Source organism: Molothrus ater, chromosome 25 (assembly GCF_012460135.2).
Source record: "Molothrus ater isolate BHLD 08-10-18 breed brown headed cowbird chromosome 25, BPBGC_Mater_1.1, whole genome shotgun sequence".
In the NCBI taxonomy this organism is placed as follows: domain Eukaryota; kingdom Metazoa; phylum Chordata; class Aves; order Passeriformes; family Icteridae; genus Molothrus; species Molothrus ater.
In genome coordinates this window covers 1,208,165-1,278,354 of record NC_050502.2, presented here as the reverse complement: position 1 = coordinate 1,278,354, position 70,190 = coordinate 1,208,165, and the positions used below count along the sequence as shown (strand labels likewise).

The window sequence follows — 70,190 nt, the reverse complement described above, 5'->3', positions numbered from 1 at the left end:
ACCCTGGTCTCCGCCTTTCTGCTGTCACGTCCCTGTTCCTTGGCTTTCTGCAGACCCTCCTTTGCATGGCCAGCTTCCTGTGATATAAAATGTGTTGAGTTGTCTAAAGATACTCTTAGATCTTGAGATACTACACTGTTTTCTCAACCTTCCAGCCAACTTTCAGGAGCAGGTTTCCCATTTTTTCTGTAGCATTATTTTGTTTTCCCTGATCTGTGTCAGGAGCTTTGGGTACTTGGGCACAAAAACTTAAATTCTTCTTTTCAAATGTTTGCTAGAAAACAACAGCTGTAAATACTAAGCTTGAAGATCCAGAAAACATTCTGGAAACATTCAGGAATTACTTTTTGCTAATGCTGAACAGTTATTAAAAATTCAGAGAGACTGGAGAAGTCTTAAGTGAGTTAGTCTTTATGAGAAAAAAAGGAGGTGGATCTGAGTCCCTTTAAAATGAAGCTTTGCAGCCCACTGGATGTGCTCATCTTGGCTTTAAGAACTATTCCAGGCTTCTGTGTGACACGAGTAAATGTGTGAGTGGTCTCTCAATTTTGGCTCAATATGTGCAGCTGTGATTTTGATACGTCAGCTGCAAAGCTGAGGGAGGAACAAGGGTTTAAAAAAAGCGGCAAGCACGTCCTGATCACAGGCAGGAATATTGAAATTCATTTTATAGGACTGGGACTGGAGATCAGATGTTGAGAGAAGTTGAAAAGAATGTTCCAGATGACTTAGGTTTGTGTCCATGTGGGTCTGATCAGGGCTCCAGAAGGGCTGCCCCAGACATGTTGCCTGAGGCATTTCTGCCCCTGCAGCTCTGCTCCCCTCGGGAGGTGATGGGTGATGTTGAGCTGCCATCACCCCGTGCTGAGGGCCTGTTTGTGGCTTCCTCCTAAGCTGCAGCTCTTTCATCTCTAAATAGTTCTGGATTGAAGTGGTGAGAGGCTATGCTGAGCTCTATCTGCAGACCTGTCTCTGCTCCTTACACACCAGGCAGCAAGTGCCTGCTGTTGTCAAATCCAGAACTTGTGTTTGACTTCAGGAGGCTTAAACTGGGACAAATTCTTCTGTCTGAAATGGCTCAAACTCTCTGAGACCTCGCTCAGAAGGAGCTGGGAAAGGGGCTCAGCCTGGAGAAAAGGAGGCTCGGGGGGCACCTTCTGGCTCTGCACAACTCCTGACAGGAGGGGACAGCCAAGATGGGGTCAGGCTCTGCTCTCAGGGGACGAGGCACAGGACAGGAGGAAACAGCCTCGAGTGTCACTGGGGAGATTGAGATTAAATGTTAGGGAAAATGTCTTCCCAAAAGGGAGGCCAAGCACTGGCACAGGCTGCCCAGGGCAGTGGTGGAGTCGCCATCCCTGGAAGTGCTGATGACTCCACCACATCATTTGGAAAAGTTTTTTTCAAAAAACTTGTGAATGTGGCACTTGGGATATGGTTTAGTGGTGAACATGGCAGCGCTGGGGGAATAGTTGGACTCTGTTTTTGTCCAGTCTCAATGTTTCTGTGATTTTTACCCTGCAGTTTTCATCTGTTCTTTCTCCTAGACAAGAACCCCTGAGGTTACTGGCTGTCAGTGTTCCAGTTCCTGTTTCAGAGGTGGCTGCTGTGAGGGACTTGTTGCAGAACTTCAAATTAGGGAGGAATTCCAAGCAATGTTCTTCAAGAAGGCTGCAAAGACCTTCAGCATCTTTGTGTTGCTTTTCCTTTTGATAGAGCTCTGTGGATGCAACTGTCAAATGCATTTCGTGCTCTTACCTCACCACCACTTGCAAAAGCTGCACTTCACTTGTTCTGCTGAGAGTGGGGATCTTTGTGGCTTTTCAGTTATTTCCAAACCCTGTTGTGGAACCTGCCTTGGGTGCTGCTGCTGGTGTGCAGTGTTCTCAAGAGATTGTGATGTCCCACATTGAGCCTGGTGCTGTCTTCCAGCAGTTCAGGACTTTATTCTGTGCAATTCTGCACAAGTTGCCACAGCAATGCCCTATGCTGAGTTACTTTTTTTATATATGTAAATATTATATATATATATGTGTGTATGTACATATATATATATGTACATATATATGTGTGTATACATATATATGTACATTTTATATCTTACCTGCTGGCTATCACTGTCCCTGTTGTCTCACACATACAATCATGTTTTCACTCTTACACTGGCCTTGGCACTGAGCTTTGTGTTAAATTGGAAAGAAAAAAAAATCCCTTCTGCAAGAAGGGCCCAGTTTTCCTTTGCTCCCCCAAACTCAGTGTAGGAGCAGCTGGGTGCTGGAGCAGGGAACTGGGGTACCAGGGCTTAGCTACAGCAGCTGTGGAACCACAGACTCCTCTGCTCCCTGCTGAGTGGGACAGAATGGTTTCTGCCTTTTTTCTTCACAATTCCTGTGATGTGTTTATGTGGAAGGCAGGGCCCATGTGTGCATGGAAGTGTCCCAGTCACGTCTCAGTATGCTATAGAACAGTTTCTGCCATTGTCCACAAATGCCTTTGAATCTGGTGTTAATGCCTTGCTGTGATCATATGAACATATGGCACCCAGAGATGGGGGTTCCTCTTCCTCACTTCCCTCATCATTCCAGCAAGTTACTGGCACTTCCATGCAGAGTACTCCTGTTTCTTGTTTTACTTGTTGCTGTGTTTAGTGTTTATCTTCCTCTCTGTGTTTTCAAATTCTGTGCCTGTTTCTTTGCTTGTTCACTGCTGTTGCAGATCCTGGCAGAGTGTTTTGGCTCCAGCTCTGTCTATTAGAGCATATGTGCACTGGCTTCATTACTGTCACTGCCTGCAAGTACTTCATGTCTGCTGAGTGTCTGCATGTGTTGGATCTGCCTGATGAGGCTGAGGGAGGCAGCTTGACCCCATACTGGTTTAGACTGTGTTTACTTTGGGCTAGTTGCGTTAAACACTCATACATGATCAGTGCAGGCACTTCTCTGAAGCACCTGTGTGCTGATACACCTCTTTTTTTTCTTGCTAATTGTAGGTGCTGGCAGATGAAGAGTAACCCTTACTGTTGTACTTGTGGTCACTAAAGGCTTTTCTTGTTTAGTCTTCTACTTCCTTGTGGAGGGTGCTCAAAGGTCTGTTGGAGACCTTGAATTTTTCCTATCATCTTCCTCAGATGTGTGTGGTTCCAGGTATGAAGACAGTAAGCTAAGATTCCTTTGTGAAGCTCCCTCAGAACTCTGAACATTTGGAGGCCTAATTTTTGACTGTAAACTCCTAAATTCTTTCCATTGCAGGTTGTTTAATGCCATTCTTTCCCCTTTGAATGCCTGCTGGCTCCCCAGCTGCTTTGAACCTGCGTTCCATCTCCCATACACATTATCAGTCTTCCTTGGTGTGATTCATGTGGGTTTTTGCCACCTTTGCTTTGCTGACACTGTCATCTTTGCCATCAGCATTGACTGAAATGTCTTCTCTGCCTTAATTCATGTAGCTCTTGCATATTTTCCATTGTACTCAAGTGATCTGCAACTATTTCTGCACCTTTAAATCCCTTTTAGGAGCAGTTTTTCCATGGCTCTTTGTCAGTGAATGAGTGGTTTAAAACCCAGGTTTTTACTTGGATTTTAACAGACTTGATTAAGTTTTAACAAACTTGTCTGTTCAGCCTTGGACTGTACATTTTTAGTGTATTTTAAGGGATCCCCAGGTGCTTAGATGGCTTTGTGTGTACTTGCTGGTTGAAACTTGGCTAGTAGCTTGGTGGGAGAGTTTGAGAGTGTAAATCCCTCTGGAAGGCAGTGCAGGTACCTGGGTACAAGGATCCCTGAATCCTGTGCCATTGCCCAAGTTAATGAAGTGTCCTCAGTGCCTTGGTAATGCCACCCCTGGTGTGTCTGAGAGCGAGTCCTGGAGCGTGTCTGGGTAACCGAGGGGGATTTTGGCTGTAGCAGAGGCAGGAAGCCTGACTAGGAACAAGATTTGCTAATTAAACATTTTCTGCAGAACCAGCTTCTCTCCTTGCCTGGGCCTGGGGGTGTCAGGGCACCGTGGGAGGGGCAGGGTTCACTTGAGGTGGCACACACAGTGACAGAGGCTGTGCAGGGCTGGCACAGGGCACACTCTGCTGAGCTGGGGGGGGGTTCTGCTGCTTCTGCTTGCCCTGGCAGAAACCACAGCTGAGCCCAGATCCTCCTGGGGGACCGGTGGTGATGGCACTTTGTTTCACTGCAGTCAAGGGGCTGGGGCAGAGGAGTTGGATTTTCATGCCTCAGTGGGTTTTTTTTCTGAGAAAAAACATAGGCTTTTGTGGTTTTATACATTGTGGCAAAGTGTGTTTCCCAAGTTGCTCTGTTGTTGCCAGGGCTTCACTTTCTCAAGCGTTGAGGCCTGGGGCTGAGCAGTCACCCCAGGCTCCCTGAACAGTCGGCGCAGAGCAGCAGGGGGGGTTGGGTGAGGTTACTCTGACCTATTTTAGGCACCTGCCTTAAGATAATGAACTTCAAAGCCTCACCCTCACTGCCTGTCAGTGCTACACTGGTGCCAGGTCCCTTGCCAGCCTCCACACTGTGAGAATCCCACCTGCTGCACGTCCTGCCTGCAAGCAGGCTGTGTCCCACACTGCTGTCACTTGCATGCTGAAGCACAGGAAGGTACAGCCCAAATTTCTTCAGTGTGAGTCAGGATTGCCTGAGAGCAAGGTGAGGCATGTGAAACAGCACCTCAGCTCTGCCTTTCCAGCACTTCCAACAGCTGTGGTTTGCTTATCCTTGTTCTTAGGGTAGTCTGGGCAAGGATTTGGAGTAAGGCTTTACTCAGCTTTAATAGCAGTTAATGATAGGGTAAGGGACTTAGAGAATTTTATTAATAAAAGTAATGCTGAAGGCAGTTGCACAACTGCAGGGGAACTTCCATATTGGCTCCACATGCTCACCAGCTGTTCTTACCTGGCTGTTGCAGTCCCCATTGGACCTGTGTGCAGCTGGGGCACTTCTGTCCTCGGCCACTCTCAGCCCACAGCCCAGGCTCAGGTTTCCTGCCTGCCCCCTCTGCAGGCCCCTCAGCAGGGTTTCCTGTGCTCACAGCTCCAGCCTGAGGAGTTCAGAGCTGCTGGGGCTCTTTGGCTCCCCTGGAGTGCAGAAGGGATCACAGGGAGCAGTGCAGAGAGGGACAGGGACAGCTTCTGGAGGAAAGGCAGAGGCATACCAGGGCATCTCTAGATTAAAACCAATGGTTCTGTTGTAGTAAAAGTTGCCAGCAAAGTCCTTAATTCCCCATCTGAGTGCTGCTGCTGAGCCTCACCCAGGGCACAGTGTGAGACAGGAGATCTGGCCTGGCATCCGAGCAAGATCCAGTGCAGTATCTGAGCTGAGAGCTGTGCTGTAAATGCCAGAGCCCAGTGTATTCAGAATACTCCATAATTTGGACCAGGATCCCAAGATCACAGTGCTTTGTCACTAAGAGCCCTGTTTCTCAAGGACTGATGTGCATCACCATCTCTGGGAGCAGCTGGAAAATGTAAACCCCTTCTCTAGCCTTGATGATGACACTTGGACTGCGTTGCAGGTTTGTGCAGGCTGTTGGCTTGCCCAGGAAAACTGGTTTGGTTTGATCTGTCAGAGGTTCTGCTTACTAAATCTGTTTGTTCCCAGGAACCTATTTTCTTAAAGAGCAGAGAAGCTCAGCACATCTCTCCCTGCCCTGTACTCCTCTAAACATGTAGAGCTTTAATTAGGCCAGACTGTGCTGATGAAATGAGGGCTTTGGCTTCAGTGGGGTTTCAGCTCCCAGGTGGTGCTGATGGTCCCTGGACATGGCAGTGCACCTCCTGGGCAGGATGTCCAGATCAGTTCTGGGTTATTCTGGAGTGGAGCTTCTGGAATGTTACCAGATTTCCCTGAGTATTGTTCATTGCAGAGCCTCTGGCAGCTGTTTGCTTGGCTTTTCCAGTGTCCCAGGAGCAGATATCTTCTGTCTGCTCAGAAGTCCAGGGTATGGTGTTTCCTAAAGCTGCTCCTCTCAGTGTTCCTGTTGTGCCAGGCTGATGGCACCAGGGCTGGAGCAGGTGGCTGCAGTGGCAGCTCTTGCTGTGACACAGAATTAAACCAAACCGACCCAGACTGGGATGGAAGGTGTGTTGGATCAAGGTAGCCAACCTTTGTCTGAAGAGGAGAGCTGGTCCAGAATGGTAGGTACACAGAAGGGGGAAAGATTAACCTGATTATCCTTACTCTGCTGTCATGAGACGCCAGCTGCAGAGTTGCATCTAGCTCTGGGGTCCCCTGCACAGGAAGGAGGTGATGCTGCTGGAGTGAGTCCAGAGGAGCCCATGAAGCTGATCAGAGGGATGGAGCACTTCTCCTGAGAGGAAAGGCTGAGAAAATTGGGATTGTTCAGCCTGGGGAAGAGCAGCTTTGGGGTGACCTAATTGAAGCCTCCGGTACCTGAAGAGAGCCTACAGGAAGGATGAAGAGAGACCATTTACAAGGGAATGGCTTCACACTGCCACAGGGCAGGGTTAGATGGAATATTGGGAAGGAATTCCTCCCTGTGAGGGTGCTGAGGCCCTGGCCCAGAGCAGCTGTGGCTGCCCCATCCCTGAAGTGTCCAAGGCCAGGCTGGATGGGGCTTGGAGCAACCTGGGATAGTGGAAGGTGTCCTGCCCATGGCAGAGGGTGGAATAAGATAAGCTTTGAAGTCCTTCCCAACCCAAACCAGTCTGGGATTCTGTGATCTTCCTTGCAGTGTCTGAATCAGATACATAAATGCAAACAAGTCAGCCTAGGCTGTGTGAACAGGGTGCTCCAGGCAGGTGATGGCTGGTGCAGGAGAATGAAGGGGAGTTTGCACTAGTAGGGAAGTTCGGGGTATGGTGCCCATCCAAGAAAACACAAAAGATTTGCTAAAGATTCCTCCAGGCTGATGGGACTCCTGTAGTCAGATGGTGTGTGAGGAGAGCTGTGCTGCAGCAGCCTGGAAAGGGACGCTCAGCTGTGAATGTTCTGGACAGATACTCTGGAGCTCACAGCTGGGCGAGGATGGAGGAGCTGCCAAGAACAAATCCCTGATGTGGTGAAGAATGCTTGGCTTCAGTTGGAAGCCTTGGCACTCCTCACCTTGGGCTAACAACCCCTTTGGATGGCCCTTGCACTGTGTGTTGGAGTCCTGCTCCCTTATTTCTCACTGTCCCTGCTTGGTCCCTGCCAGCCCTGCAGCTGCTCCTGGGTTAACACTGAGCTGCAGCAAATGGGGGAATTCTGCTCACAGGGCACAAATGGAACAGGCTTGGAGAAAGCCCATCTAATAAAAGGTTAATTAATGGCAGTCAACTGAACCATGAAGAAGGAATGTCTGCACTCTCATTCCAGCCGAGGGAAATCAGCTTTTCTTCCTGCAGCTTGTGCCTCTAACACTTGGGGAATTGGGTTTCTAAGCCAGACAGTGCTGTGCCACACTAATCCCCTGAACAGAACAAATACTGCAGATGTCACAGCAGAGGGAAGATACAGAGAAGGCAACGTGCAAAAGTACACATTTGTGGTGATGAAGTGTTTTCATTAGCAGTAACAAGGTTAGCAGGAAAGACAAGTAAGATGCTTGATGGGATGCACAGACCCTCCAGGGCTTCCTGCTTACCTTAAATCTCCATCTCATCCACCCCTGAGCCACTTCGCCCTCCCTTCAAGGCACCCGTTTTTTATCCCTGGGTCATCCCTTGATCTCCCTGCTTTGCCCATCTTCAGATCTTTGTAGCAAGTGCTTTTTCTCCTCCATCAGAATTACTCAAGTAAAACTCCTGTGTCTGTGTTTTTTCATGACAGCCCCATGGGAGGCCTTTAGATGTGACAGAAGTGGCAGAAACAGTCCTGCTGAATGTGGTCCTTCAGCTCTGATGAAAGGAGTCCTCAGGGAATCATTGCAGAAATGGATTTATTTGTGGAACACCATAATCCACTGTTGTTCAAACATCCCTGCCCCTCAGGGACACTCAGACCCAAAGTTTCAAAGATAGTGTGTTCTGCTCCTTGCCAGAGCCCCTCAAGTTTGGGATGTGCTGCAGACCAGCTGTTGGAAGGTGATCAACCAGCTTCATTTTCTCTCCAGATGGTGATATTTGGTGATTTGTACCGTGGGGTCTCTTGGTGTAAATGGAAGTACAAACAGATATGGTGCATTTCACATCTATGGTTAAAGCTCCCTGACTAAACCTGATCTTGCTTTTGTACAAGAAGAGGGATATAGTGATTTCTATCAGATGTAGGTCAAACTCGGGGAAGGAAAGGACAGGAGCCTCCTGGAAACTGGAGATGCCCCTGCTGGCTGAGGACTCTCCAGGGCTCCCAGAAGCTGAGCCTGCCTGGGCTCCTGGAGCTGCACCTGGGTGTGACTCCGGGCCCACCCTGTCTTTGCAGGGGTGGGACTGTCACTGTGTCCCTGCCAGGGTGGGACTGTCAGAGCTCAGCTCAGCGCCGCTGCCTGGGGCCGGGTGCTGACTCAGAGCTCGGCTTGGCCCCGGCGCTGGCCCAGCACGGCCCCTGCGCCCGGGGTGGGATGGAGAGCAGCCTGTGCTGCCAGGCTCGGAGGTGCTGCCTTGTCCTGTGCCCTTGGCAGGGGCCGTCCCCGGGGTGTGGGTCCTGCTCCTCTGCATCCCCCCAGGGCGGCTCCAGCAGGGACAGCTCAGAGGCGAGGATCTCTCCCTGTGACACTGCCTGCACAAATGCTTTACAAAAGCTGTGTCTGCTTGCTTTTTTTCCTTCATTTTTAAGTGAGGAATAAACTGGCCCTGAGCACTTTGTGCAAATTTTTGATTCACTGTAACCATGAGCAGCAGCGTGGAGAGCTGACAGCTTCCTCTCATCCCATCTGGGCAGGTGTTCCCGTGCGGTGGGAGCACTGTGTGACACGGAGCTGATTCCATGAGCATCCATCCCTGCTGTGGCAGCGTGCAGGGGGTGAACTCAGGGCCTTGCTGCCCGATCCCCTGCTCTGCAACTCGGTGCTACTTCTCCAGCCACGGCAGTTAACAGGGGACGCTTTTCTGAGTTTTAGTGAAATTTGAAGCCGGTAAGTGAAGTTTTATAAGAAATGACACCCTGAGCATTGTGTGCACGTCTCAAAAGTTGCAATTGTTTGTTTCATTGTCGGATGTGACAGCACAGCGTTGGCTCCTCTCTGGACCGGTGACTTGAAGTACCGAGGGTGACTTTGTGTCTTCAGGGGCCGCGGAAGCCCCGGCTTCCGTGCGGGGGGCGCTACCGGGGGTCCCTCGGGCCCGGGGGCGGTGCCGGGCCGGGGGTCCCTGGGGCCCGGGGGCGGGGCTGAGCCGGGGGGGCCGGGCCGGGGGCGGGGCCGCCCCCCCGCGCACGTGCGCTACGTGCGGCGCCTGCTGCGGCGGAGCCGCCCCTCCCCCGCCCGGCACCGCCCCCCAGCCCCGTTGCTGGGGCCGGGACCGCCCAGTGTGGGACCCCCAGCGGGGGGAGCCCCGGTAACCGCCGGGGCGCGGGGGAGGCACCTCGCGGAGCTCCCTCGGGAACGGGTGCGCTCCCTACCCCGCGCTGCCCGGGGCCGGCGGGCAGGACAATGGCCCGGCTCCCCCCGAACAAAGGGGCCGGGCCGGGGCCGCGGGGGCTCCGCGGCCGGGGCAGACAATGCGGCCGCGCGGAGGCGGACGGCCCCGCCCCGCGCGTGACGCGACCCGTGCTCAGCCAATGGCGGCGCGCGGAGAGGCTCTTTAAAAAAAGAAGCACCGGCTGCGGTCCGCTGTCAGCTGTGCGGATCCCTCCGCGCATGTAAACACAGCGCCGGCGGCCCCGCGCGGGGGGGCGGGACGGACCGGCCGGGCCGCGGGGGGCACGGCGGGCGGGGAGCGCGGCCCGGGGGCCTCCCCGAACCAGCGGTGCTGGGGGGAGCGGCCGCAGCGCGCCCGGGGCGAGGGGCCGCGCACAAAGGCGGCGGGAGGGGGGGGGCGCGAGGCTGCGGCCCGGCGGGGCGGGGGGCACCGGGAGGGACCCCCAGCGGCCGCGGTGAGCGGCGCTCTCTGGGCCTCGCTCTCCGCCGGGGCCCGGTAGCGAACGAGGGATCGGCGCGCGCGGGCCAGGTCGCGCTCTAGAGGAGCCGCCGCTGCCTGCTCCCCCCGCCCCCAACGGGCCTTCCCCGGTCCGGCCCCAGGCCCCCGCACAAAGGCGCGGGCGGGGCGGGGCAGCCGCGCCCCCTCCCCTGCCCGGGCCGGGCGGACTCTTTTCCCAGCCCCGGCCCCCCCGCGGACGCGCACGGAGCGCGGCGGCTCCGGAGATTGTTCGGAGCGCGGAGCGGAGCGGCCGCCCCGGCCGGGCCATGGCCGAGTTCCTGCCCCCGCCTGAGTGCCCCGTCTTCGAGCCCAGCTGGGAGGAGTTCGCCGACCCCTTCGCCTTCATCCACAAGATCCGGCCCATCGCCGAGCAGACCGGCATCTGCAAGGTGCGGCCGCCGCCGGTGAGTGCCCGCATGGCGCCGCCGGGAGCGGCCTTTGTGTGGGGCCCGGCCCGGCTCCCCCCGGCCCGCGGCCGCGCAGGTGACCCCGGGCAGGCGGAGCCGCCCCTCAGAAGTTTCACTGGGCTGGGGCTGAGGGGACCGAAGGAAGCGGCCGCTGCCCCCGCGAAGTGGCTCCTAAGTGTCGGAGCTCCCGGTGGGGGAGTCGCCAGAGCGGCCGTGAAGGGAGCGGGGGGGCAGCTGCCCCGGCCGGGCCCGGCCTCTCCCCGGCTTTCGGGGTTGGCCGGGGCCTCGCGCCCGAAGCGGCCCCGCCGAACCCCGGAGGAGGTCCCGGGGTGCTGCCCTCCATGTTGGCATTGTGGCCGTGTGGGGCCGGGGGGGACCCGCTCCCCGCAGCCCCCGGCCCCGCCGCGGCCTCCCCGGCCTCGGCGCACTTTTAGCGCAGGGAACTGTTCCTCAAGTTGGACAACACCAAACTCCGCAGCCGTGAGTTTGGCTGGTGGCTGTGCGAGCTGAAGCCTAGACAGACATGGCCACCATTTTAGAATGCAATCCACAGTGGGAAGAAGTAGTAAGCCTTCATCTTCATCATCATCATCTCAACCGATGGTGTAGTAAGCTCAAAATTAGGGTATGAATTCTGATTTCCTCTTGTTCGTCGACTCAATTTACTAAGAAATGCTGTGTCGATCTTAGAACCACAGTTTTGTGGAGTCAGAATTGTTAGTTTGTTTAAAGGTATGAACACCCGCACTGGTGAGGAGAGGGGCTTCTGGAAGTAAAAAATCTAATTAAACAATGTGTGAATCATCTTTATTTTGAGTGAATTGCTCTTCCCCTAAGTGGAGCGTGGTGTGAGTCTTGGGGTGGTGCAGCCAGGTGAGGCAGTTAACATGACGGCAACAACTAGAATGTTAAACAGGCACTGAGCTTACATCTCCTCCAGCGAGGGGAGAAGCTGACTGAACAGTTTGTAGGCTGAAGTTTTGCGAGTGAGACTTTGGCTTCAAAGAAATAGTGTTCAGAAACACACACTCCTCACTTTTGTGTTTTGGTTGTTGCTGCGACTCCTCTTGTGTCCATTCTTTTCCTTCTGAATTAAAATAGTAGTAGTAACTTGCTGAGTTAGTGTCAGAGGTGGCAGAAATGTTTGTGGCAGAGTGAATAATGTGAATCCTGCTGGAGAGGAAGGAAGGTGTTCCAGCTCTCTGGAGGAATAATCCCCGATTGCTGTGTGAAGATCGCTCTTGAATTTGTGTCCTGGTAGAATGTGCCAGGGCTTCTTTTCATGCAGGGCAGCCAGATGCTCAGAGTTAAGGGGGTAAGATGGTTTTTGTTACAGAGTCACCACTGAAGTTCTGTAGTACTTTTTAGTAGATGTTTTGGGGTTTTAAGTTGCCAACAATGTTTCAGCAACTGCGACCAGAACTGCTTTTTTTGTTTGTTTGGGTTTCTTGAGGGGGTTATTTTTTCGTTTGTTTGGATGTTTTTGAGGGGGAGTGTCTCTTTGTTTTAGAAGCATCTCATCTAAAAAATCCCATGTTTCTTGGCTGCCTGTGTAAAAAGCCAAAACCTTATCAGAAAGCTGCTTGTAGGAGGTTATCTGTTGGAGATCATAAATCAACAGCCCTCCAAAGGACTGAATTACTCACTGCAACTGCGTTTTCAGCCGCTCTCCTCTTCCCGAAGGGGCAGGTATTGCAGCAGATATTACACCAGGTGTTGTGCCTGCCTGGCGTGTGATCAGCTCTTTGGGCGCATTTAGAAGCAGGATGGAAATAGTTGGAGCTGCTGAGGGCTGAGCACGGGTGGTTCTGTGGAGCCTGGCTTTGGGAGAGCTGAGCTCCCATGGCTTTATCTTCCCTGGATAATGCCTGGGATGACTTGTGAAGTGCGTGGTTGGTTCAGCGGCCTGGAGCATAGAGGGAGCTCTTCCAAAGCGACCAGAAAACCCTTTAAGTTGACGTAGTTCCTGGCCTTCCCCCTGCGATCAGGAGCCGCAGTGAATATTCAGTTATTGTTCTTTTTGGTGTAATCGAGGGGTCTGTAATACCAAGAGCTGGAGGCTGCACTGCCCTCTGCACAGCAGTGTGTGTGCTCCAGCTGGATGCCTTGTTTGGTGATGGCTGGGCTTTGGAATCCTCCTGCATCCCAGGGAATCTCTTGCCGGCGTGCGCAGTCTGGTTACGTGCCGGGAAGCAGGTAGGCAGCACCATGAACTGTCAGGATCTGTGCCGAGAGAGGAATTGAAAATTTGATCTTGGGCTGGCATTATTTTAGCTTAAACTCTGCTGTATAGTTATCAGCAGATGAATTTGTGTTTCTGTATATGAGTAGCAGTGTGGAGTAATGTTGTGTGAGGCTGGTGGTGCCCAGCTGTAGCTTCCCCACTTATTTATGAACAAGTCCTTGCTCCAGAGCTGGCTTGGATGCTCCAGCACCTGAGCATGCACAGGAGAGCTGCCTGGGCTTGAAGGACCAGCAGCAGGGCTTTCTCTGGTCCCTTTCTGCTGGCATTAGCTGAGAACCAGGTGGGCCCAGAGAAAACCGCAACTGCAGTGGCTTCTTGTAGCAGCTTTGGAGGACAGTGACTTGTTTAGTGAGGTGATATCGAGGTAGCTGATGTGCAGAAGACATTTGGGTGGAAGACAGAGGATTCTGGGGGATCACTGCATGTTCACAAGATGAAAGAACATCCAGGAATATAACAAGAGGTGCAATTTCTGCATGGCAGTTTCCAGTTGAGTGCTCAAAAGGAGTTTTCCTCCCCTTCATTCCAGTTCAGTTTGTTCCAGCCATCACCAGTGACTGAGTTTTGCTCTCATTTGGGGGTTCTAAGATGCTGCAGTGGAGGGTGCAGCAACAACCAGCTCACTGGCACTGCTCTCTGTGGCTTTTTGTCAGCAGTGTGGGGTATGAGTAGGGAGTCCCACTGGCAGCAGAGTGCTTGGATGAGGGTTGTTCCTGGTAGTCCGTGAGCTGTATAAAGTAGAGATTTAAATTTGAGTCTGTTGCGGATCTGCGGGGGAAGGGGCAGCTGGATGCAGGAAAGTGGGTGGGGTACAACTTGCTTGCAGTCCATCATGTGCCATTTTGTAGTTAGAATTTCCTTCTATGAACCAAAAACATCTTTCATTAGCATTTCTTCATTTAAACAGTATCTGATAGTTTGGAATAAACTAAGTTTACTCCAAAACTTGGCGTGTCAAGTGATGGACTTATATTCTAGAAGCTTGTGATAGCTCTGCAAATCAGTGAGGGCAGGCATATAGGGGGCAAATGAAGAATTGCTTGAGAATGGAGTTGTTCTTCAAGGTCAGTAGTTAATAGCAATTAATGGAAGCAAACAGTCTCATAAATGTGAAGCTTAGCTTCAAGAGTTAATGGTAACGTGTGGAGCAGGAGTGGTATCAAATGCTCCAAGCCTTTCTTGAAGATGGACTCTTCCTTCACTTCATTGCATCGTTGCTTTGCTGCTGTGAAGAAATAATAAATAATGATTGCTTAGGCCTTACTTAACATATGAATGCTTTTCAAAATACAGAATATTGTACAATGTACTAGAAACATCACTTTCCCAAGGCCAAGCATGAAAATTGACAACATCCAGGCTAAATTTTATTGCTTTAAATAATGTGAATATGGAGAAGTACTGTTAAGGCTTCCAAGTAACTTAAACCAAGCACTAAAGATTAGAAAGTCTGTATTAGCAGAGCTGGAAATTTGAAGGAGTTATCAAAATTATTGACTGTCAGTTTTCAGTAAATCCTGGAATACTGGTGAACTTGAGAATGGGGAAAATTAATTTCCTTAAGTTCTTTGTGGGTGCAATAGTTGACCCCCTCTAGCTCCAGAATGGAAGAATGTCTGGAATAGTCCTGGATAGGAACTTGGAAGGTGATAGTGTGGAATACATTTGTATGGACACTGATGTGGTCAAATTAGTTTTATTTTTTTCCATGATTCCATGTATTTGTGTGTTATTGTTGTCTGAGATCTAGAAATTGTGATCAGTATTCTAATTACAGAAATGACTGTTGTGCAAAATTAATACACCAAATCACAAATTGTTTCAACTACTAATGATTGTTTGTAATGAAGGATCCCTTTCTAATGGTGTCTCATAACCTCAAGCCAAGGGTAATTTTCTTTACAAGTCTAGACGAGCAAAAACTGTGATTCTGAATGGAGTTATGGTGGTGGCTCGTTGCTCTAGAGGGATCCCAGTTGCCCAATAAACAGTGGATGTTATGAAACAGTAATCACTTAAGTAGGACTCAATGAGAAGGTTTACCTTTGGAACAAAGGAGCATAGAGCATCTTAGAGGAGGAAAGAGTAAATAGAAAAATAACTGTGGATCCCTGTGGAGAGCAGTGTAATGGTGGAATGGGAGCTCTGGATGAGGCAGTGCATGCAGCTCTGGAGTTTCTCAGTGAGAAATGGGGGGATTTTACCTCTGTGGCAGCACGAGAGTAGAAAATTCTGCATTCAGGATCTCGCACTCGTTGGAGGATTTAAAAAAAAATTGACAACTGGAGAGGACACAGAGAAGCATCAGAAAAGTTCAGCACATGAAATAATGAATTTTGAAATATTCAACCTTAGCAGAGCCTGAGTGGTGAAACCTAAAGGCTCAGGGCTTGGGAGAAATGGACCTCCTCCTCCTCCTGGGACGTGTTTTGAGGAGCAACATTGATTTAAATGTTGTTTAGACCTCTTAAGGTCTGTTTAGGCTTCTCATTCAGCTGGTTGCTTGATTTATTTACATTTTTATGGAGAAAAAGAAAACACAAAACAAAAAACCGGTTCAGTTTTGGAGCAGCTTGACTGAGGGTTCTGGCAATCTAGTCCTGGAGCCGTAAAACAAACCACCATTAAAACAGGAATTAATGCAGAGAATTGTGATACTTTGTCTGAAGCAGGAAGTTGATGGTGATGATCCTTCAGATTTGATAATACACAGAGGCTCAGTCAGTTGATTTTCTCAAAAAGAAAACACAGAGGTAACTCAATTACAACACCTAAGTGAGCTCAGTGGGAGAAACCAGAGGTGCTGCCACGTCTGTCAGTCCTGGCAAGCCAAGCCCAAACCCCTGGTCCTGCCTAGCAGGGGCCAGGCTCAGGTGAGTCAGGAAACGGGGCATTTCTGACTGAGAGAGGATCAGCTGGAAGGGGAAAGTGGAGGGTGCAAAGTGGTAGATCTGCTGCTTTTGGGGTCAAGAATGAATGAGGTTTTGGGAGGGGAAGAGATATTTGAGTGCTGAGGTTCCTGTTCCCCTGCTGTCAATTCATGTGAAGAAAAATAGATCTGCTGCCCAAGGTCGTTAGGAAATGTTGGCTTTAAATGAGGAACTTGTCATATTCATCACAGGGGTTGTGTTGTGGAATCAGGTAAATTCAGAGTAGGTTATTTACTGATCTCTAATTAGCAAGAAAATATGCAAAAGAATAATTCTTTTTAGTTTATTATTTATTTTACTAATGGCAGTGGCCACGCACAGGGCTGCTGTGGTCACCATGAGTGGTTTCTGCTCTTCAGAAACACTGAAACATTGGGGGAGGCTTAAAAAACCATTGAGAGTTTCCTTTCCTTGCCTCAGTTTCTTTCAGTGAGGGATTTTCAAGATACATTCTTCAGCTCATTGAAAATTTAAGATGAAACAATTTAGTCTAGAGCTTTCCATATGGGGCAAGAATAACATAAACAAAAAATTACAGAAATTCTATCTAACTTAAGATAGCTCATAGCTCAAAATGGAGTTTAAAACTAAACATGGCTCCCTTGCCCAGCAATGAAACAAAAGCTGCCAGTGGATGGAAGCAAACCAGGATGTGCTTCCTCTCAATCCCAGATGATTGGGTTGTGTCTGAGATGTGCTGGGGGAGAATGCTGTGTCCATGTCCAGAGACCAGGCTGAGCGTTTTTAGAAGCCAAGAAGAACTTGTGGGATCTTCCAGCCTGCTGCCCTTAGGAGTGCCTGAGTGAAATGTCTTCCTGGAGCAGGTGCTTTACCTGGATGGTGAATCTGAGCAGCTGGAAAGGGAGGATGTTGTGGAGAGCCAGGGCAGTGGATGGTGGGAGCTGCAGGGAATCCCTGGACAGCTGGGGCTCTGCAGCTGCTCATGGCTGAGGCTGGTGGAGTTGTCCATAGCTGTTCTGGGTGGCTGTGAAATTCAGGTCTTTTCCTAGTCTGAGTTGCACTGGGAGTGAACTCGAGGTTTGAAAGCTGCCAGTTTTGGCTCTGAAGAGGGTTTGGACTCATTGCAAGGGCTGTGATGGGACAGCCCAAGGAACAGAGTGCACTGTCCCTGCCAGTCACACACTCTGGGAATGTACTGGGGATCAGAGCAAAGTGTGTCCATGTGAGGGGGGGTGGCAGCAGCTCTTGGGGTCTGGTGCCCTCACACAGCCACAGCTGGGTCTGGCCCCAGCCTGAAGGATGCTCTGTTTCAGGGTCTTGGTCAGTGCTCTGCAGTGAATCAGGGGTCTGGGATTTGCTGATCCCAACACCCCGTCCATCCCCAGCTGTACCTGCAGTGCTGCTGGTACACTGGTGCTGTATCTGTCCCTTGCATGCAGGTGCCTCCATGGAGAGGAGCCTGGCATCTCCTGTGCGTGAGCCTGCCTGCCTGTTCTGTAGAGGGGTTCAAACCCTGTGTGTATTTTCTGTCCCCTCTGCCTTTGGGTCCCAAGGAGCAGCCTGCCCTGGTGCTTGAGAATCATCTCCAGCTTACCTGAGCCTTTATTTCTCTCCAGCTGTGGAGCTAGCACAGAAACACTGGGATCTAGAGACGTGATTCCCACTGTACACTCATTTTCATTAGCTGTGGTTCTCAGATGGGAAGGATCTGTGGTCGAGCCTGTTCTCCCTTGCTAGTCTGCAATACATAGCAGAGCCCAATTTTGTCTCAAATAAGAAATACCCTACCAGGCTCCTTTTTGGAGAGTTCTGCACTTGAGGTGGGTTAGTGCACCCAGGGTCCCTTACTGGCAAGGAGGAATTCAGGGGGTTTGATGAGAAAATCGGCACCATTTAAAATGACCAAGGAAGGACTGTTCATCACAAACTGGGTTAGCTGATGATTGGAGTTTCCAACTGATGTCAGCCTTTAACAGGGTCACAGAGGGATTAGTTCCCGTTAGACAGGAGCTTTGTGGCTGACCCACTGCCGGGTGATAATGGGTTTGTGTGGATTCTGCCATCTGAGCTCCAAGTGTGTTTTTAATGTAGGCATAAAACCAGGAGGCTGAAAGGGACCTCCTGAGTCACCGAGTGTGCTCCTTTCCTCTCAGAGGCAGCAATCATGGAACACCTTTGCCAAGGCAAGATCATAGATGTGGGAACAAAGAATGTAGGTCAGGCTCACAGGGTGGGCATCCCAGGAAGGGGGGAATTGCTGCAGTTTACTGAATGAATGTGTTTCTCTGGCAAGAATTGCTAAGATATTCCTTTGGATCTTACTATGAGCTGCTGTCTAGCAAAATAATGAAAGAGCTGTCTTTTTTTTTGTGTCTGACATGGGAGAGACTGCAAGTAAAATGCTACTTGCAGTTTTCAAAAGATGTTGAAAAAATATAAGAGACTTCAGAAAAAAAGCCAAAGGAAAAAACCCCTTTTATTTGCAGGACTGGAAAGCTGGTTCTGTAAGGAGAAGGAAAAAGGTATTTGTTTATTGAAAAATGTCTTGAAACATTTCTTCTGGGAAGGATTCAGGAATAGCTGCTTTGGCAGCCAGCAGACGAGGGATTTGGTTATAAAGGACATGAGGATAAGGGAAGAAGAAAAGCTGAAGCCAACCAACTTGTAGAACGGCTTAGCAGGGAGGTTGGTAATTTCTTGTTCACTTGAATTCATAGGGGTGGGGGTGGTTAAATTTTAATTAGTCAGTTTGGGTGAGGTGCAGGTTTGCCAGCTGAAATGCAGTGCTCTGAAGCCTGACATCCCTGGAACAGCTCATCTGGGAGCTGGAATATGGAAATCACAGAAATAATTCTGCTGACCATTTGTAGTTCACATTACTGCTTGAAATATTAATGTGATCCTTAGAGCGTGCCTTCTGCATGGCTGCATTTGTCCCTCAAGTTTATAGAAGAGTTTGGAATTTTGAAGTCAATCTCATTTTTGCCTGGATTTGATGACAGGTTTATAGGTTTATAACAATTGCAGGCAAAGGTGGGCACAGGATTTTGTTTGTCCCTTGTAGGCTTACAACAGTCAGGATAGACAAGAGAACACAGTAGAGTAATTTCAAATGTAGAGTCCTGGTGGAGTAAGAACACCTGATTTTTTTTTTTTAGGAAATTGCTATCTTCTTGCTCTCTGTATATACTTAATGCCCAGCATGGCTGTTGGAAGACACTTCAAACTGAACTTCTTACACTTTAAAAATTAATTTTTTCAAACAGGAAAATCCAAACCAGTTCCTTTGAGGAGCTGGATGGAGAGGGCAAGTCTTACTGATTGCCAGGCAGGAGCTTTAGGGAAGAGAGCCTGGAGAGCTGGGGGTGGGGGCTGGTCTCTTCCCCAGCAAAGCTGCTCGTGTGGCTCAGCAGCTTGGCAAGTGAATCCTGCACAATGAAGCTCCCTCTCGTGGTGCTGCTGCCTTTCCAAGTGCATAAAGGCATTTCTGTCTCACAGAAATGTCTTTTCATGGGCCTGCAAGCGAGCATCGCATTTGGCTTGGTAACTTGTGCTTCAAAATGTGCCCAAGATATTTGTTGAGTAAATAATACACTTATTAAAGAAGAGTTGAAAGCATCTTGTTTAGGACTTTGCCATACTGTGGAATAGAGAAAGATAAATATTAGCCTTATTTGTTATATCAACTTTGAGTAGTTTGGATGCCCCAAATTAAACTTGTTGTGACTTTAAATGACTCAGTGACAGTCAGGATGGACTGTCTGCTATACCTGCTGTCATTTCTCCAGATGGTGAATGGCTGTGGGTCTGCAGCAGTGTCATCTGACACAGTTTGTGTGCAGTGGGATGTGCTGTAGTGTGTTTGTAAGGCCAGGAGTGGTTTTATAATAATCGAATGTGATATATTATGTATGGTATTGTTTCCATCAGCTCTACCTGCACCACTGCGGCCTCGCCTCAAGTCCTTGGTGTAGTTTTGAGCACCACAATATAAAAAAGACATGAAGCCACTGGAGAGCATCCTAAAGAAGGCCATGAGAATGGTGAAGGGTCTGGAGGGGAAGCCTCATGAGGGGCAGCTGAGGTCACTTGGTTTGTTCAGCCTAGAGGGGAGACCTCACTGGGGTCTTCAACATCCTCCTGAGGGGCAGCAGAGGGACAGGGACTGATCTCTTCTCTCTCATGACAAGTGACAGGACTGGCAGGAATGGCTGGAGCTGAGCTGGGAGATGTTTAGGTTGGATGTCAGGAAAAGGTTCTTCCCTCAGAGGGTGCTGGGGCGCTGAACAGGCTCCCCAGGAAATGGGCACAGCTCTGAGCCTGTCTGAGTCCAAGAAGTGTTTGGACAACGCTCCCAGGCACTGGGTGGGATTGTTGGGGTGTCTGTGCAGGATCAGGAATTGGATGTGATGATCCTGATGGACTTGGTGATCCCTTGCAACTCAACATATTCTATGGTACCTGCTTAAAAACCTCAGGAGTCAATCCTGTGTTGCCTCTCATTAACCCAATTTACCATCACCCAGCAGAAGCTCTTGCAATGACTTTCTCCTTGCTGAAAATTAAACACTTTTAAGGCTGTTAAATGTTTGATTCTGGCTGATGACCCCATCTGCCTGATAGGCTGAAAAGTCGCCTTCTGAAAATACTGTTGAATAAATGGAGTTCACAAAGCTTGTCTTTGAGAAACAGCTGATGTGCCATCAGGGCGTCTTGGTGTGTGCCTTGGTCATTCAGTCATTGGTAAACTTCAGAGCTGCAGGAGTAGGAAATGCCTGTTGTGGCAGCTTGTGTTGTCTGGAGTCATGTTACTCTTCCAACACAGTAGGTGACTGGTGCTTTGCCAGAGCCAGTGTCTTTGGCCAAACAGGAAAGACTGTCCCCAAACATGCATCAGTCAGTAATAAATAGACACGTGGAGATCATGGAGATAATCAGCTAATTCTGGAGCAGGATGTTTCGGGTGCCAAGCTGTGAACGAGGTGTTTCTGTAAGATCATGCACATAAACTTCCTCATTTGCTTCTGTAAGCAGAGGGGGCTCGCCTGCTCTGTGCTGTCTGACTTGGATTGGGTCTGTGTCTGCCCTAGGCGTCCTTGGAGCTGGATTTCTTTAGTCTGAGCAAGAACCAGAGCCTGTAGGAGCAGGTAGATCCTGTTCCTCCTGTTGTGCCCAGTGGCATGCAGGCTTTCCTCTGGGCTCTGCCCAGAGCAGCAGCCTGTGCCAGCAGACACGTGGCCCAACCAGAAGTCTCCTGTGCTGTGCCCTCCCTTCCTTGGCTTCCCTGACGTGTTGCCAGCCCAGTAACTGCAGGTGGTGGCCTTGAAGTGCAGCCTAGACTGGTGACAGTTTCAGACGTGGTATCACTGCCCACATGAGCTGAATTTCTTGCCCGTGTTCACCTCATTCCTGGTTCTTGTCCCTTGCAGAGCCTTGTTAGAGGGTCTGGTTTGGGGTAATGCACAGTCCACCTGGGAACAGCCTTGACTTAGTGCTTAGCAAAGCCAGAGGCAGCACAGCCTAAGCTGGTTTGGCTTCATTGGTTGGTTTCATTTACTCTCAGCCTAAGCAAATCTCCCTACAGTTCTCCCCTGGGCAGTTTAATTCAGTCCCCAGTGTCTCAAGGGTCCTGTGTGTCACTGCCACTGTGTCCCCTCTTGGTCTTGGTGCCTGTCTCCTGTCTCCCTGTCTTTGGTACAGAGCAGACTCTGGAGTTGTGACTCATGATGTAACCAGTTGGTTCAGCTTGAGTGTCAGATTTGTCCTGTTGAAGTACAATACTTCAAATCCTGCCCTGGTTGTTCCCAGTTATGCTTCTCATCTTACAGCTTGAGGGCTCGAAATGACTCATCAGACAACAGGATATTAGAGAAGAATGTCAGTTCTCTTCCTCAGCCTTGGTGGTTTCATTGCATTTGGTTTTCTGGCATAGAGAATAGGCAGTCAAAGAAGGGTTAGTGTTATCGAGTTTCTCAAGAACACATCTTTGGGCACCAGGCTGTCTTGTGGTTAAAAGCAGGAAAATAATCGAGACATGTGTCCCACTGGTCAAGGATTGAGTATTCTCTGGGTAACTTATCTTCCTGACCCCCTACCATTGTCTAATTTCCAATTCAAATGTTAATTCCAATTGGAGTTGTCAAGTTGTGATGTGCTGCAAGTGCCTTGCAGGATCAGAAAACTTCTACTACCGATTTTGAGGTCTGGATTAATCAATGCAAGCTTGGTAAAATGTATGGATTGGTGGCTCTCTTTGCTCTTCAGCTTCTCCACACTCTTGGTGAATCTTGCTTCTTGTTTGTTTGTAAGATAATTGCTTTGGAAATCATGGATGATTGGTTTTAACTCCAATTTTCATGTTGTCTGTGAATCTAAAATAAAAAATACTGTGTTTATGATGCTGGTCTTACTTCAGTTGCCTCCGTCACCCAATGCTGAAGAAAGGTTTTTGTTTTCCTGAAGCAAAGCTTTGTCTTACTCCATTGTCAGTAGCTCATTTGTGCATTATCTTCATTCTGTAATTAGTGATAATAAGATAACATAATATGTAATAAATTCCTGTCAAGTTTAAATCAAATCTAATTTAGTTTTGTGAAGTTGTGTATTAGCAAACCAAGAGTGTGCAGTAGTTGTCAGAGATCTAAAAGATAAAACAGCTTTATAGTTGTGTTTATAAATAACACTTCAGTTGCAGGTACTTTATCATAGTAATAATAATATTTTTTTTAATTGGTCATATTCCAGCTCTTCCTGAATGTTTGCAGCCAAAGAAATTGTTAAGCATTGGCACAGGTTGCCCAGAGCAGTGGTGGAGTCACCATCCCTGGAAGTGTTGGAAAGATTTCTGGATGTGGCACTTGGGGACATGGGTTAGTGGTGATCGTGGTGGTGGTGCTGGGCTTCAAAGCTGGACCCAATGATCATAAAGGGCTTTTCCAGCCTTAATGATTCCATGGCTCTGTGGAGGCTTACAGTGCAGGACAGGTTTCAATTCCAAAATGTAACTGATTTTGTGGTTCCATTATCTGCTTTTGAGGCACAGTGGAGTGTTCCAAGGGGTGGGCAATGACACTCACTCCAGGTATCTCACCATTGCTGCTGACTTGTTCCTGCTGAGGGGTTTGGGTGTCAGCACAGCCCTGGCTCCCTGCTGGGTCGGGCTGGGACTGCTGAGCCCCCTCTGCACCAAGTTCTGGTGGGGCTGAGGAGGCTCTGGAGGCCACGGGGGCATCTTCATGCCTTGGGCTCCCCTGGCTTTGACTGTCACAGGAACTCCTTTCCTTTTCCTGCTCTTTTGATGGAACCCTTCTGTTTTCCAGGACTGGCAGCCTCCATTCGCGTGCGATGTGGACAAGCTTCACTTCACACCGAGGATCCAGAGGCTCAATGAACTGGAGGTAAACTGGAAAGCTGAGCAGTACTTCTGCTCCCAAATGTGTCTGTGTGTTTTTGGGAGGTGATGTTTGCCAGAGTTGGCCATGAGCTGACAGCACTTTGGACCAAAACCAGCAATTTTTAATTAGCACGGAAATTCATCTGTTTGAGAACCTGGTTAGAAACATTCCAGGCATAAAAGTAATGTTAATGCTCATTAAAGGAACATAATTTAGGCCTTTTCCACACAGGTGGTGCTTCAAAGTAGTTAAACTGTCCAGGGCTATAGATCTGGGTCTGTATTTTGTACTCATACAGCATCTTTCAAAAGGAAAAGAGATGAAACACTTGGAGTGCTTTAAAAATAGCCAGCCTTTTGGAAGAAACAATTGCAAAATCTGGATTCAGTTTGTGGAAATTTGCTGTTCACAAGCACTTTCATTCACTGCTTCAATGAATTGACACTAAAGGGGAGTGTGAGGGATCCTGGTTGGCTCAGTGCTGGTACCATTGGGGATGATGGTGACTCTATGCCTGATTATTCTCCTGATTCTTGGTTTTTAAAGCCCTGACGTGGTCGTGTGAAGTGCTGGGGAAGGGCTCAGCTGCTGGCTTGGAATGCTAAGGGGGTGATTTGTGTGACCACAAGCTGTTCAGAGCTCCCTGGAGTTTGCAGACAAGCTAATCTGTACAGATGTGGCCAGTTTTTACCTTAAGATTAGAAAATGTGCTGAAAAAAAAAGCCAAAATTTAAGTTACTGTTCTTACATAGCAGCAGTGCAGTGATCTAACTGTGGTAACTGCTGTGCAGCCAGCCAGACTTTCCCTGCCCTGACCCATTTGTATCCTTGAAAGTGAAACAAAAGCAGTTGTGAGAAAGGATAACAGAAAAAAAATTCAAAAATTAAAAAAAAAGGGATTTATTTTTTTGTTATTGCAAATAAACCAAATAGTAATAAACGATTGCAATGATTAATGTAGTAAATGCAATAAATCCTGACTCTGCAGCTGGTTTAGGGAGGTTTTAGCAGTAATCACTGTTTGGCTGTTCTCCCAAAGTACTTTTCTCAATGCAGTAAAAGGTAACAAAGAGTGACTCAAGGAAAGGTACAAATACCATCAATGATATCTACATGGAATTTATTTTTCTTCAAATGATGAGAGGGAAAAATGGAAAATGACTCTTGCAGAGGGCAAAGCTGGGCAAGCAGCTCCAGCTGCAGTGCTGTAAACCTTATACAAAACCTACATCTGCTTTTAGCATGCAGTTCACTTGTTTGGTTGGTTGGTTTCAGGCTCAAACTCGTGTAAAGCTGAATTTTCTGGACCAGATTGCAAAGTTTTGGGAGCTTCAAGGATGCACACTGAAAATTCCACATGTGGAGAGGAAGATCTTGGATTTATTTCAGCTTAACAGAGTAAGACCATTATGAAAAACTATCCTGAAGAGCTACTGTGTTATCTCAGTTCCTGGGGTGGTATCACAGTGGGTCAGGGGAGGTTTTGGGGTATATCTAAGCTGGAAAAAGTATTCCTTTGTTTAAGCTAACATAGCTAATGGGACAGTAAGAGTAAGAATAAATTATCAGAGAAAGACTGTAAGTAATACATTCTCATAGAAGTTTTCCTGTGGGCTAGGAGATCACCTTAAATTTACAGCTCTTCTTTAAAACTGAGCTTGGGTATACTGGTTAAGAATAAACTTAGGCTTAATTGGAGAAAGTTCCTGAACAATGACAAAAGTGAGAGAAAAAAAATTTCCATTAGAAATGTGGAAGAAAATAAATCAAATTACTTTTAGGATGAAACTTGTTAAACTTGTGGAGAAGTTCATGTATACTGATAGCAAGAGATGGGATTCTCCAATAGGATACATTCTTTCTCTTTTTTTATGTTTAGGGCAGTTTCTATTGGGAGTTTTAAAGCTTATTTTATAGCACTTGTTCCAGTGCAAAGGACTGTGTGTCCTGTGCTAGAAAGTTGTGTTGGGATACAAAGTGACAAATTGCAGCCAAATAATTTCTCAGAGTAGGCTGAGTGCGCATGGAACACAGGTGCTGACTTCTTTGTAAATTCAACAAGTTTGTAATTCCTGAATTACAGGAATATATTACAGGAATTACAGGCTATATGTTACATATTCCAGCTATTGCCTTAAAACAACTTCGATGTCGAGTGTGGATTTTAAATCTATATTTTTGTTGTTTAAAATGTCAGTTGGAATGCTGTCCTCTTGCCTTTTTCCTTGAACACTGGTAGTTTTACCATTAAATATGTGACTATTTTATTTTCACTTTTTAGCTAGTTGCAGAACAAGGAGGATTTGATGTGGTTTGCAAGGAGAGAAAATGGACCAAAATAGCCACGAGGATGGGCTTTGCTCCTGGCAAAGCCGTGGGCTCGCACATCCGCGCGCATTACGAGCGAATTCTCTACCCCTACAACTTGTTCCAGTCAGGGGCGAGTCTCTTGGTAAGCTGTGCTGAAACCAACTGCTCAGTTCATGTAGCAGCCACTCTGGGAGGGTTCTCTTGGTTTCTGGAATGTTTGTGAAGCTGCATTTTGTGCCTGGTGTCATGCAGGTGACCAAATGCTGTGCTCAGCAGTTCAGGAAGCCACAGGCAAACTTTTCATTAGAAGTGAAGTTTTTAGCATTAGTCCTCCCAGGTAGCCTCTGCCTCCTGTTTCCAGCAGTATCTGTTGGTATTCTCTCTCTGCAGTTTACCAAAGCCTCATGATAAGGGATGTTCCTGTAATGATTTCTGTAAGGCCAAGTCCTGCTGCATTCATGGAACATTCCAGGTCCATCTCTCTGCCACAATAAGTGCTGTGGGCCTGAGTGGGCACGTGCCTAGAGTGACTCAGGGACTGTGCCAAGCCATGGCAGGCTTGTGGCACGTTCACTAAGGGGGACAAGTTGCAGAAAGCTTCCTGGCTGCTGTAGTGATGTTAATAGCATGACTTGGGATATTTTTCAAGCTTAAATCTTCATCCTTCTTAGTCATCAATCTTTGATTTGGCCATTAAACCATAATTCAGGGTTGATTGAGAGTGGAGGCCGTGTAATCTCTAATGAGGAATAGGTCTGATCTTTTAGAGCAGCAGTCATTTATTTGGAAAACCAAAATTGGTTGCAGTTGCCAACATCCGTTTTTATTTCTTTGAAATGCTCTTTCCGTGATGATCTTTCAAAGATAGGAGTGCTGACCTTTTTTAAGCAATAAATGCCCTAATCCTGTTACAAGCAATATCTCTGTGTACAGAAATCAACACAGGCCTTTACACAAAGCTACCAAAATGAGGAAGGGATTTGATGTAAGTCCAGAGAGGTTAGAATTAGACTTTTTCTGTAGGTAGTGACAATCACTTCTCAGTGAAGAACAGCTAAATTCTGCTGGCTCTTCAGAAAAAGGGGTCTTTTGCAAACAGGATAAGAACAAAATAGAGTTGAAGATAAAAATCTTCATGCTAAGGAATCTGCTGGATCAAGAATAATTTGGCTTCCCTCAAACATTCATGTTAAGTAATGGAAAGCAGCACCATTTTCTAAAGGCATTTAATTGAAAACTTGGCATTTATATTAGGTCTGAAAACTGTGATTTCTTTTTGAGTTTTTATTGAGCTTGTGTGTTTGTTACACCTGTCTTTACTGCCATATTTTTGAGGTGCCATTGCACAGGGAAAGATCTAATTTAAATTGTAAAATAGTGAATATGGTACCATAGTATCCTGGGAATAGAAATTTCCTGAGAGTGTCTGTCACACAGTTAACACTCACTTCATGGTTTGCTCAGTATTTAACTCTTTTAGAAGAGGAAAAACCTCCTTAAATGAAGACATGCTTCATTTTAAATGACTTTTCAAGCTCTGTCTTGCAATGAGCACTTGACATCTGTCCAAACCCATGTGGAGGCAGTTCTAGACAAGTGATGCATGTAGGGTTAACTTATTTTTTTTAGCTCCTCCCCTCCCCAGGCAGTTAAAATATTCCCCTCCTATATGTAGCAGACACAGATTTTTTAATGACCTGAGAGAATTCACAGAAATAAGCTGGGTTTAGCTCACTTTTCACTCTAATTTGATTTTTTTTTTCCTGACAGTGTTGTCTTTCAAGTGAGTTTGTTTTACAATACATTTTTTGAGTATCATGTCAAATGAGATTCTTTTTGGCTTCCTTTCACATGTTTTTATTAAGTGGTGCTTACCCAGATGCTTCTTGTGTAGGTGTTTGTTACTGTGTGTCTGTTCAGTGGTAATGTAAGCACCTGAGCTGTGTTTTTGGAGAAGCTGTGGCTGTTCAATGTGACAGCTGTCAGTTGGAGATATGCTTCCTCCTTCAACAGCCTGTTGAGAGAAGCTCTTCATGCAGCTCTGGTGCTCATCCAGACAAGATTACTGCTTGTATTCACTGAGTCTTTTGATTTTTTTTTTCTTTATTTGGTAATACTTGAAATAGTCATTGCTTTCTTTCCTGCAAAAGCCAAGAATATGAAATTATGTAGTTTCCACTAATGACTGTGCCATAACTTTAATCTCATCTAGATCTGTGTATAGCATTATCTGTTTGTGTGGCTTCAATACATGTTAAACTGGCTTCAGGAGTTATTTGACAGATATTCCAGCTGGAGATATTTCTATCTACATGCTGAAATAATGAAACTCTCTGAAGCTGTTCAGAGGGGAATAGACTGGAATAGCATGTTTTCATTAAAGCTCATGTTCAGTCCAACAGCAAAGATTCCTTAAACCAGCCAGTTTCTAATACCCAAAGCAGTTCCCCACAGGGGGTATTTGTTTTCCTCTTATTTTGAAATTGGACTAGACAGGCCTTGGGTGTCTCCAGAGTAGTTGCAGTGAACCTGTTGGTACTGGCTCCTGCACCTGTACCTCTCATTCCCAGCTGTGGTAGCTGTGTGTCATCCCAGGGAGCCACACTGAATGCCTACAGGGACAGGTGTCCCTTACATGAACTGGGGTGTCCAGGATCTTCTGTCAGTGCATCTTCTGTGGTGCATTGCCCAGATGTTTCATGATTTAAAGTGCAGCTACATTTGGGGGCCTTCGAGGTGGTCTCACTTCTGTTTTTCAGTGAATCCAGCTGACTCAGTAATTGTGCATCTCGTCTCTTTTCCAAAGTAAGGCTTTAGTGAGATTCATATTTCCAAAGATTTCTATGTGTGTGCCTCTGATAAAGATATTTCAGTGTAAGACATTTTGTTGCTATAGGACATGAAATAAAACAACACAGACGCAATTCTCTAAGGTAAAAAGAGGGAAGTTTAATTTCTGACTCTAACATTTATAGATTTCTAAACGTGACAGTAGATTAGAGGATGACAATGAACAAACTAACAGTTTATTAAATTTCTTCTTCTCCATAAAAAAATACAAAACAATAAACTATTTACATTAAGTGTGTGAGAAAGTTTGTTACAAGAATATAAACATTAAAAAGTTTAGAAAAACTTTGAAAAAAACCAAAACAACAGACATTTCTCTGGCATCTTCATTGTTCCTGGAGAACAACAAGCACCTCTGGAGCTTGGTGGGGCTTACCCTCCATGGATGTGTAACAGGGATAAACCAGTTGTATTCTGCAAGTACAGGGAGCCTGACTGACTGGCTTTTGTGTAAATTACTACCAGTTTAATTACTACTGATAAATGTCTAAACCTGGAGGAGATGAATTGTATCCCTTTCCCCCCCCAATTTTTTGACTTCCTGAAGGCCTTGTGACCATTCCTGCATTGTCCTTTGTCTGCTAAAGGAGCTGCTCCTTTGTGGCTTCAGCTGAGGGGTTTTAACTCGCTCCCTGTCACTGTGAGGGTTCAAGGATCATGTGTGCAACCATCTTGTTGGAATATGAGGAGATCATGGTCAGAGTGTGTGGGATGAGTTGCTGGGGAATGGGTGATGGAAGCACAACCTCACCAAAGCCTGGCTGGGACCAGGGAAGGGCTGCAGAGATGGCAGCTGTGTCCTTGGTTGGAGCCAGTTGATGGTCAGTGTGGGAGTAAAGGAGGGACAGAGGAGTTCCCATCCTTAGAACTTAATTCCAGGTGTTCTCTTGGTCCAGCTGATACTGTGATTAACAGCCATTCCATACCACTGCCTTTGCTTCAGGTTAGAGAGGCACTGGGAAGTGTTTGTGCTTAAATAGGTGGTGAAAGATCATTATTTAGGAAATGTCCTCTGGTGTTTTTTAAAGAACAGTGAATGCTCTTTTTTTTTGTGGGTTTGGGGGGGGGTTTGGTTTGTTTGATTGATTTTTTTCAGGGTTTTGTGGGTGTGTTTTTCGTTGGTTTTTGGGGGTTTGGGTTTTGTTGTTTTTTGTTTTGTTTTTTTTTTTTTTTGTTCCTGAGGTTTGGGGGTTTTTTAGTTTGGATTTTTGAGGGTCGTTTTGTTTTTTTGGGCTTTTTTTGCTTTGTGTGTGGTTTTGTTTGGTTGGTTTTGTTTTGGGTTTGTTTGGGCACTGCTCTGAAGTGAGGCACAATCTGTTGGTTTTCAAGGTTTTCTTACACTTTTGTTTAGGAAAAGCTGTTTGCCTTCTAGTTCTTTGTTTTCAAGGACCATATGTCCTCTATTATCAGAAGCAGTAGAAGCTCTTTTTTCTGATAATTTTGGTTTTCACCAAATGAGGAAATGAATGATTCAAGGACCCAGATTTTATCGAAGTTCTTTTCTGTTCTCTCATTTTCAACCTTTTCCCACTCATTTGCTCTTTCTGCTTGTCCATTTTCTGTTCTGAGAAATTGTTATTTTTTGCTGTCTTCCACTGATATTGATGTCACATCATCTTTCATCTTTGGTAGATGCCTCATCCATGGAAACATTTAAGGCCAGGTTGGATGGGTCTCAGCCTCATCTAGTGGAAGGTGTCCCTGCCCATGGGACAGGGTGATCTTTAGGGTCCCTTCCAACCCAAACCCTTCTGCAATCCTGTGGTTCTGGTTCCAGTGGGAGCTTTAAGGCTCTTGTGAAGAGGCAGCTGCAGTGCTCTGAGGCTCCAGCCCCAACCTTTGAGCATCAGCCAGGACTCACTGGTTGTGTGCATGAGCTGCAAGGTTGAGTGGTACTGTGCATTTAATGCTGAAGTTAAGTCAGCCATTTGCTTTCAGCATATAAACCTAGAGTTTCCAAAGTGTAAGACTGGAGGCAGCCTGAAACAAACAGCAGTTCTGGATGTTTCTTTGGTCAGTATCACAGGCTGTCTGTGGGTGGTGGTTAATGACATCCTGCCGCCCTTGACTGATGCTCCTTTTTTGTTAAATACATAGTTTTTTAGCATAGACTTCACTTCTAAAATAACACTTTTTCCTCCTTTTCCCTGCCCCCTCCTGGCTGTCATTTGTTTCTGAAAGTCTGTTTTCTGTGCTGTCTATAGAGCATCATCATCCTCACACCACTGCAGTGGTTCTCTCTGTCCTTTACTGCTCTCTCTTGCTGAGAAAATGTTTATGATGGGAATAGACTAACAGAACTGGGGAAATGTGGATCCAGCAATTTCATGAATTACTTCCTGGCAACATGAGATTTTTCTGTCTGTAGGATTTGTTGTTTACTCATTAAAAACTGTTACATTTTGTCTGCACTTACTGAGTGTTGTGTGGCTTGACAAACGGGGAATTGTCACTAATTATTCTGTTTCTTGCCAGAGGTATGCACAGTTTTCAGCAATTAAGTGTGTTCATTCAGCAGCTTGAAAGAACTAAAACTGTTCTTGAATATTTTCCCTTCTGCCCTTAATTCAAGCAGCAGTTGTCCTCTCCAAAACATGGAAGGAAGGGAGCTCCTGCAATGTGTGTAGTACAGAGCTGTATTTCAGTTAGGACAGGGATGTTTGATAGGTTGTAATTTACTTTTATATTGCTCTGTATGTTGGCATGACAGCCACTCAACCTTAGGACACTTCAGCAGTTCCAGAGTGCTGGTGACCCACTCTGCAAATCCCCATCTGCCAGAAGAGTTGGGCTTGGTATTACACACAGAGAAATGTTTGGTGCTTATTAACACTTAAAGGATGACTTCAGCTTTATTTAAGATCCATTATTATGGTTATTGCAGCCGTTAAACTGATGAGAAAAAGTGATGTTGTGCCTTGTTCAGATAAGTAATGTTACCATTGTCATACATGCTGTTTGTTAACCCAGCACAGGAATTATTAGGGCCCTGTCTGTGTTCTTTCCAAGAGCCAAGAAATTGTTCTACACTGTTTGTATTGCAAGGAGAGGCAGAAACAAAGTAATCCAATTGTCTCTTTAGTGCTTGCAGAAGCCAGATCTGAGCAGTGACACGAAGGACAAGGAGTACAAGCCCCACGACATCCCGCAGCGGCAGTCGGTGCCACCCTCGGAGAGCTGCCCGCCCGCCCGGCGCGCCAAGCGCCTGATGCCCGAGGTGAGCTGAGCAGGGCACTCTGTGTGTGTGTGTGTGTGTGTGTGCCTAGAACAGGTGAGCTGGGGGCAGAGGGCACCCTGAGCAGGGCACTGTGTGTGTGTGTGTGTGTGCCTGAGCTGAGGGCAGAGGGCACCCTGAGCAGGGCACTGTGTGTGTGTGTGTGTGTGTGTGTGTGTGTGTGTGTGTGTGTGTGTGTGCCTAGAACAGGTGAGCTGCATTCTGTGTGTGTGTGTGTGTGTGCCTAGAACAGGTGAGCTGCATTCTGTGTGTGTGTGTGTGTGTGCCTAGAACAGGTGAGCTGAGGGCAGAGGGCACCCTGAGCAGGGCACTGTGTGTGTGTGTGTGTGTGTGTGTGTGTGTGCCTGAGCTGGGGGCAGAGGGCACCTTGAGCAGGGCACTGTGTGTGTGTGTGTGTGTGTGTGTGTGTGTGTGTGTGTGTGTGTGTGTGTGTGTGTGTGCCTGAGCTGGGGGCAGAGGGCACCCTGAGCAGGGCACTCTGTGTGTGTGTGTGTGTGTGTGTGTGTGTGCCTAGAACAGGTGAGCTGAGGGCAGAGGGCACCCTGAGCAGGGCACTGTGTGTGTGTGTGTGTGTGTGTGTGTGCCTGAGCTGGGGGCAGAGGGCACCTTGAGCAGGGCACTGTGTGTGTGTGTGTGTCTGTGTGTGTGTGTGTGCCTGAGCTGGGGGCAGAGGGCACCCTGAGCAGGGCCCTCTGTGTGTGTGTGTGTGTGTGTGTGTGTGTGTGTGTGTGTGTGCCTAGAACAGGTGAGCTGGGGGCAGAGGGCACCCTGAGCAGGGCACTCTGTGTGTGTGTGTGTGCCTGAGCTGGGGGCAGAGGGCACCCTGAGCAGGGCACTCTGTGTGTGTGTGTGTGTGTTTGTGTCTAGGAACAGCTGCTTCACTGTGTCAGGGCTACCTAAACTTTTACAGATTGTGAGAAACAACTGCTCACTTTGAAAATTTAAAAAGGGTTATTAACCTTAACAAAAACACAACAAAGGACTACATAAGAAAAAAGCTGCAGTGCTGGAAACTGCCCCTTGTGCATACCATGTGGCCTGGTTCATCTTCAAGATGGATGCTCAGTCTTTTATAGCCCTGGGGGTTGCATCAGCCAGCCCTGGCCCCTCTCAAAGTCTGTCAGTCAGCTCTTCTTTGCCATTTATCTGGTGGAAACTGCTTTCTTGTAACTGGATTGGGGGTCAGGTGTTGCCATGCCTCACCCCCTAAGCACCAAACTTTTCCATTCCCAACTGCCTCATGCAAGGGACACATGTGCAGCTTCTTTGTACCTGTCCTAGACAACCCTGGCTGTCTGATGGTAACAATACAGGGGGGAAAGGGAACTATGGAGAGAACAGAGGACATCAAAACTACAATAACATCACTAAAGCTTTTCTTAATATTCAGCAAAAGTTATCTTTTAATTGTGAGAGCCAATAATCTCATTATCCATCTATAACAGAAATTGTAAATAATGGGTAAGAATTGTCTGATACTTTACCCAGTGTGTTACTGAGGTTTGGCATTCTGGGAGGCTCTGCTGTGGGGACTGTTGGTGAGGCTGTACAGTAGGGTTATGCTTTCAGCATGATATGGATACTGTGGGGCTCTTAGATTAAAATACAGGTGACAAATCCTGGAAATGAAGCAGCTTTGATCTGTTGTTCCTCCTCCTTGTGCTCTAAATGTGCCAGGAGGTTTCTGTACATCTCTCATGAGTTGAAGCCAGCTATTAGAGTGGGGAAGATTTTGGTTATAACATCAGCATTGTTGTAATTCATTTTTCACTCTTGAGTTCTATCAATTTGTGTTAATTTACCCTTGCAATATAAGGAAAAATGTATACCATCAAGTCAGCGTGGTTTTATGCAATCTTACACATCTCTAAGAAGCAATGTTTATTTGGATAAGCATGAAATGTATTGGTTATATCTCAGTATCTTCTGTGAAGACATATTGTAGGAGATCTCATGTGTCTCCTTTGTTGCTGGAAAACAGCAATGCTTTGGCTCCAGCCTTTCCAGCCTGATGATCCTATCTCCAGAGAGTTCCTATTTCTTTTGTTTGAGCAGATGAAGAGTAGGGGAGGATATTCCCAGGAGAGGGTCTGATTAGTGGTGACATCATGAGTTAGGAAGGTCACAGTTTGTTTCAGACTCTTATTAACTCCCATTGTTCTGGTCTTGGTCTTTATTAGTACTAATAGTACAGCCTTAGCTGTTGCAAATTCTGTCTGTAATTATGCTAGGTTAATGAGATACAATTAAGGGTTTCTAAAGCTTTTCCACTCAAATACCTGGTTACAAGTGGATTTATAATTCTGAGCAGACTTGAGTAGTTTGGGCTGAAACTTTCCATTTGAAGCATCTGCCTGTGGTTGAAGGATTCTTGTTCTCATGGATCCCTTAAGAATTGACAGCAGGACAAATATACACTAAAATTCCAGCTGTTTCTCTGGCAGTGGTCTCCGGTGGCACTGACAGAGAGAGCACATTTTTGTCATTTTGTGGGAAACCAAGTGCACATCCTAAGCCAAAAGGCAAGGCTGCCCTCTCAGCTCTTGCCCCAAGCACCACTGATGTTGTGTACCTCATTTTTGTGGAAAGAAAATCCATAATTAAGAACATAACTGGAACACACAGCGCTAAGGCTGGATTGAGCAACAGGGACTGGCTGGCTTAGCCAGGAGCTGTAGTGTTTTAAGACAGTAATTTCCTAAATTTAAGATTTGTTAATGTGAATTTTGCTCTTCCATATCAGTGCAGACAGAGAAGGTGATTAAATCCATTTTGTTCAACATTGAAGCTCCAAGCAGTTTGCATTTGCACTGATCTGGTTGGAAAAGAGAAATGTTTGGTTCACATTTCAGTTTTTTGCTCTAATGAGATACACAACGATTTGTCAATGTCTTAAACTGTGAGTCTTAAATTCATTCTCATGTTTGCCAGTTTGATGTTTCCTGCTTTTCAAAGGCTGACCATAAGCATTTAGAAGAAGTGAGCCCCACAGGGAAGTACTGTAAGTTACTGTGGCCTGTAGGGTAAGCATTAGTTTGCAGTTGTGAGACACACACAGTTTTTCCTTGCCCTTTTCTACCTGGTGAGTAAACAGTCAGGAGAAAATGTTCATAATGAGAAAGGAAAAGGGCAATGACTGTCTGGGCTGGTTTTGAAATGCAAAGGCTTTAAGTGTTTGATGTAGAGCAGTTCAGTGTGAAAGACCACAACAATGCAGGGGAGGTGAAAGTGAGATGACCTGATGTGATAAAAGGCTCAGGCCAGAATAGGAGCTGCTCTTGTGAAGATCAGTATCAGCTGAAGCACAAAAGGCACAGCTCAGAGGAGCTGAAGATGCAGAAACTCCGTGTCTGTCCCTGCACTTGAGGTTCAGGGCATGCTGGCCCTGAGGCAGAACTGCTGCACACAATGAACAACTTCTCTTGGTGCATTTCTTAAGCATTGGGACCTCTGAGTGGTCTGATGGAGACATTGGGGCAAAGAGAACATGAAAAGTGATTAGGAAATAACGTCAAAACCAGCTCTGTAAAAATCAAAAAACCAAAAACCCCTAGACTGAACAACAGTTCTCAACCCGTGGAGTACATGAGGCTGTGTCCAGTCTTGCCTTAGACCTGATCCACACATCCCATCTTCTGGGCTTCAGAGAGTGGCTGAGAGTGACTGACTTGTTGCATAACCTCATTGTGTTTGAGAAACCTCTTGTAACACTGAGGGATTTGAGAATTGTTCTCCCACCATCTCAAAATTTCAGGGAAGAAATGTAAGAATTAAATGAAGAGCATTATTCTGTGTGAAAGTTCCAAGATGTACCAACAAAGATCCCCGCTTTGAAGACTGGAGCATGTTCTGCTCCTCAGGAGTACAAGAAAATCTGTGAAAGCACCGAGTTCCTTGTTCTTTGCTTCTTAATGGGTCCCACTGAAAGCAAACCCAAATCCTGGTATCGTTACTGGCATGGACATTATGGAGGGTTTGCTTTCCAATCTTCCTTGTTGTTCCCTGCATAATTTCTATCTGAACTACTTGTAAATAATTGAAGACAAGTATTTCAGAACTCCAGATGTCTGTTTAGATTTAGTGGTTTATAAGTATCAAATGGTTCTGAGTTTAATTGAAGTCCTCAGAGTGTCTCTCTGACTCTCACCTGTCTCCCTTTTTCCTGGAATGAGGCAGGTTACAAGTCTTGAACCCTTGTGGTACCTCAGAGAGGTGTTTGTGTCCCACACCAATGCAATCCACATGGTTTGCATTGGAAGGGACTTTAGGAAATGTTTAGTTGGGACTCACAGAGCCAGCCTTTCCCACAGGCAGCTGGAGATTCCAAACTCATCTCCCTGTGCTTGGGCAAGCAGCCAGATCAGCTGGCAGTGAGCATCTTCCCAAACACAAGTGGCAAACCAGAGTCTTCCAGCTAAGGATGTTACTGAGGGGGTTTTTCCTTGTCTTGTTTTTCTCTTTTTAAAGGCAACCAATGTTAAAAGTGAGACTGACCCTCCAGAAGCCAGAACTCACAATCTGAGACGCAGAATGGGCTGTGCCCCTCCAAAGAGTGAAGGTGGTGAGTGAAACACAGCATAAATGCAGTTTCTGTTACTTTGCACAAATGCATTTTAAGACCAGAACTAAAATCAGCATTTGGAACTATTCAAAGTATTTTATAAAAAAACCCAACTTTCAGTTAGTTTTAAAATTGGATTTTTTGCTAAAAAGTTCTTTTATGGGTTTTAAGTATTTTTGTTGGGGTGTTTTCTTGTAAGTGGTTGAGTTTTCTTGAAGATGATGTTTTCGTTTGAAAAAGGTTTACACTTCTTTGAACTTGGGTGTCTCTTCTGGAACAATCAGAAATAAGATTGGAGCAATGTTTTTGTTTTGTATTTTAAATAACATCAGTCCATGAGCTTTATATAGAAGAAACTCTTTTAAGAATGTATCAGATACCAGACACTTTTAGGAAGGAATTCTGGACTTAAAATCTGGAAATTTAACTAATGAAAGCAAAAGGTAGTCTGTCTTGAGCTTAATGATAAAGTTCCCATAATATGATTAAATTGCTGCTATCAGCAGTCCTGAGTCTCTTCTCTCCTTAAGAAATAGTTATTTGAGACTGAGAAACAATATTTAATGCCATCAAACAGAAGAATAAGCTTGTTGATAAATAATTTAGCCAAATAAATACAGGAACCATTTACAACTACTCAATAATTGAAATTACCTGAGCAATCTGTCAATCTCATTTGTTCCTTCAGAATCTTTTTTTCAATAATTTGTTTAGATTATGGTGTTTTGTAATTTGACTTTTTTTTCTTTAAGGAGTCTCTAAGCACTAGCCTCCCTCCCCCAAGAGTAGAAGAAAAAAGCTCTTGACAACATTCTTTAACACCATGTGGAAAGAAAACCTTAGCTGATAAACCTGCTCATAACTCAATTAAAATGAATTGAAGTGGCATATACTGAAAAACTGTGGGCTGTGATAGCCAGTGCTGGCTTGTGGTGGTGTGCTGGGATTTTTGGATAACACTGGCTTCTGGAGGCATTGCAGGAGTTCAAGTCTTGCCCTATGCTGACTGAAACAAGTGTAGGGGGGATAACAATTCAGCAAACACCTTGGTGTGATGCAGTCTAACAAGCAATAAATAAAACAAATATTAACAAAGAATGCTAAGCATTATAACATTTTGCAATGCTCTCATTTTTTTTCCTTTGCCCAGACAAGGAAATGCGCAGTGTGGTGAAACTCCCTGAGAAGAAAGAACTTTCTGGGGAGCCAGAGAAGGACAAATCCAAAGCCAGATCTAAAAAGCCCACCAATGCTGTGAGTACCCTCTGCCTTCCTGCAGCTGCATGTTTTGCAGGCATTTCTGGATTTCTCTAGGGTGTGTAGTAAAATCTGCTGTCACTTTGTCACTTGGAGGACTCCTGTCTTCTTCCTGGAGCCCCAGGCTGAAGCACAGCAGTGTTTGTGCCTGCTGGAATATCATCACTGCCAAAGCTTCCTGCTTCACAGAGCTGGAAATGGCAGGATGGTTAAGTTTCATTATCTATAACTAAAGTAACTTGTTTTCTGCCTCCAAAGTACAGTCTCAAAATAAGCATTTTGAAACCATAGTCCGGTGGAAGTGGCTCTTGTGTGAGCTGATCCCTCCCCACTGCTCTCAGGGGAGCTCTGTGCAGGCTGTGGCACATGGCACTTCACAGACTGCCCCTAATTCCCCAATTTCAGCACTAAATTGGAAGCTTTGTTGTTCAAATGTATCTTAAAAAACCAGCCCTGTTCCTGCTCCAGCTCTCCACATGCCACCAACTACCCCCAAAGCCCCCACCTGAAGGCAGTGGTAGTTGTCTCACTTTTGAGAAGATAATGCTGAGATTCTTTCTGCCTATGCCACGAGTTGGGTTCCTCCTAAAACCAAATATGTTCTCATTCAATCCACACCTGTAGCTGGTACCTGAGAAATGAAGGGTGCAAATACCAGAAGCCTGACACCCTCACCCCCTGAAATGAAAAAAGCCTGTGGGGAGGAACAGGAGATGCTGCTGCCTTTTTTTTTTTTTTTTTTTTAAACAACATAAGGCAAGAGGTTCTGTCCGTCCTCATGACTCTGTTCTGTGTTTGGGAAGAGACTTCCAGGCTACTGCTGGTGAGAGTTGGGTGTAGGACAGGCAGCAGAGAGCCCATCCCAGGTTGGAGTGCCTGTGCCTGTTCCTTGGGGCTTGGGAGCTGCTCTGTCAGAATGAAGAACTGTCCCCCTACCCAAAGCTCCTCTGGGAGGTTGGAGCCTTCTCTGGGGAAAATAAGGAACATCCTCAGCAACAGGACCTCCTTTCTCCAGATTTCTGTTTTCCAAGGCAATTGGTCCCGGAGGGGAATGAAACACCTGAGGCTGTACATGGGAAAAGCCCATGCTGGGTTTGTGAGCCCCAGCAGGTGTGGGGTTATTCCTGCCCAGCCCCAGGTGTTGGGCTGTACCTGCCAAGGCCACAGTGCTGCTGATCTGAGCTGTCCTGGCACTTGGTCAATCTTCTGGCATTTGGGAAAAAAAAAATGCATGGAAGGGCTTGCAGCTCTTGTGGTCTTTTCTTAAATTAAAGAGGGAGGTAATTAAACTTCTAAAAGAAAATTCAGGGTGTGTTTGTCTCATTTCCATTGCAGAGATAAAGTAAGGATAAGCTTTGGGGAGTGTCACAGATGGGAGTTACCAAACTGCTTTCACCCTGAGTTACCTTCAGCTCTCCCATTGCTCCTGTGGAATTCTGTGTTGCAGGTGGATCTGTATGTATGTCTCCTGTGTGGCAGTGGGAACGATGAGGACCGACTCCTGCTGTGTGATGGCTGTGATGACAGTTACCACACCTTCTGTTTAATTCCACCCCTCCATGATGTTCCCAAAGGGGACTGGAGGTGTCCCCAGTGTCTGGCTCAGGTAATCACTGCAGTAAGGCCAAAGGCTAATTTGTATTTTGTGGTTTTTTTAAACTGATCACAGGAATAGAAAATACAATTTTTTGTTATTTAAGGTTGTGCAAATAAGGTGATAGAGGTAAACCTAAATGAAGACTGGGAGTGCTTCATATTGCAAAGCTCACACTTACTGTTTTGAGCCAAAAATTGGTGTGTCTTTGAAGAACATTTTGGACTTTAACTGACACCTTTTCTCTGTACTTAAAATTGGAGTTTCGCTGGGTGCTTCAGTGTGATCATTTATGGATCTTATCCTGCTTAGCTCTACTAGAGTAAGGAGAAATTAGGCATATTAATTCATTAATGTTTATGCAGATTTATAAATAAATTTTGTAATTTGGTGAATCAAGCAGAATTTCTTCTTGTGACTCTGCCCTTTAGGAAAGTGTTTTCATTTCAGTGGTGTCCTTCTTATCGCTCAGAAGCTGTTACAGGAGCCATTTGTGTAAATCTGAGCACAGTGTTGTGTTAATGGGTTATAGAAACAATTTCCTTTTCACTTGCAGGAGTGTAACAAGCCTCAGGAAGCCTTTGGGTTTGAACAAGCAGCACGAGACTACACCCTGCGCACGTTCGGGGAAATGGCCGATGCCTTCAAGTCAGACTATTTTAACATGCCAGTACATGTATGTTCCTGCTTTATCCACATGTTGTGTACAGTTCATTTTGTGTGGTTAGCTAAAATAGGTAACTCTAGGGAAGGGAGGAAAGGAGGGATTCTGGTTTTGAATTGAATGAAATCCCAGATCAGAGGTTCTCATTTACGTCAGCAAATCCTGGTTCTTGCTGGTGTCGTGGTTTCTTGTTCCACCAGCTGCTTGTATTTGGTTGTGATATTTTGTGTTTGTATTTGGTTTTTTCCCACTTTACAAGAGGTGTCTGTAGGGAAGAGAAGGTGACCGTCAGGCACTCCTGAGAGAACAGGGCAGTAGCATTTCCTGGAGCCCCATCTCTGCTGCAGTTGTTTTTCTCTTATTGAAATAATTTTAAAATGGGGAAAATCTTCAAGCTAATGGAGGTTCCTCCCTGAGACAGCTTTGATGCATGTGCTTCTCATCTACTGATTCCTCAGTACATACTCCCTTTTCTTCTCATACCTAGATGGTCCCCACTGAGCTGGTTGAAAAAGAATTTTGGAGACTTGTCAGTACCATTGAAGAGGATGTGACAGTGGAGTACGGAGCTGACATTGCTTCCAAGGAGTTTGGCAGTGGCTTCCCTGTTAGAGGTGGGAAGTTTAAAGTTAGACCAGAAGAAGAGGTAGGTCTTTTAGTTTACTATGGATGGTTTTATTGCAGTTTTTCATGGAATAGGTCTTCTTGGTTTAAAGCACAATAATTGAACTGGTTGCAAAGAGTTTGTTTTGTGTATCTGGCAGAGTATTTGAAGAGGAGAGCTATATTGGAGGAGAGCTATATATTTTATTTTGAATAAATAAAATTTGTTGTGATCAGCCATTCAAAGCCATAGGTTTTTTCTAGTAGTTAATAAATAACTTCCAAACCAAATAAAACCAAATAAAAAAGGTGTCATTTTAACAAAGCAGGTCAGGTCAGGGTTGTGAAAGAGGCAAAGACAATGGAGGCTTTAGTCTTTGAGTCGTTGACCTGTTTCTTATATTCCTCGGTTGGGAAAAGCGTTTCTCTTCTATTGCTCTTGAGCAGCTTTATCTTCTTGGGTTTTCTCTTCCTGTTGTATAAACCTGTGACTGTTCTGTTCTATTTTCAGGAATACCTTGATAGTGGCTGGAATTTAAACAACATGCCTGTGATGGAGCAGTCTGTGCTTGCTCACATCACTGCAGACATCTGTGGGATGAAACTGCCCTGGCTGTACGTAGGAATGTGCTTTTCCTCATTTTGTTGGCATATAGAAGACCATTGGAGCTATTCCATTAACTATCTGCATTGGTGAGTTTGAGGAATAAACCCAGTCTAGGAAACAACCTCCCTTTCCTTCCCTATTCTTCTTAATTAGTGGACTAAAAGCAGATTTACAGAGCTCAGCCAGAGTAACCTGCTGTCCTGTTGCAGCAGGGTCAAATCTGACAGTGTAATTCCTACATTGATTTACTTTTGGACAAGAGGTCATGTTTTGGAAAGAGACATCCATTCCCAGTTTTAAAAAATCCATGAAAGATGCAGCAGATACTCCATCAAATGTTTTATTATACTCAATATAAACTAAAAACCATGCGAGTTTTCTTTTAACAATCATCCAACTTCAGCTTAGCAACTCAGTTCCGGCAGGTTTTGTCTGTTGGATGGATCATGCTGTCATAAATCCTCTCATCAAGCCAACACTTGTCAGCTGTAATCAGGACAGATCTTTGCCATCTCTTTGATATTCTAAATAGACTGAACTCCTTGAACTTCTCACCTTACAACAGCTTTTCTAGAGTCTGGATTATGCTTGTCACTCTTCCTGAAACCTGTCAAGCTCTTTCTCATTCCTAGTTCATATGAGTATTCAAGCAGAATGGTAAAACCAATCCCAGCTGTGGTTCAGTGGGTCCTTTTTGCTTGGTTATTCTGTTGTTGCTCCTTGAAATAGCAGCTTCAGCAGTGCAGCCCAAGAGCCAGTGACTTAATTCACTTGCTTTCATGGTTCTTACTGTTAAAAAAACAAATGTTTGAGTGAGAGTGAGCAAAGGAGTGACAGTATTGCATGGTAAAAACAATCTTTCTTGTCATGTGTTACTGCTTTTTTTTCTCTCTTTGTCTGAGTCTTCAGTCAGACTGCAAACTGTGGGTGGAAGAGGAGATTGCAGCACAGATTTCATTTCTTCTAGAAGAGTTTCCCTAACTGTTCATAGAATGGCTTTCTGACCTCCATAGTGAGCCCCCAGTTGCATTATTGTCTGCAGATGGCCAGAAAGGTGTGTCAGTGCAAATGTGTACTTGTGCATACATGAGATGCATCCAGACATAAAAAGTTGCTTGACCTGCTTTCAATTTATTTATCCTCCATCCCGAAAGTCCTTGATGTCCTTTCATTTGCAGATATCCTTCATTTCCCTTCCATGCAGAGGTTTAAGTCTGCATTGGAGGGCAATGTGCAGTTGAGGTTAAAGCTGTTCTTGGCCAGAGCAGCCTGAACAGCCTGCTTCTGCAGAGACAGTGCTCCAAACTGTGAATCAAAGACTCCAAAAAGCAGGACTGGTTCTTGGGAGAGTCCTAGGGATGGTGTGTCTGTCTTCAACATTCCCATGTGCCTTGGAGGGGCCTGTGCCCTGCCTGGTGCAGTGTTGTGAGCAGCTAACCCCAAGGGACCCAGGCTGCAGCAGCAGAGCTTTCCTAGGGTTGAAGACAATAGTCCTCCTACAGAACTCCAAATTCTGTGTTGGTTCTAGAAAAGGTAAAGGGGAAAAAATAACCCCAAACCTCTCCTCTAAAGATGCTTGGAAATAAATAAGATGTCAGTCCTGGACAGAGGAAGAATTGCCATCAATGCTTCCAGTATTTGTACAGGCAGGGATGTGGAGCAGTCAGGAAACAGAGCAAAAAACCTGTGACCTCCACTGCTGCTCCCTCAGGCTGCTGGCACCTCAACACCTGCATTAGAACTGTCTGTTACTTGTTCCCCTGAGTCCAGAGACCCTCAGTTCCAATATCCTGCTTCAAGTTTACACAGTTCATACCTGTTATGTTACCCATTCCTCAGTGCTGACATCTGTCAGGGAGCAGAACTCTTGACTAGCCCAGTCAGACACAGAATGGTTTTTAGTTACATCTGTGGCTGGTCTTCCTGAATTCCTAGAGTTGTCCCAGGATGATGGCCAGGCCCAAGGCTGCAAAGTCATTTAATGCTCTGTAACAACTCCTTGTGTGTAACTCCCTGTGTGTAACTGCCCCTCCACAGTCCATCCTGCTGGCTCTCCTCTTCCCCTGACACAGGGGCTGTGTAAGTACAGGAATGAGCTCCTAGGGATGAGAGATAGACTTCTGGATTCACACTTCACTTTTATCTTTTGGAATCTCCCAATTGCTTAATGATTGATGGAAGTAAAGAACACTGTTGGGTCAGTTTTAGTCTGCCAACTCTTCAGAAATCTTGATATAAGGTGATTTGTCTGTTTTCCTTTCAAAATACCTTTTCTAAGTTCATTCTTTCGAAGGCCCTGGAGTCATTTTTGTCTCAGTGCTGCAGTGAGCCAGTGTCAGTGTAAGCTTGTAACAGTATCTGCTGGAACACATCTGCATCCCCTTAATTCTCTCAGCTGGCTTGCATCGAGTGCTGAAAGTTCTTTGTTCCTACTCTGGATATGGATTTTTTTTCCCCTTGAAGTCTTGCATAATTTGGAAGTTTGATTTCTACTTCCTATGTGTTGCTTTTATGGCAGCTATACATAAGAGAGAACGAACTGGCTTTGGTTGTTGGACCCAAGAGAGAGTTTGTGTTCATGGGAAAAGACAGGCAGCTTATGTTTTGAAGTTGTGCTGGAACAGCAGAACTTCACTGAGGACTTCTTCAGACTTTTTCTCCCTCCCCCACAATATTTGAAGTACCTGCTCAGAAGTGTAGGCAGTTAAAAACAGGTCTGGAGAAGTGGGACCTGTGTAAATTGTGAAGATTCAGGAATGTACAGAACCTTTGCATTCCTTCCTGGTGATATGCCCTTCTTTTGACATGGTGTATTTTAAAGCAGAAGACTAAAAATGTAACTTAAAGTTTGCTTATATTTAACTTTTTTTAATAATCTTGCAGGGGGGAGCCTAAAACGTGGTATGGAGCCCCAGGGTACGCAGCTGAGCAGCTGGAGGATGTAATGAAGAAACTTGCTCCAGAGCTATTTGAGTCCCAGCCAGATCTCTTGCACCAACTTGTCACCATAATGAACCCGAACACTTTGATGGCCCACGGGGTGCCTGTATGTGTCAGACTCCTGTGCTACTCCCCCAACCAACCCTCTTTGATTGGAACCCTACTTAAAGCTGATAATTGAAGCCACTTTTATTACAGAGGTGGTGTGGTGGTTTCCATGTGTGTTGCATCTTCCTTACCCACTAAAATGTGCCAGTGTGAACAGATGGGCAATGCAATTGTTGCCTTTGGAGTCAACTGGCAGACTCTTCTCTGGAGATCTATCTTGGGTATTTCTATTTCTGTGTCTCAGCTGAAAGGTTTAGGCTTTACCTTTGGAACAATGGCAGGAGCTCTTGTATGTCTGTTCAATCAGACACAGTTTTTTTGGCATAGAGTTTCTGTCAAGGCCCCAAACCCCATTCTTCCTTTATTTTGTCATCCACATTCTCTTACTTTTCCTGGATAAGTCCTTAGGTATTAAAAAAACATTTTTTCATCAGATTTCATCTTATTCCATACCAGGTTATTCATGGGAATTATGTCCCTTTACAACTTAATTGGCTTTTGATGAGCTGACCTTGGGACTTAAAGGAAAATCTGGAAAAAGTAGCAAAATTGTTTGTCTCCTATGGTAGCCTCCAAAATGGAAGGATGCAGGATGACTTGCCTGCTTTCATGATGACCGTGTGGCCCCAACAGTCTTAGATGAACAATAATATGAATGTTAAGGTTCCAAATTTATTTTCCCCTTCAGCTGCACGTTGGAGAGAGCTGGATCTGTGTTGACCCTAACCCTGAGGTGTGAGGAGCACGAGGCCCAGGCAGCCAACTTGAAACTGTTCAGAGAGGGGTGTGGCTTAGAGGAACCCAGGCTTTCCAGGGTTTTATGTGAGGCTTTATCAGCTGCCAGTTGTAATTCTTGGGCTTGTGGTTTAAACTCTCAGAAGTCCTCACAGAAGTTACTGCAAGTTGGAAATCCATGTTCTCCTCAGCAGCCGTGCTTGGGTGTGAGCTGACACTGGCCTGTCTGTCCCCCCAGGTGTACAGAACCAACCAGTGTGCAGGGGAGTTTGTCATCACCTTTCCCAGAGCTTACCACAGCGGCTTCAACCAGGGCTTCAACTTTGCTGAAGCTGTGAACTTCTGCACCGTGGACTGGGTATGTTCCAAACCAGTTTTTCCCTAAGTGAGCAGTTCCAAAGCTGTTCCTAGCTGCTGTATAGCTCTGATTTATTGCTGATGCATAAATCTAGGCCACAGATCAGAAGGAGCCTGTTACTGTGTTTGCTGAAGGTTTGTCATGCACTGAGCTGCAGGATGCCTCTTGTTCTGAAGATTTCATTTGGAATTATGTATCAGGGCTGATGTAGCTATTGCAGCAGGAGGGAGGCACAGTCCCATGCATGCCTGGAGTATGAGATGCACCAGTGTTGCTCATTTTTGTGTCCCCAAATTCCATCTCAAATCAAAAGCTGGAATGATAAAGTTTCCTAACTTATTGCAGTGGGAATTTTCTAAGTGCTTTCTGCAGCTGGAAACCAAATCCAACTTGTATATCTTTTCTGCTTTTGCTTCTGTGATAAAGTTAGATAATACATGTAGCACATTAGTAACAGTTGGACATTGATAGTCCTCTTGTGGGGGGAAAAAAGTAGGAATTGCAAATGTGACAGCATCCTCTTAGGTAACAGGGGTACTCTAGATTTTTAGGGAAAAACTCCTTAATGAGAAGAGAGCAGAAAGTTCTCAAGTTCAGATGGAAGGTGTACAGAGCAGTGCATCATTCTCGGTAAGCTTCACTCAGCTCACTGAACTGGCAGAGGTGGGCACACATTACAGTTACTAGGTTAGAGTTACTGAGTAAGATCTTTGTCTTGTTAAAAATAAACACAAATGGAGGACAGTTGCTCCTAAGTTACAAGTAATTTTGCCTTCACAGAAAGTGACTCAGACACACAGTGCTGTCTGATCTCACAAAGGTTCTTCTAAGCTTTTGGTATTTCAAATTACTTCTCTTGTGATTTTTTTTCCCCCAAAAAAGTCTTGGCTATTTCTAAGTGTAGCCCAACTAAAATATTGCTAGATGTAAAAAACAGAAGAGGAAGATGACTAATATTGCAAGAAAGCTTTCTGCACTTGACTGTGCTCACATGTCAGTCGGTTTGGTTTTTCCTCTTGTCCTTCCATGAGTTTCACACTGGACCCAACACATAACCTCGTGGCACCCTGAGCATCCCTGTCTGCCTGCTCTTAAAACAGAGCTGAGTGACCTGCCCAGCTCAGGATGAGCTGTGTGCTGTGCCTGCAGCCAGTTAGGGACATCAGTGCTCCCTGAGCCAGCAGTTTCTCGTGCTGCAGCACCAGTTCCTGTCAGCAGGGGAAAGGGCCAGGGTGCCCTGCGCCCGTGTGGAATGGGGCATCCCTCGAGTGCTGGGTACAGGCCAGGCTTATGTACTTGTCCTTTTGATGCTTCCTTGGCCTCAGTGAAACTTTATCTTGGATCTTCCTGAGCCCACTGTGGTTTAGTGATTTAGTAGCCTTTAATCACAACCTGCAAGAGAAGGCACCTCCGTCGGCTCACACCCATAGAGTCCACTGGGAAAGAGCCATAAGGATTCCTGGTGTGCACAACATGGAATCTTGATTTCTCTAGTTTTACACTCTGAAGTGTGAATGTTGTTGCTGAAAGGATTTGTCTGGGAGCAGTTTCTGGGTAGTAGCATACAGAGGGATTCCCTTGATGTCCTTTCCCAAGTGCACCCTGTGTCTGCCCCGCAGCTGCCCCTGGGCCGGCAGTGCGTGGAGCATTACCGGCTGCTCAACCGCTACTGCGTCTTCTCCCACGACGAGATGATCTGTAAAATGGCTTCCAAAGCAGATGTCCTGGACGTTGTGGTGGCATCTACAGTCCAGAAAGACATGGCTATTATGATTGAAGAGGAGAAGAGGTTGCGTGAGAAGGTTGATAAACTGGTGAGTTGTAGGAAGTAATGGTTTGGGTGGGAAGGGACTTCACTGGTCATCTCGTTCCATCCCCTGCCATGGGCAGGGACACTTTCCACTAGACCAGGTTGTTGCCAGCCCTATCCAACCTGGGCTTGAGCACTTGGAGGGATGGAATTAATTATAATGAATGAAGTAACAGTTGAAACAGTGATGTGAGAACATGCTGGTTCTTGTACTGGGGTGTCAGAGGCATAGAGGTGCTTAGTCCCTTCCTAAGTTCTGGATTTCAGAGGAGCACCTGGGTAAAGAATCATTGATCATGCACCTTATTTTAGTACCTGCCCTTTAATGTTGCTCAGAATGTCACTTTAAAGGTAATATTTGTACTTCCAGTCATTTGGTCAGAAAAGCTGATTTTTTCATTAACCAAGATTTCTGTCTACCTGAGTTGAATATCTTATATCTAAACTTCATTATTCTTTTGATAAATTCACCTTTTGATGTTATTGCTTGGAATAGCCTCCTCTTTGGAACAGTCACTTCTTCATTAGGCTTTGATGTGACACTCTTGCAGGGAGTGACTGACTCGGAGAGGGTGACATTTGAGCTGTTCCCTGATGATGAGCGACAGTGCCTGAAGTGTAAAACCACCTGCTTCATGTCAGCAGTTTATTGTCCCTGCAAACCTGGGTTGTTGGTGTGCTTGTACCACGTTGAGGACCTCTGCTCCTGTCCCACCTACAAATACAAACTGGGGTAAGCTTGAGGTAGTAACTACCACCACGATCTGGAGATAGTATTGTGTGTGTAGGTACTGTGATTTGGTAATCTCTGCTGCCAGTGGGACTGCTCTCTGTTTCTGTTTCAGTCCTTTGCAAATCCAGTGCCCCCACAACAATGGGACTGTTTTGTGCTCACACACAAAGCCTCTTCAGCATTCAGCTCTTCTTGCTCTATAATGGCAAAACTTGCTGGCTAAGTTAGTTTGCATTTTTATTTATAGCAACCAGGTCATTGTCCCTTAGATCCAGTCCTTGCCAAGGAGTATTGTTTTGTTTTTTGGAGCTTTCCTTCCTGTTGTTAACTTTGCTGTGCTTCTTAGTACATCTTTTGTCCTACATGAATGTAGCTTGCTCTAAGACAGTGTCCAAACTCCTTAATTGTCCCATAGAAATTGCTTTTTGAAGCAATTACAACATTGAAATTATCTCAAAAGGAACATGGTGTGGTTCTAAGGTCTTAATTGCGTAACCCTGAGTGCACAGAAGCTTATTTCTGTATTGTACAGACCAACACACCTTAGAATTACCAAATGGTTTGGTCTAGAGGGGACCCTAAAGCTCATCTCATTCCATCCATGCCATGGGCAGGGGGCACCTTCCAGCAGTCCAGGTTGCTCTGAGCCCCGTCCAAGCTGGGTCCTCGTGCTGGTGCCCTCGCTGCACCCTCGTGCAGCCGCGGTGTTGCAGGAGGTTTGAGTCGTGTGCTGCCCGCAGGTACCGCTACACCCTGGAGGAGCTGTACCCCATGATGAACGCGCTCAAGATGCGCGCCGAGTCCTACAACGAGTGGGCTTCCAACGTCAACGAGGCCCTGGAGGCAAAGATCAACAACAAAAAAAGTGAGGATTTTACCTACTGCCTGTAGCACATCATTTAAAAGGACTATTTTTTCAGTGTTTAGTTTCCAAACTGCAGTAACTTTTTTCTTATGTGATGATCAAAAGAAATCATTTATTACTTTGTGTTTTTAAGTAAATATTTTAGCTGTTATAGTCCCAGAAATGATGCTAAGCTGTCTCTGTGTGACAAGACCATAAATTAGTTTGACACCAAGTGTAACTGAAGTAGAAATAGAAATACATTTAATGTGTTGTGTTTCTAAGCCTTACCATGGAAAATCCATCACAAAAGGAGACTTCTTAACTTAATGTCTTTCCCAACAGGTCTCATCAGTTTCAAGGCTTTGATAGAAGAATCAGAAATGAAAAAGTTCCCAGACAATGACCTGCTGCGACACCTCCGGCTGGTGACACAGGACGCAGACAAATGTGCCTCGGTGGCCCAGCAGCTGTTGAATGGCAAGAGACAGACCAGGTAAGTGCCACTCCATGTCTGCAGCAAAATTGGGCCACCAGAGATGGATGTCAGTGGCCAGTGATGGGTGCTAGTGCTCTACAAGACTTAAAGATTAAAAGAATCTTTGTCTCCTCAGCAGAGCTATCTTTGACAGGGAGATTCAGCATTACTATATGTAATAAGTTAAACATCCTGAGTTTTCAAATCTCTTCTTCCTCTGTGTTTGACAGTTTGTAAATTCATTCCAGTGTTCCCTGAAAAGAAAGAATGATGTGGTATGTCTGACAAAGTAACACTCAGCAAGATACAGTCCCCTTGTCTTTGTGCTGTGAGCACTGTAAATCTGTCCATAGTGGAGGTGTTGTTGTATTCATTACCCTCTGTGCTGTGGAATAACCAAGTGCCTTAACTCCCTGAGCTGCTGCTGGTAGGAATGTTGTATGAGAGCTCTGAAAAAATACCTGCTCTTTACATTGAATCTTTCAGACAGGTTATTTGTTCAAGGGATTTGAAGTAAGGCAGTGTTGGTTGTGAACTGCCTACCTGGTCCTGCTGGCACTCCATGTCTGAAATGAGCTGAAAAGAGCCAGAACAGAAGACTAAGGCCAGTTCTCTTCATTGCACAAGTCTAGTTGTGCCTGTATTGATGTAAGAGCCTTTCTCTCAGGATTCACAAATTACCATCTTCTGTCGTGTCATTCTCGCTCATAGATCCCAGACTGGTGTGGGCTGGAAGGGACCTTAAAGCTCATCTCATTCTACCCTCCCTGCCAAGGGCAGGGACACCTTCCACTATCCCAGGCTGCTCCAAGCTCTGTCCAACCTGGCCTTGGCCACTTCCAGAGATGGGGCAGCTGCAGTTTCTCTGGGCAACCTGTGCCAGGGTCTCACCACCCTCACAGGGAACAATTCCTTCCCAATATCCCATCTATCCCTGCCCTCCTTCAACTTAAAGCCATTGATCAGGGCACTCACACTCACCATGGGCACACTGAGCCTTGCAGGATGGTGGTTTCTAAGAAAATGTTTGGTTTATTTGTGTGGAGAACAGTATGGCTCATGTCCACCAATCTTAAGTGTGATATACTTCAGAAAAAATTGATTGTCATTTGTCCCATTTGGAGAATTATCACCCATTTCTGCTGCTTTGAGCAATGTGGTGTTTATTGGAGCAGTTGCCTTTTGTGCTGCTGCAAGTGCACATGTGGTTCCTGCATGTCACCTGCCTCAGCAGGGGTCACAGAGCTCCTCACTCCTGTGCTCTTGCAGTACGTTGAAGACTGGCATGGAAGAACTTTGGGGACAGAATGTTCTGTGACACTGTCTGTAGCTGAATATTGCTGTCACACTTAGACATGATTCTTGCTTTCCTTCCTGGTGTTCCCTCTGTAAGCCTTTGTAGTAGGAACTTGATAAAAATTCACTTTTGCTGTCCTGCACACACAGGAGGATGAAGCCACTGTAACAGCAACATGAAAATACTGCAACAGGGAATGAGAAATTCAGCCCTCTCACAGGCATGACTTCTGCCAGATAGGGAACTTCCAACCTAGAGATTTTAGGCACCATCACCAAAGGACTTGTCCACTTTGGATCCCCTCCTTCATTTGGTGTTGAGCCATCTGGTGTCCCCTGTGTGTATTCTCCCATCCCTGGTGCTTGTTCAGGTCTCCCAGTGCTGAACTGGGAGCAACAGCCAGGCCCTTCCCAGCTCCTCTGCCAGATGAGTCCTTCCTGCACTGAATGTGTCCCTGACATTGTTTGGCCTGGGAAGAGCTGGGAGCAATTTTTATCTTCATCTCCTTGACTAGATCTGTTCTTTTGTCACCATGAGAGGCTCTCAGCCTTCCTCACAGCTGGGCCTGCCAGCTCCTGCAGCATCTCAGGCTGTGACAAGTAATTGACCCTGTGCTGCTGCTGCTGTACACAGTGCCTGCATTGAGATTCTTATTTGCTCTAGAAGAGGTTTTAGTCCTTCTCTCACAATTTTTTCTTGCATCTTTTTTAGTATGTTTCTGGGATAAGTCCAGTTTCATGTCTTCATAAGTTTCAGTTGTTTTTAAAACCCGTGTCACTTGATTATTTTTTTCCTTACAAGGTTGAAGTGGGGAATGCTCACAACTTTTGAAGGAAAATGTAAAGAAGATAATTACCTGCTTAAAATCTTAATACATGTTACATCACATGCAGATTCATATGCCTGGAGCTCACATCTGCAGGATGCTTGACAACCTCCATCACACCCAGCTGTTGATTAGGAAGGATTCTGGATTCTGCCTGAAACTTGATTTGTGCTTTTGGCAAACTTTCTATTGTGGACTGAGCATTTTGGTCTGATCCTGAGTTTGGAAGAGTCATGCAGGAGACTTGTCTCCTGTAGGAAGGTTGTCCCTGTCAGTCACAGCAATCAGTGACACTGGAGGATCTTCTCCAGTGCAGTAAACACAGCAGTTCATGGGGAGAAGACCCGGACAGAATATAAATCATAGTAAACCCTGTGCCTCCTGCTCACCAGCTCCTCTGCAGTACCTGAAGAGATGCAGATGGGCTCTATGTCCCTGTTTCCTCTGGTTCTCTTGGTGCTGGGGGATTAAACACTCACAGATTCTGGCTTGGAGATGTTCTGTGAGCATCTGAATGGGGCTGGAGCACAGTGTGGCCCTTGTTCTCCTGGCACTGGAAGGCAGCAGTGTTCCTGCCCTGCTGCCATATTTTTCCTGTCTATCCCCTTTCTTCTCTAGGTCTCCTGAAACCTGTTCTGTTCCTTAGAGTCTCTGAGAGTTGGTGCTTGGAGACCTTTGTGATTATTAACCCTGGATGGACATGGGTTTGGCTTCTGTCAATGGTTTTTCTTAGGCTCATGTAATTTCTGGTTTTCAAAAACATCTTGTGACAGCTTTGCTATTTAGATATGTGTATGTATATGTATATAAATATTTATGTATTTAAAAACTTGTGCTTTTTCTTGGAAGACACTGTGGAGCTTACTCAAAAACCAGTAGAACAAAGCAGACTGTAAAGAAACCTGTGTTATACCTCAGGCTTTGAATTCATTTTATTGTTCAGCTGACTGTGGGATTTGGAACTCTCAATGTGATTGTGTGTATCCGTTAAAAATACCTATTTTTAACACAGAATGGTAAATTAAAATTTATTTTATAGAGTTCACATTCCAGTCATGCTGGCATATCCTGCTGGGCTGTTCTCCTCTTTTGTATAAAAAACACACTGTGGATTCAATTGGAGCCAGCATTGTAAGGGATCTCTTTCCTTTTCTGTTCAGGCTTCTCAGACCTCATTAATACTGGCTTGAGTTTAGAGAGGCTTTTAATATTGGGCCATTTGTTAACACTTATAAGCCACTCATTTGCTACAAAGCTTTTAGATAAAATAAATATGCTGATTTCAGTGTAGAGAGGATTTTTCAGAAGTGCCTACACAACCTGTCAATATAAAACCCATTCAGAACTGGGATTTGTTCTCTTTTGGTGTGGACATGGGCAGAGCTGACTACAATAGCTACTGCAACATAACTGAATAGTTTATCCACAGTTGCTTTGTGTTCTGGAAAAAAAAGCTTAATTTTATTCCATAATAACCAATGCCCTTCCAAGGCTGAGTAGTTTTTCCAGAATCCTGTTTAGTATGAGTGTTTCAACAATAGCTCGTTCTGCAGTGGCAGACTGAGGTTTCCCACATGTGTGAGCCCTGGGCTGCTTGGATGCTTGTGAATATTCTGTAATTCCTGAAGAAGGCCTGGCTGACATGAAATCATAAGCAGATGTCAGGGAATCAATACATCACAGAATGGTTTGTCTGGGAAGGGATCTTAAAGCTCATCTTGTTCCACTCCCTGCAGGGACACCTTCCACTAGACCAGGTTGCTCCAAGCCCTGTCCAGCCTGGCCTCAGAGTTGATGTTCTGATGTTTTTTTCTCTGTGGTGATAAGCTGAAGGCTGAATGTGTCATTGCAGGTACCGCTCCGGGGGAGGCAAGTGTCAGAACCAGCTGACGGTGAACGAGCTGCGGCTCTTCGTGAGGCAGCTCTACGCCCTGCCCTGTGTCCTCAGCCAGACACCACTGCTGAAGGTAACTGGGGAAGCCTTGGCAAGGGAGCAGGAGCATTTACAGAGTGATGGGCTTGCACTGCCTTCATCTCCCATCTCACTGTTTGCTTCAAGGGTTGATACTGGGCACCGGCAGGCTGGGGTGACTTGGGCACATGGGATGCTGAAGAAAGGAGCTCTGACCAGCTGCTGTTTGTGGTCAACAGTTTTATACTGCACAGGGAAATCAAACCATTCATGTTGTATGAAGGATTGTAGGAGAAGGAGCAGGATGACCTGGGTAACTACAAGTTAAAAGTTTGGGGTCAGTTAACTGTCTGCTCTTACGAGTAAAGCCAGGTTAATCTGAGAACATTCAAACTCCCCAGTGCTCTGAGGGACAGCTCTGTCATCCTTTCCACTTTCCTTCTTTGTTAATCCAAAATCAGCTTTCTCAGTCTTGTAATTAGATCCCTCTTCGTGCTCTCTAACCACATTCCAGGAAACCCCACAGATAACTCCAGCCAAACCCAGCCCAGGCTGGCCAAATCCTGTCTCTAGCAGAGAACCTGCTGCTGGCTGGAGTCAGATCACTTTGAATCCCACCACCACCAGCTGTGCTGGTTCTTTGCTCCCCACATGATGAGCCCTCAGGCAAACTTGAAAGTAATTCAAGATCTTGTTTCAGAATTTGCCAAAATGTTCCATATCACACTGAGGGGCAATTAAAAAAAATCTGTGCAGCTGCAATTCCTGTCTTAAAGGAGAAGGGCTTTGCATATTTGTGATACTTGAAACCAGGAGATGCCGTGTCCAGTTCTTGAACTGTCCCTCAAGTATCCACCCAACACTGACACTAGATGGTGCCATGGAAATGAATGGGAATAAACCAGTTCTACTCAGCTTTGAGTGCTGCTTATCTGCCTTAACAGCCTTATCTGCCCTGCAGTGTGTGGATCAGATTCGATGCAGTCCTATTTACAGTTATTTGTTTGTAGCACTGAAGCTGTGAAGTTTTCTTGCTGGTTGAAAAGCAGAAATTTGGAAATGCCAGACATGCAAACAGTTCCTCTCCATCTGGCATTCCTGAACAGGGAAATAACAAACACATATGGTCAGAGTGTTCCTTTGTGTCATCCTCAACAAGCCTCAATTATATGTCATTGTGCAAATTAGGCTGTTAATATAAATGACCAGCATTACTGGAGATGGGTTCACAATTCAGTCTATCTCTAAAAATTGTTTGATTCCATGCTGGGGGTAGTTGCCCACCCTGGGAAACAGCCTCACTGGCAAAATGCCAAGGTGTCAGCTGTGAGGGAAGAACTTCCTGCAGGAGCAGCATTTCAGGCAGCACTGGGGGTACTGGGCAGGTTGCTTCATACAGAATAATCCCAGCCTTCACTGTGGGATTGCTCTGGATGACTGTACTTTATCCTAAAGAAAGTGCAAACAGTCTCAGAAATACCTTTGGGGTAATGAGCTGCTGAGTGCATGGAGAGAGAGAAGGTGTTCCCCTGCATGAGAGAGTAAAATGCCTGTGGCTCACTGGGACTGTGGGGTGCAGCTCAAAAGCCTTAGCAGTGCAGCAGAAATGAACCTCAGAAATTCTGTGCCCTTCCCAGTGTTTTGCACAGCCTTCATATTCCTTACCTTGCTGTTCCTCAGCTGCCTGAACCATTCCAAAACAAAGCCAGGCAGCAACATCCATGGAATGCTCAATTTCCCTTTCCATCCTTTCTGTTCTTTGGAGCCCTCTTTCTGGCACCCTGTCCCTGGGATTGCCTTGTTCTGGGATACCCCAGCTACATATGAGGAGGTGCTGGCAACACTGTGTGTGGAAGACACTATTGTAGTGTTTCAGCCCTCGGGATAATTTGCCATGTGCCATTTACAAAAAGCTCCTGGTACTTTTTCTAATGTTTCCACACCTCCTTTCTCTGGCACATATGGTTTAGTATAAGTTATTAATTGCATCTAACCCCTCCCCTTATTATGGGGTGCAGGGGCTGGTTGTAGCAGCAGTTGCAGGGTGTGGTTGGCTGGTAAGCTTGGGGGTTTCCTTTGTGTCTTTGGTGCTTGTTATGGTTTATTTAGGGGGGATGTTGGTAGTGTTTGTTTATTCAGTGTCATTGGCAGTGGATCCTTACCCAGAAGCCTGGGCTAACTGGGGTGTTGTTGGTTATGGCCTTGGGATGGGGTTGGTTGTGGTGGTGGGGCTTGCTGTAGGGGGTGTGTTGGGGTTACTAGCAGACGAGGGGATGGTGAACAGTGGGGGTCTGTTGTTGGTCTGATCAGATGGCACAAGATACACCGCCTTGGGCCAAAAAAAAAAAAAAGCAACACTATAACATTAGACCATCACAATGAAAATTCTTAAATCCTTCATAATTAAGGAAAGTTCCAGGAGCAAAAAACTTGGACAACTTGGGAGGAGAAATAAAGGAAATAGGAGACATACATCGGGATAATTTGCCATGTGCACTGTGGCATTGCAGCAGGGGGTTTGCCAGGAGCCCGTGCTCCCGTTGTTAATGTTGCATTTGTGTATTTCAGGATCTCCTTGACCGTGTGGAAGCTTTCCAGCAGCAAAGCCAAAAGCTCCTTTCCGAAGAGATGCCCAGCGCTGCGGAGCTGCAGGAGCTGCTGGACGTCAGCTTTGACTTCGACGTGGAGCTGCCGCAGCTGCCGGAGCTGCGGGCGCGGCTGGAGCAGGCACGCTGGCTGGAGGACGTGCAGCTGGCCTGCTCCGAGCACAGCTCCCTCACCCTGGATGACATGAGGCGCCTCATCGACTCCGGCGTGGGGCTCGCGCCCTACCCGGCAGTGGAGAAGGCCATGGCCAAGTTGCAGGAGCTCCTCACCGTGTCCGAGCACTGGGATGACAAAGCCAGGAACCTGATAAAGGCCAGGTAGAGCTAAATCTCAGTGTTGCATTTTGTAGTTTCATGAGTTGTTTCAGATGGAAGTGCCCTGACTCCTGGAGGGGCTCCCCTTTGTTCATCCAGTTTGATGAAGGCAAAGCTTGTGCCAGCCAGAAGGGGCAGGGCTGGAGGAGGGGGATGAGGGATGGAGCAGTTTCAGGTGTCAGGGTTGCTTTGCAGTGTTTGTGTTGCTCAACCATCTTGTGTGAATTCTCCTTGTGCCACAGTGTCATGGTTTGACGCTACCACAATGCCAAAAAAACTTATCAAAGCAGGACACTCAGGAAAGGGGTTTAAGGTACCTCTTCCTTCTTTTCCACCTTCTCCCCTCCCCAGTTTCAGGTTGGAGAACACGTGTTCAGATCAAGCTCAGATAGGTACCACCAGCAGGTAAAACTTCGTAGTCCATAGAGTCCATGTAGGGCTGTTTCTAACTAACAAGGAGGAGATTTTTCCAGATTAATTGGTGCAGGGAAGAAGGAAATAAACCAAATACATCCTTACTAAGAAAAATTTTCTTGTGGTTTTTACCTTCTGATTTATAAAGTAAAACAGGGGAGAGGACAGTGTACTTAAAATTAGGAACGTGGCACAAACTTATGTGCCAGGTTTCTTCCCTCAAGATTCCTTTCTTTTTTTAATTTTGTCATACTTGAAGTATTGGAACATTTCTTACCCACTACTAACCCCACAGGGTTTTAAGACAATTTCATATAGCACATTACTGACTAAGCTTGGGTTCAACATTTGATAGGGAGCTGTGTTGTGTTTGTACCTCTCTAAAACCTCAGAATCAAACCGGGAAATATAGAAAAGCCCATTTCAGGGTTTTAACTTTCTAATGCAGAATCTCTCAGCTGGTGCTGGTCTGGGGTCTGGTGGGTGTTTGTCATCCAAAAGTTAATAAAAGGAACATCATCTTTAAGTCCAAATGTGAGAATATTTCTAGTAGGAGGCTAGAATAAGCAAACAGACATTTCTAAACCCACCCCGCTCCTGACACCCCAGCTCTGCTGGGTGCAGCCAGTACTGAACATCATCAGTAACATCTTCAGTTGGTGTGGCCCTCTGATTTTAACAACCCAGGTGAGTGGAAGAGCCCCTCTGTAAGCAGCATCTCCCATCTGGGCTGTTGTGCTCCCCCAGGCCCCGGCAGTCCCTGAGCAGCCTGGCAGCAGCAGTGAAGGAGCTGGAGGAGATCCCAGCCTACCTCCCAAATGGAGCAGCACTGAAGGATGCAGTGCAGAAGGCCAAGGACTGGCTGCAGGAGGTGGAGGCTCTGCAGGTACGTGAGCCTGGCTGCTGGGCAGGGACAGTGACCCTGCTCATGTCACCAGAGCCACCCCACACCCCGTGTGTGCTCCTGGGCTCTGGTGTCGCTCTGACTCTGAGCTCCCAGTCTGGGACATCATTGGTTACCTCAGCCATGGAGCAGCTACACCCACTGCCCTGATTCTTGCTTCTGGTTCTGGTCTGTATTCCTTCACCTTTGCAACTAACTGCCTGCAATAAAATCTATAAAATAGCTATTAGCAAAAATCTAAAGTTAAAAAGTTACTGCATTATGGAGCTTCACCAAAAGGTCACTTTTTCTGAGTTGCTCAGTAACAACTGCTTGTTAATCACGTTTTTGTGCTACACTGAGATACAGAGTGGTGATACAGAAATAGTTCCTGGCTCAGCCTTGCAAGTGCTCAAGCCAGCCAGGGGATGGTGGGACTGCCCAGATCAGACCAGGGTGGCACTGGGATAGCCCTGATTTCACATTTTGGTATAAATTGCCAAATATTTTCATTTATCCTCTTTTTTTTTTCTATAAAGTGAGCTCTAATTTAACTTAGGGGTATTTTCAGGCCTGTCTGGCCTAAATTCGGCTTTCAATAAAAATTTATTTTGAGCTCTTATTTAAAAAACTAATTTTCTTGGATTTAAATATTTTTAAGGAATAAAATTCATGTAATACTAACTTCCATTTGAGGGCTGTCTTGAAAGAATTTGAGTGATTTTTTTTTTTCTTGGTATTTGCTAATCTCTTGGTCTGGACTCTGAAATCCTGCCTCTTGAACATGGAAAACTAGTTCTGTCTGCACCAAGAATTTCTGCTTTGGTTCTGTGAAGGTTTTGTTAAAGACCTGCAATCACTGTGACTTGCAGGAAGTTCTTGGCATTAGGACTTTGAAGTTGCTAGAGGTGTTGGGGTTGTTTTGGTGAATAGTTCTCCAGTTCTACGTCAACTGCCTGTTCTAGAAATTGCCTCTGGAATTACTCCTGTGCTGCTTTACCTCTGGGTGTGTGGTACCTGCATTGCCTGAGGTGTGGGGTGCCAAGGGAATGGTTGGAGCTTTCTCCTGACTGGCACATGGGATACTGGGGGTGGTTCTCACTCTTGGCCTGGCACAGCCTGGGTTAAGCTTGTCTTCTGGTGCTGGAGCTCCCTGCAGTACCTGAAAGGAGGCTGGAGCCAGGGAATCAAGAGTTTCCTCCCAGGGAACAAGGGACAGGATGAGAGGAAACTGCCTCAAGTTGCACCTGGGGAGGTTCATGTTGGATGTTGGGGAAAGTTTCTTCACTGAAAGGAGTGGTCAGGCCCTGGCACAGCCTGCCCAGGGTAGAGTCACCATCCCTGGAGGGATTTAAAAGGTATGTAGATGTGACACTTGGGGAGAAGTGGTGGCTTTGGCAATGCTGGTTTAATTGCTGAAATTGATCTTGGAGATCTTCTCTCAATGATAATATAAATCTATAGTGTTACAATTTCAGAATTATTTTGATTTTCTGCTATGAATGCAGTGTGAGACTGGGAGACTACTTATATTGTTGTCAGTCTTTGACTTTGTTCTATTTTCTTTTTAAAGGGTCACTTGGCAAGTGCATTCTTGCTTCCCAGGCCCCAAATGTGTTGTTAGTTTTGTCTGATAGTCAATGACTAAATGCACAAGCAGCACAAATGTTGGACTGATAGTGCAGGTCACTGAGCTGTCTGAGCATTAAATTCACTTTTACAAGCTCTGCCCTGAATTCCTTGAGTGACTGCTGTGACTTGGGCAGTGCTGTGTGCTGTGTGCTGTGTGCATCCAGCATCTCCTCATTTCCCCCTGGCAGGCTGGGGGCCGTGTGCCCGTGCTGGACACGCTGGTGGAGCTCGTCACGAGGGGCCGGTCCCTCCCAGTGCACCTGGACCACCTGCCCAGGCTGGAGGCCCTGGTGGCTGAAGTGCAGGCGTGGAAGGAGTGTGCAGCAAACACGTTCCTGTGTGAGAACTCTCCGTATTCCCTTCTGGAGGTGAGAGCCTGCATGGGGATCAGCTCAGTCATGCATGCTGCAGGGACTCAGGGTGTGCCCAGGAGGGAGCAGTAAATATTAAATAAATATGAAATATTTAATATTTAATATAGTCATGCTATGCAGAGAATAAGTCCGACGTCTCCAATTTGGTTGTAAATTCTTATTGGCAGAATTGCTTTAGGATTACACAAACTGGTTTAATAAGAACTTTTGTTAGTGACCTATAGCTCTAATATTAGTTTTAAACTTCTAAAATGCTTAAGATTTAGCTATGTTTCCTCTATTCTTCTTAATCAGTGGCTAACAAGAGCAGGCAGTGCCAGTGTCTAACATTTTCCATATGAATATGGGAATAGTGACAAATCTGTGGCACTGGATTAACTCCAGTGCATCAGGCCGAGCTGCAGGTGAGCAGGTTCCTACCTGCTCCATCCTCCTCAGGTTCAGGTGTGCCAGGATGAGACTGGGGCTGTGTTTGCTGCCCCTCTGGAGCTGTGGCTCTGTCACACCTGCAGTCTATGAGCAATGTACACTCTGCCCAGCACTGAGGCCCTCTGAGCCCCCTCCTGTTGGGACAGACAGGAATGTAGGGCAGCCCCTGGAATCTCTGCTCTTTCCCAGGGTTTGCAGTTTCAGTCCCAGGGAGGCTGTTCAGCATTTTGTCTCTCTCTTCCTCTCTCTCTCTCCCTCCCTCTCTCCCAGCAGTCTGGGTGAAACACAAGGGTTGTTTGGGTCTGGGCATTTTACAAAACTGAAGTTCCAACTTCCCAGCTCTCCCTACTTTCCAGATAACCTCATCCTAATCCCTCAGATGTTGATGGAATAACTGCAGGAACTGTAGTTCTCAGCAGTTGCCTGTGGCTGCATCCAGGCAGGAAGGTCTGTTAGGAACAGTGCAGGTGTAACACTGCTGCATGTGGGACACTGCTGTTCTGTGCCTCAGGTGTTGTGTCCCTGGTGTGACATTGGGATGCTCAGTCTGAAGAGGAAGCAGAAGAAGCTGAAGGAGCCAGTGCCAAGTGGCAAGAAGAAAAGCACTAAACTGGAGACGCTGAGCGACCTGGAGCGGGCACTCTCTGAAAGCAAGGACACTGCATCTGCAGTAAGTGCTCAGATCTCTCCTAACTGGAATTTCTTCTGAGTTCCTTGAACCCTTGTTTCTGTTTGCCTCCTGTGCAGGAGTGTGGCTTCCACCCTGTTTTTGCTGTGCTGCTCTGTAGGATTTCTGGAACCGCACTTTGCTGTGTTTGCTTCAGACTTCCCAAAATTGCTTTCAGTGGAAACATCATCTGTTGCTTTGTGCATTAGGCAGCCTCACAGTTTGCTAGGCAGTGACTGTAGCTGAGCAAAACAAAAAATGGAGACCTGTTTTCCCCTACCATACCTAAACCTTATTAAAAATGGGATAGGGTTTGGCCAAGTCTGATCCTTTCAAAGAACACAATAACCCAGCACAATTTATAATTAAAACAAACATTCTAAATAATTAAAGAAAACCTCATGAGTTATGGAGTCACTGAAACATTGCTCTGGGTGGACCAGACTCAGTTGCTGGTGAGGAAGGGCTTCATTCCAGCAGACCTAGTGCAGAGCCTCAGCCTGGGCCAGGTAATGATGTCCTGTGGCTCATGAGATGCAGTAGGGACTCATTGGGTGGGGTTTGAATGTCATTTAATGTGGGCCATTTAAGTTTTAACCTGTGGCAATTACTTGAAACTCATACTTTAAGTGCTTTGGTGTTGTTTGTCTGAGCCCCAGAGCTGCAGTGGTGTCCCTGTTGTGGCCCTGTGGGGACAGGCTGGGACCTGGGTCACACTCAGCCCTTGGTGACTCCAGGACCCCTGGCCAAGGAGAGCCAGGGCACCCCCAGGGGCTGCACCCAGGAGAGGGAGAGGTCATTCAGTGTGGCAGGGTTTGCTTCTGACACACGAGGGGAACCAGAACCTTCCCAAGCTCCCAACCCAGAGGAGCACCTGTGTGCACATCAGAATGTGCTGTGCCCCAGTCTCATGTCTGCCCAGGATGGACACAGCTGTCTAACTTTTCCAGAGCTGATTTTAGTCCAGGAATTATGCCTGAAAGCTATGGTATGAGAAATAACCACTTTGTATATATCTATAAGCCCTCCTCAGTGTGTTTATATACATTATAAAATGCATATAATTAATTAGTTGCAGCTGGTCTGAACAGCTTATATATTGCTATCTTTATAGGAGTTAGTGCTAAAGATTCCTGAAAAAAGGATCATGAGCTTTTGCAGAGAGGGTAAACAGCAGATCCAGGGTACACCTGAACTTTGTCTGCTGTTCACAATCCCCAGAGCAAGTTTGTAGGTCAGGGCATGGCCCTGATGGCTCAGCATGTACAAAATGAGGGTGAGAGGTACATTTGCATTTGTGGAAACTGCCCAGGAAGCTTTTCTGAGTATCCAGAGTCAGACAGTTGAGAGACACATTCCCAGAGCAGTGTCTGCAGTCCAAACTTGCACTTCTTCAGGATTTCAGCTGCTTGAAGGCAGACCATGTTTTTGTATTACAAAACACAAAAGCTTGGAAGAGAGAAGGGGTTAGGAGCTATTTTTTTACAAAGGGTTAAGCCTTTTCTCTCAGGGCCTCATGAGAAAATGGTAGGGAATTGAAGTCACACCACTGCACATCCGCAGTGCTGCCCCTCCAATCCCATTTGCTGTCCCACTGCACATCCCTATCCTTGCTTCATTCTACCATTTAAAGCCCTGGAGACTGGTGTGTCTGCAGGATGATGGAGCAGGGGGCACCCTGTTTGTAACAGGCAGTGCTCCCTTGGGGATGCCATCTGTTGGGGTCCCAGTTGCCAGGGGTACTGGTTGTCAGTTTCTCTGGCTCTGGATTGAAGGCACTTGAGACAGTAGTTAATGTTTGGACTCAGGTGTTCATTATTTCTTATCACTAAAACAGTCTCACTACTGTGAGCTCGGCAGCTTTTCATTAGAAGGCACAAAATGGCCAACAATCTCTTGTTCCAAGGTCTTTTAAAACTAAACTATCCAATTAAGAACTGACACCTGGAGTATTTTCCCTTTTAACCCAATAACTGATCCCACAGAGCCCACAATGTGGACTTTTCTGCCCAATTACAAAATGCCACCCAAACCCATGAAGAGGAAGGATGAAGAAGCAGGAAGAAGAAACCCAGGAGGACACCCTGTGCCCTCCATCTTGCTTCCATCCACAGCATACTAAAAATCCCAAACCCTAAATTTCTCATCAAGTGATACACCTACACTACTCTCTATAATCTATTTCACACTTTAGGGGATTCTAGTCTATCCTGGAGTCTGGGAAACTTTCTCCATGGATGAGGGTCAAAGTCAGCGCTCCGTTGTGGAGGCGCTGGGGGGGCATCTCCTAAGTTACACCCCATTGGCTCCTTCCCCTGTTCTATGTCTGAACATAGGTGTTCCTGAGCCACTCCCTCCCATTTCACTGATTGCCCCTCACCTTTACACTGCCTGAGACCAAGGTCAGCCCCCAGAGGGGAGAAGGCTGAACCCGAGATGGATGTGTGGCTGGGACCTGAACATCTCACCACGAGGCTGAATTAAATATCTATAGATCTTATGCAAAGGCCCTTTTTGCTTCTTTACTTTGGACTTTACTGGCAACTACTGCCACGCTCCCCTGGGGGTCAGAGAAATATTCCCTGTGGTGCCCTGGGTTTCCACAGCCATCCTTTGCCTCCCTTTCAGATGGCCGCGCTGGGAGAGGCGCGGCTGAGGGAGATGGAGGCGCTGCGTGCCCTGCGAGCAGCCAACGAGCTGAAGGTGCTGTCGAGCGAGGAGGACGCCGAGCTCAAGGTGTGTCTGTGCCAGAAGGAGCCGGCTGCTCCCATGATCCAGTGTGAGCTCTGCAGGGGCTTCTTCCACACGGGCTGCGTGCCCGTGCCGGGCACGGCGCCGGGGCCGCGCGTGTGGCTGTGCCCGCAGTGCCGGCGCTCCGAGAAGCCGCCGCTGGAGAAGATCCTGCCGCTGCTGGCGTCCCTGCAGCGCATCCGCGTGCGGCTGCCCGAGGGGGACGCCCTGCGCTACATGATCGAGAGAACTGTGAACTGGCAGCACAGAGCACAACAAATGTTGTATTCAGGGAATCTAAAACGCATCCAGGACAAAGTTGGCTCAGGATTACTGTACAGCAGGTGGCAAGGCTCAGCGGGACAGCTGCCGGAGACAAACAAGGTGAGGCTGGGCCGGGGATGGGCGTCTGGCACTGGCAGCACGGGGTCAGTGAGGACAGAGAGTGACGCTGCTTTGGGTTTGGGTCTGCTGTAGCTCCCTACAAACCCCCACAAGGCAGAGGGTTTGTTCCTGCTTTACAGCTGGCAGGAGCTGGGTCCTGCTGTGCCCCTCAGCCAGGATGTGTGTGTGCCCCAGCAGCAGCTTCGTGCTCCTTTCTGCTGGAGTCCAGGAACAATTCCTCCCAAAGAGCCTGTTTTTCCCCTGTCCTCTTCTAGCTCTTGTGTTCTGCTGTGGCACTGCTAACGACAGAGCTGCTGTGTTACTGTTTCTGGAGTGCATACTTGTAGCCATGATATTTTCTGAGAAATCCTTTCCTTAGGATTTTTTCTCCTGAGAAGCTGAGAGGCCTCAGGAACAAAATGTAACCAATGGTTATCTGCTGCTGTGGAATGCAACAGGTGCATCTGGGATTGGTCTCATGTGGCTGTTTCTAATTAATGGCCAATCACAGTCAGCTGGCTCGGACTCTGTCCAAGACACAAGCCTTGTTATTCATTCCTTTTTTTTCTATTCTTAGCCAGCCTTCTGACGAAATCCTTTCTTCTATTCTTTTTAGTATAGTTTTAATATAATATATATCATAAAATAATAAATCAAGCCTTCTGAAACATGGAGTCAGATCCTCATCTCTTCCCTCATCCTAAGATCCCTGTGAACACTGTCACTCATACTATTCAGTTGGTCTTTATATTCTGCTTCTACAAGTATTCAAATAAGTGTTGAGAATTACTGACAGAGGCACAAACTGTCCTGTGCATTACCAGCTTGGCTCTCAGGCAAAGTTGTTTTCAACAAAGTGTCTTCATCCTTTGCTGACTCTCCTCACTTCCTCTAGAACTCCCAAAATGAATATCCTGCTCATATTGCTGGGTTTGGCCACAGCAGCTGTTTCAGGTGGGGTAGTGAGGGAGTTTGTTTTTTTTCAGTGAAGCTCCTTCAAAGCAGAAAGCCCACATAAAGAAGGAAAGGAGGTAAAGAATTTTCCTGAGAATAACAAATGCAGAAGAATAGCAGAAATCAAAGTTCTGTGCTGTATGAAGGACATGAAACTCCCCAAAATGGAATGTACTCTGTTGGTTTTACGTTTTGAAACACCTTAGATTAGCTGGTCCAGTCCAGCTACAGTTAGGCTGTGTTTCTATTTTCATGTTCACTTACATTAAAACACAAACCATGCCACACCTGACAGGGTGTTGCAGCTGCTTCTAATTCACCCAGCTGTGCCAGTGGCTAGTGGACCAAATTTTTCAAACAGGCAAGTCAAGATGTATTAAAATATCTCTAGGTATTTAAGATGATTTTCTGGTAATTTAGGTCTTAAAGTATCATTTTACTAGGTCAGCTAGTGTAGCTGAAAAGAGCTGGCCAAGATTTTGGAAACAGAAGTTGATGTTTTGGCCAGAAATTGAAACAGTTTCATTTTATTTGCCTGATAGTGTTAGCTCAGCGTGGAGCTGTGAGGTTCCTCCCACCCAGAGCAGTGTAACCATTTCTGAGGGTCTGGACCGTAAGTCAGTTAACCTTCCAAATCAGGGTCTTTCTGGCTGAGCTTGTCCAGGTCCTTGTGATGACATTTCCCAAGTCAGAGGTCCCTGGGAAGCTCAGTGGAAGAGCCTCTGAGCAGGTCCCCCTGCCTGGGTCCCTCAGTGTGCCTGAGCTGGGGACCCTCCAGAGCCAGGCCCCAGTGCTCCTCGGGGCAGGTGTGAGCTGAAACTTCAGTCTCCATGGATTTGAGTGGTTTTCTGGTGAATCCAGTGTCTCACCATGGCTGTCCTGTCCTGTCCCAGTTCTGTTCTCCCTGTCATCTGGGCTAATCCAGCACCCACTTCCACACAGGAAGCTCTTCAGTAACCACTGGAGTTGGGCTGCTTTGACACAGGCCAAAGTGAGGAATGTGGGTGAGTTTGAAAAATTCCCTTGAGAGCAGCAGTGGGGATTGAGGAGAGCCCTATTCTGCAAGGGGCCCAGGCACTTGGGTTAGTGAGGCTGAGGGTGTTGTGGAAGGTTCCTGGTGAGATGCCCCTGGCAGTGTCAGGAGGTGCAGGATTTGCTGTTGGCATGTCCCTGCAGTCTTTTGGACCAGATACGAGATTTCAGTAGCTGTAAGAGAAACAAGTGTTGATCCTATCACAGTTATTCTGCATTTCAAACTCCATGTTTAGTGAAACTATGTGTTTTGTTTTCTAGGTGTCACAGACAATTGGGGCAATGTCATTCTCCATGCCTCATGACTGGGATAACAGAACCATGTATTTGCATTCTCCATTCTCTACAGGACAGCACTGCATCCCACTTCATGGTTTGTAATCTTCACTTTGGTTTGGGAGGTTTCCCCCTGCCCCTTCCTTTTTTCCCCTGTGTTTGGTGGGGCAGGGAGGGTGTCCTGGTCCCCAGGAAATGGCTGAGCAGGCCTGTGACTGCATAGCCCTGGTGGTTGTTTCTCCATCTCCTCAGCAAATTTGGAGCTCAGTGTCCAGCTTTGGCAGAGGGGTGCATTGCTTGAGGATAGAAATTTCCCGTGTGTGATGAAAAGGTGTGGCACAACGGGATGAGGAATCAGGAGAGCTGGCCCCTTCCCACCAGAACAGCTCCCCCAGGCTGTGCCCCGGCCGAGCTGCAGAAGGGGGAAGGAAAGAGGAGGGGCCACTGGAAGTGCAGGAGGTGGATGGGAACAGCAGGGATGTGGTGCTGGAGGCCATGGGATACTGAATGCACAGGACACGAGTCCATGTGAGCTTTGCTGCAGCACAACTCTCCAGCTGTCAGGGACTGGAGCTGCCCCAGCCCCCATGGGGCTGCTCTGCTCAGCACAGGCTCTGGACCATCCTCACCTCAGACTCAGTGGGTTGGACTAACAGACAAGCTGTGAATTGCATCATTTTATGACTGTGACAGAAATTATTTATCATTTCTTCCCTCCTCATGCATAATGCTCCAGGGACACAAGTCTAGACTTACCTTCATGTCTGTGCAGCTCAGTCCATACCAGTGCTAGAAAATGGAATGGTGGAATGTTACAGTTCACATCAAACAAGGCAGTTCTTTGTGTCATCAGGTTTATTTTTCATATTTGAGTTGTAGTGCATTAATAAGCTGTTATTTATACAAAGATTTTTGCCTCCCTGGCCAGGACTGTTTCAGAGCCCTGCATGAGCTTTGGAGCTTGGAGCCAGTAGCAGCAGTGGGCAGTTGTCATCAGGCTTATCCTCAGCCTTCCTTCCTCTCCTCTCATGGCTCCCTGTACAGACCTCACTCAGTTTGTTCACGTTACCCACTTGTTAGGTAGTGAGGGGATTGTCACACTCCTGCAGCTCCCAAAGCAGGATAATTTTCCAGGGATGATGGCAATGCCTTATCCTTGAACCAGCAGGGAATGGGAGCATGGCAGGGTGCTGAGCCACAGTGCAGGAGCTTCTGTGCAAGCCTTTGCCTTTCCTTTTAACCCTACTGTTAAAAATGAGCAGTCGAGAGGGAGCAGATAAGAACTAACTCATGCAGCTGCAGATTTCAAGTCTTTCACCATTTTTTGTTGTGATACCAGAGATTTTTCATTATCTGTGCAGTTGTTGTCACTGAAGAATTCCTGCTGTGTCTCCTTGTGTTTCACACTAGTGGTTAGCACCGAGCTGGACGAGCTGATGATGGAAGCCCAGCTGCTGCAGGTTTCTCTGCCCGAGATCCAGGAGCTCTATCAGGCCCTGTTCACAAAGCAGAGCCCAGCCCTGCAGCCAGAGCAGAGGTCACCCAGCACAGCCACAGGTGACAAGGCAAGTGTCCAACAGCAGCACTGAGCTGGGGCACCCTGGGGAAGGCTCTGCCTCAGCCCTTGGGCTTTACTGGGCTTTGTGTGTGTGGCTGCACTTCCATGAAAATACATTTTCCTTGTGCAAAAGGAGTCAAGAAGTCGGTAATAAATTAGTTACAAAATATTGAATTGAATTTGTGGCCTAATATATTTTTGAAATTTAGATATGGGTTTATGGTCAGTCTCTGTACTTTACATACATCTGTCCTGATTTCATAGAATTGCAGAATCCCAGACTGGCTTGGATTGGAAGGGACCTTAAAGTTCATTTTGTTCCACCCCTTGCCATGGGCCAGGGCACTTTCCACTAGATCAGATTGTTCCAAGTCCCATCCTGGCCTTGGACACTTGACTCTTGTCCTATGTTGAGGCTTTCCAAGGGAGCTGCTGTGGAAGCTGTGGGCTCAGAGGCAGGAAATGAGGATGGTTTTCTCTCTGAGTTCCATCCCTGGTGCCTGACCCTGCCCCTGGCTCCTCTTACACATCTCATGCTACTGAAAATGCTGCAGTATCAAACACTGCACTTGTACTTAAACCTATTCCTAGAATCAGGGTCTGAAATAACAGGATAATGGGTGTTAGCTGCACACTTCCAACCTTGCCAAATGTCCTTCCCACAGAACGAGTGTTGCCGAGGGAAGAAGGACGGCATTAGTTACATGGAGAGAAAACTGAAGCGGCGTTTTGAGAGAGAGACCTTCTGTGGTGAGAAGAGAGCGAGAGTAAAAAAGATGAGAACACCCAAAAAGAAGAAACTGAAACTGAGTCACTCAAAGGATCTGTGCAGTAACAAACTGGAGCGAGAGCGGGAGCGGCTCCTGGAGCTGCAGCGTTCCAGTGACAGCCACCTGCTGCCCTCAGACACGTCCTTCTCAGAGCAGGAGGACTCCGAGGATGAGGATGCCATCTGCCCAGCTGTGAACTGCCTCCAGCCTGAGGGGGATGAGGTCAGGAGGGGCAGACCCACCATGGTGTTCCCAGTGCTGGGATCTGGGACAGGGAGCTGCCCTGGGACTGTTTGACTGCAGAAAAGCTGTTCATGAGGGGGGTGAGAGGCCCTGGCTAACCCAAGGCTGGTGCCTGTGCAGCTGGGATGGGCAGGACTGACCCCACCTACCCTGGGGCAGCCATGTGGCATCAGAACATCTGCACACCATGGGAGGGAGCAGGTGGGGCCGTGCAGACACTGTGTCCTGGCTGCTCTTGGGATCCAGGTGTGGATGGGCTCTGTGATGGGGGCAGTGCCTGGGGCTCTGCTCAGGCCCATCCACGCTGGAAATGGAGAAGGGGGATGTTGAGTCTCTGATAGGTGGGAGAGCAGTGGGGAGATAAGGAAGGGTGTGCCCTGCCCACAGCCCGGGAGAGCAGGGAACACAGTGAATATCCAGCACCAGCCAGCTGTGGATCAGACAATTCTCACAGACCAGGAGTCCCAGGATGACCCAGGAGTGTGGGACACTTGGGCTGGCCCTGCTCTGACCCCTGTGTCTGCTCTTCACCAGGTCGACTGGGTCCAGTGTGACGGCAGCTGCAACCAGTGGTTCCACCAGGTGTGTGTGGGCATCTCCCCCGAGATGGCAGAGAAGGAGGATTACATCTGTGCCAGCTGCGCCGGCAAGGATGCCCAGGGCCGCAAGTGAAACCCCAGAAACCCTTCAGGACTCGAGTAAAGAAGGTTCCCAGTTTTCCAGTTAAGCCACAGGGGCTGGTTTAAGAACCAGATTGCAAATGGTGCTACTTCTATCCTTATGGGATCATTTTCCAGAACTCAGAACAATTTTTGACACTTTTGTATTTTCCCTTGATCTGTTTGTGGTTGTTGAGGTTTGAGATGCTGACTGTTTGCAGGGGTTTCCACCGATTGGGAAGGCATTTGACAAATGCACCTTTATTGTACAGCATTCAGTTACCTCTGGGATTTACCGACGTATTTAATTCAGCTTGGTTTGGGTGCAAAAACAAACAAAAAAAAACCCCTGCACCATGAATTTTCCAATAATCCTCTTTTGAGGAAATCCCTGTTTACTCTGTTAACTCTTTGGAGACTTTAGTTTTTTTTCACTTCGTTTTTCGTAGACTAGGTTTATTTATCTGAGCAATAACTTCTATGTCTGGTTTCAGTGACTGGAATGACAACTGAACAGCGTGTTGCTTCTAGCATTGGTTGATGTACAGACAGCAAATGTTAGATCCTAGTGTCACTGAGGGCCCTGTGATGTAGAAGACAGGAAAAAAAAAATCTGTAAAGTAATTGCCACAGCTGTATTTTGGCTTTCTCCTTTTTTGGGTAGCTTGTATCAAATGTTGCAGTTTATATTGTGGAATAAACCCCTGGTTATGTTATAAAATTAAATGTTGGTGTTTTTAGAGAGTTTGAAATGCAGTTTTATTTCCCTCTGAATCCACACTGCATCGCTGGGTTCTCTTAGCCAAGAAATAATCACCTTCCAAAGAAGCAATGCAGAAGTTGTGGTGATTCTTGTCTGTTCAGGTTTGGAAGGAGGTGCAAAGCTTTTTCAAAGCTGAAATTATTTGCAGGTTGAATGTGTGAAGAATTGAAGGCACAATTTGGGACTTGGGAGGGGAATGGAGGGTTCACGTGTGGGGCAGCTTCTCCTGCCAGCCCTGCCCAGCTGCAGGAAAGCAGAGACCTTCCCTCACCACCCAGCCTGGTGGCCACAGCAAGCTCTGCTCTGCCTCTGCGTGGACCCCTTCAGCTGCTCCCACCTGCATTTAGCCCAGAAGCCTGAGAATAAGGAGATTTATGCTTCTCCCAAAGGCTGTTCAGGGCCTGTAGCTGGGGCACTGCAGGTGTGGCTGCAAGAGGAACCTGGGGCTCTGAGCAGCACAGCTTTGGGTGTTCATGCCCACAGGGCACTTCCCACATGGGGCTGCCCCCAAAATCCCTTGGAGAGCAGCCACTGCTGCAGGACAGAGCTGGAAAGGGCCCCATGGCAGGGATGTGGCTCCAAGGCCTGCCAGAGGTGGAACTGCTGCAGCCCAGGGAGACAGGAGGGCTGGAGTTGTTTGTCCCAGGCAGAGCACTCTCCAGGACAGCTTCTCCTCAGCAGAACCGTGGTGGGCTTGGCGTTCCCTCCCCTCATCACCAGGAGGAATTTGCTGGTAAGTTTTTTCCCTGCTGGTTTTACCTCTTTTCCCTTGGACAGAAGTGCACGGAGTCACTGGGGTAGGGCAGAGCCTTGGAGCATCTGTG

At 46.7% G+C, this 70,190-nt stretch overlaps 1 protein-coding gene across 2 annotated transcripts; it reads left to right on the top strand.

Annotated features, from left to right (window-relative positions):
* The first annotated feature begins 9,930 nt into the window (after window positions 1-9,930).
* KDM5B (lysine demethylase 5B) lies at window positions 9,931-69,343 on the top strand. 2 transcript variants are annotated; one of them, XM_054517286.1, is made up of 27 exons: window positions 9,931-10,422; window positions 22,881-22,958; window positions 24,231-24,353; window positions 25,237-25,407; window positions 31,198-31,332; window positions 35,818-35,908; window positions 37,062-37,165; window positions 38,616-38,774; window positions 39,319-39,438; window positions 39,914-40,072; window positions 40,541-40,722; window positions 43,520-43,682; window positions 44,658-44,777; window positions 46,397-46,591; window positions 47,139-47,320; window positions 48,061-48,185; window positions 48,510-48,660; window positions 52,618-52,732; window positions 55,246-55,601; window positions 56,760-56,898; window positions 58,716-58,895; window positions 59,842-60,000; window positions 62,626-63,111; window positions 65,359-65,470; window positions 66,784-66,938; window positions 67,597-67,923; window positions 68,479-69,343. In XM_054517286.1, the coding sequence occupies exons 1-27, from the start codon at window positions 10,285-10,287 to the stop codon at window positions 68,614-68,616; spliced, it is 4,563 nt and encodes a 1,520-aa protein (XP_054373261.1). In that variant the 5' UTR covers window positions 9,931-10,284; the 3' UTR covers window positions 68,617-69,343. The 2 variants fall into 2 exon arrangements, with proteins under 2 accessions (XP_054373261.1, XP_036254272.1); XM_036398379.2 differs by having other exon boundaries at window positions 9,932-10,422; window positions 35,818-35,911.
* The last annotated feature ends 847 nt before the right edge of the window (window positions 69,344-70,190 follow it).

What these genes read in the sequence shown, in the direction of transcription:
- KDM5B (XM_036398379.2), top strand. Translation starts at nt 10,285, where the DNA reads ATGGCCGAGTTCCTGCCCCCGCCTGAGTGCCCCGTCTTCGAGCCCAGC. An exon ending in TCCATTAACTATCTGCATTG is followed by an intron (nt 40,723 to 43,519) that starts GTGAGTTTGAGG and finishes ATAATCTTGCAG; the next exon opens with GGGGGAGCCTAAAACGTGGT. An exon ending in AGCTGCCGGAGACAAACAAG is followed by an intron (nt 63,112 to 65,358) that starts GTGAGGCTGGGC and finishes TTTGTTTTCTAG; the next exon opens with GTGTCACAGACAATTGGGGC.